General features: G+C 44.5%; 2 protein-coding genes and 1 pseudogene across 2 annotated transcripts in view; all 3 read right to left on the bottom strand.

Annotated features, from left to right (window-relative positions):
- Positions 1–1,666: 1,666 nt before the first annotated feature.
- Positions 1,667–23,516, bottom strand: LOC120383092 (olfactory receptor 2M7-like). Its single transcript, XM_039500722.1, has 5 exons — positions 23,511–23,516; positions 23,380–23,424; positions 19,230–19,615; positions 2,148–2,283; positions 1,667–1,938 (listed from the first exon to the last, which is right to left on the bottom strand). The coding sequence occupies exons 1-5, from the start codon at positions 23,514–23,516 to the stop codon at positions 1,801–1,803; spliced, it is 711 nt and encodes a 236-aa protein (XP_039356656.1). The 3' UTR covers positions 1,667–1,800.
- A 6,001-nt stretch (positions 23,517–29,517) lies between these two features.
- Positions 29,518–52,106, bottom strand: LOC120383093 (annotated as a pseudogene).
- A 16,572-nt stretch (positions 52,107–68,678) lies between these two features.
- LOC120383050 (L-amino-acid oxidase-like) overlaps positions 68,679–72,089 on the bottom strand; it is a 14,307-nt gene continuing 10,896 nt past the window's right edge. Inside the window, exons 5-7 of the mRNA XM_039500686.1 lie at positions 71,218–71,271; positions 70,196–70,329; positions 68,679–69,492 (exon numbers count right to left, since the gene is read on the bottom strand). Coding sequence (XP_039356620.1) covers positions 68,679–69,492; positions 70,196–70,329; positions 71,218–71,271 — 1,002 coding nt within the window. The remainder of the gene's footprint in view (positions 69,493–70,195; positions 70,330–71,217; positions 71,272–72,089) is intronic.

The raw sequence follows: 72,089 nt of genomic DNA on the forward strand, positions 1-72,089 counted from the left end.
GCACAGCATGGGAACAGCTCACAGTAACTCACAACACAGCCTCCGCTTGCTTGTTCATGACCCTCGAGTGCCATCTTGTGGCCTTTTTGTGTCACTGTTTTGTAAGTGCTGAAATCCCTGGATACTATTGCATCAGTTGGGATTTATTTATTTATTTTGGTTGGTTTTTTTTAATCTACAGCCATTTGCACACTGAACTCTGCTTACAGAGAATCTCTCTCTCTTGCGTTCTAGCTATCTATAGCTATCTGTTATGAGGCAAACTAGCTTCATTAATTGCTACTGTACTACATTTAAGGTTAGGTCAGTTTTGTTTTTGTTTTGTTTGTTTTAATGACAGATTTATGGTTGCTCGTAACTTTTCTGAGAATTACTCTGTTTAATTATAATGGGAGATTATATTACATTTGTCTAATCATTCACTGAGTCATTCACTCTCTCTCTCTCTCTCTCTCTCTAATTTCTTCCTTTCTTTCTTTTTCTTATTCTCTTCTCTTTCCCTCCTTCTTCCCTCCTCCATTCTACCCCTTTGCATTGTTGATAACTAGGTGAACATTCCTGGATTTCTTCTCCATTTTCTTCAGAACAAGATGTACCAGGAGGGAGCCGGACAGGGTATTTTCATCCTTAACAGCAAAGACATCTCCTTCTTTCCCTGTCACCTTCTCTGACCTAGGCATATGAGTCGATTAGACATATTAAAAGCAGTGCAACGTGCAAATGCATTACCAATATTTGTTTCAGAGCACCAATAAAACAGGGTGAAAGTATAGACTGATCTGCACAGAGTGGGGCTGAATGGCCTAAAAACCTAATCATAAATACAAATCAAGTTAATAACAAAATTAATTTGTTAATTTCGCACCACTCAAGATCTCAAACTAGAGTTTATGTGGGACTTAAGTGGTTGCCTAGGCCATGCATTGGCCCTCTGCACTGGGGGCCCATCTCATCCAAATTCAGCATCATGTAGTATTTTCAATATCATCTCTGTTCAGGAAAGCTCTAAAACACGTGCTTGAGAGGCAATAAGAACATAATATAAGAATGGCCACACTGGGTCAGACCAAAGGTCCATCTATCCCAGTATCCTGTCTGCCAACAGTGGCCACTGCCAGGTGCCCCAGAGGGAATGAACAGAACAGCTAATCACTGAGTGATCCATCCCCTGTCGCCCATTCCCAGCTTCTGGAAATGTGATCTAGTGGGCCAAGCCCAGGAGTGGGAGTCAGGAATTCTGGATTCTATTCCCAGCTCTGCAGCTGAGCTACATGATGACTTTTGGCAAGCCACCTACCCTTTCCATGCCTCAGTTTCCCCACCTATAAAACGAGGGTAATGATACTGTTCCATCTTTGTGAAGTGCTTTGAGATCTACAGTTGTTAAGGGCTCTAAAAGAGTTGGGTATTTTTAAGTCCCACTGACTCCAATGATTAGTTGAGCATGTGCTTACTTGCTTTCCTCAGTATTGCTCCTTGCCTTAATCAGCTTTGGAAATTTCAGCCTGTGATTTTTATACATTTGTAGCCAAAAATTCACCTGAGTTAGAACATTCTTCAAAGCGTCTTTGAAAGCAAAGGAAAATAATCTTGTGCCATTTTTATTTGTATTTTTGGTCCTTCTTTACGATGGAAACTTTTTGCCTTTCCCCCAAAAGGTCTGGTTTTAAAAAACAAACAAAAATTAGGATGATCAAAGTGAGAAATTTTTACTGGCTCCAAGATGTGAATGGGGAACATTAATTAAAGAAGTAGGGGTGACAAATATTCATCAGTGAAAGCTTTTCTCTCAACTGCTCATCAGGTGTTTGAGTTGAACGGGGTTGCAAAGCAATAAAACAAGGTTAAAAAAAGCACAAATAATTGTAAATGATGTGAGGAGAAATAGCCTCCCCATATGTCACTTGCACAATATTTCGATAGCAGTTCTCCAGTCACCTATAGGAAAAACAGAGTGGACAAGCCTGAATATTTAAATGTAAAAGACTTCTTTTTTACTACTACTAAATAGGGGAACAATAGAACAGTAGGGCCCACTAGGCGGAAAGCACCATCCACACACACACTCAAACAGCCACTTTCCCCCCCTCTTTGAAGGTTGCCCTTAAAACAATGACACCCAGTAACCACAGTAGGCCATTCCTTACCTCTAATGAACTTTTGATCCCTGGATTTACTGGACTCAGTTTCCATTTGAAAGTGCATCCTTGTGCTTCCTTTTCTGGTGATCTGTACGTTCCCCTCTCTTTAGAATTTTGATTGATTGCTTCTGATAGGGAGCATCTGGGAGCAGAGATATAAATAACCCAGGATGTAAAGAAAATTAACTTTATTTAAAATGACATCTCTCAGGCCTCTGTTCTCCACCATAAAGAAGAAAAACAAATAGGCACAACCACACTCTGCCTCCCCTCCACTGTCTCCTTAGCAGCTCACCTTTAACATAAGAGGCTTTCTTAGCTACCTAGGTTTTCATACCCATATCACCCCACTCGTGTCTAGGGAGGCACTAAATGGGATCACCCAGCAGTGACACTCCCAACCTAGCATGGAGCCTTAGATCTAGCCATACAGAACTCTATGCGTTGAGCTGAAGGAGTAACTCCATTCACCTGAAGCAGCTGTAGGCTGTTATCCTCTTTTGGGACAATCCATTAGAGGGCGGATAGTCAGTATGGTCTAGATAATACTTAGTCCTGCCGTGAGTGCAGGGGACTGGGCTAGATGACCTCTTGAGGTCCTTTCCAGTCCTATGATTCTATATGCTAAATCAGTGGTTTAGATAAAGACACAGAGACAGCAGCTTTTTCTTTCCTCACCAATTCTTCATAGATTATAAGGCCAGAAGGGACCATTTTAATCATCTTGTCTGACCTCCTGCATAGCCCAGGCTAGAGAGTTTCAGCCAGTTATACCCAGTCTCTAGCCCATAACTTATGGCTGAGTTAAAGAAGATCTTTTAGGAAGAGCTATCCAGTCTTGACTGAAAGACTCTCAGTGATGTACAATCTACCACATCCTTAGGTGAATTATTCCAGGGTTTATTCTCTCACTGTTAAAATGTTATGCCTTATAAAAAGCCTGAATGTGTCTTGCTTCAGCTGCCAGCCTTTAATGTCTCCCTCCCATCTCCCCCACCCCACCATCCTTCAGCAATTATGCTTCCTGCTGCTTGTACTTCTTCACCAACTCTGTTATCATTTTGGTCAGGGTAGCCTCTTGGTGGCAAAGCTGGGACAAGTTCTCCTTCTCTCTCTCCAGTGTTTCTCTCTCCTCTTTCTCCAGCCAGATGAGGAGGAGCGCATTTTGGACCAGGAACACACAACACACATACACAGGTAGGGCCACACCCCACTGCAGACAGAGACTGAAGTCAGCTCTGTGTGAGAGGACTCCCCCAGCACTCACCTTCACACCCCTTTTTTGGAGATAAACCCAAAATAATACTGTCCTGCGCTGTATAGAAAAATCTGCACAGCGCAAGCTCATAAAAATCCGCCCTCTTCCTCAATGTGAAGAGAGATGTGCACACTTCTTCCCCCACCCCCTGGTTAGAAATTGCATAAACTGGGTTTTATTATAAATAAGAAATAAGTTTATTAACTACCAAAGATGGATTTTAAGTTAATATAAGAGATAACAGACAGAACAAAGTAGATTACTAAGCAAATGAAATCAAACATGCAAACTAAGCTAACGAGGAGTCTTCACTAACGAAATCGGTTACAAGTAGTATTTCTCACCCTAGATAAGGTGTTGCAGGCAGATTACAGAAAGTCTTGAAAGGCAGCTGCACTGGTCTCCCTCTTGAGATCTCAGGTATTATTACTCATAATCTAGGCACCCTTCCAGCTTGGGTTCAACCCTTCTCCCCCGAGTTCGGTTTTTGCTTCCAGGTGTTTTTTCAATGTCTCTTTGGGTGGGGAGGCAGAGGAGAACCATGATGATGTCACTCCCCTGCCTTATATAGCTCTTGCGTAAGGCAGGAACCCTTTGTCTTCTACTGGAAAACCACTGGCATTGGGGCCGGCTTTAGGCCTAGTCCATCAATTCCCCTGAATCAGGCCCTGCGCCTAAGAGGGCCCCACACCCAGTGAGAATCCCTTCCCTGGCCAGAGACACCTTTTTAATTTTTACTCACCTGGCAGCGCTCTGGGTCTTTGGCAGCACTTCGGCGGTGGATCCTTCGCTTGCTCTGGGTCTTCAGAGGCGGGTCCTTCAGTGCCGCCGAGGACCTGGAGCGAGTGAAGGACCCGTCGCCAAAGTGCTGCCGAAGACTCAGAGCAATGTCCAGTGAGTACAAGCCCCACATGTTTTTTTACATGTGTTTTTGGGTTTTTTTTAGTCATCCCTGCTGGGGGCCCTTCAAAACTGTTCGAATTGGGCCCTGCACTTCCTAAAGCCGGCCCTGGCTGCAGGGAATACATCACATCTCTCTATGTGAGACAGATGCATGTATATCTATCATTCTCTATAGAGATAGAAAGAGAGTCATGCACCTTTATTTGCTATTTTTCTCACTGTCTCTGATACTAAAATGGAAAAAAGTCAGTGATGGTTATGAAGGAGATTAGAGAGATACAATGTCAGATAGTAAACAGTCAGTCTGAAAGTTTTAGAGTTCACTTAAATAGCTGAAAGCTAAGAAATAAAAATGATGACACAAGATGGCAAAGCGCCAGGTTTAATTTTTAAAGCAAATTTTACTTAACATTTTCTACTGATGCCCAGGCAAATTTCCATCTATGCAGAGCCCTTCCCTTCTATGGTGACACTGAATACACAACGTCAGGTAACACAGAGACTGAAACAATGTTAATGTCAGTGTTTGCCTTTTGGCCCTGCTCCCCCGGCCGGAGCCCCGCAACCCCGCTCTCCCGGCCAGAGCCCTGCAACCCCGAGGTCCTGAATCCCTGGCCAGAGCCCCGCAACCCTGCGGTCCCGCTCCCCAGGCCAGAGCGCAGCAAGTCCCGTGGCCCCGCTACCCCGGCCGGAGCCCCGCAACCCCGCAGTCCCGCTCCTTCAACCGGAGCCCCGCAACCCCACGGTCCTACTCCCCCGGCCGAGCGCGGCAAGTCCGGTGGCCCCGCTAACCCGGCCGGATCCCCGCAGACCAGCAGCCCCGCTTCCTGGCCAGAGCCCCGCAACCTCACTCTCCCAACTGGAGCCTCTCCCTGATGCAGCTCGGCAAGTCCCCTGGCCCCGCTACCCCGGCCGGAGCCCCGCAACCCCTCAGCTCCGCTCTCCCCACCAGAGCCCAGTGGCCCTGCTACCTCGGCCGGAGCCCCGCAACCCTGTGGCCCCAGTCCCCCGGCCCGAGAGTGGCAAGTGCGGCTGCCCCGCTCCCGCTGCCGGAGCCCCGCTACCCGGCGGCCCCGCTTCCACCGCCAGAGCGCGGAAATCCGAAGTGCTGCCGGGAGAGTACATGCCCCACGAATCGGGCCTGCACTGGCTAAAGCCGGCCCTGAGTGGCATTCCAAAATGGGAGGAAGGGTATCCAATACCAGGTGACTCAGGCCCACATCTCTACATGGCTGTGGCAGACTTTGCTCATAGGCTGCCTCCAGCATCCCCAGGAAGAATAAGCTCTTAACAGTCCATTGTCTCTGCTAATGGCCCATCAGCCCCATCTGGCTTTTTCATTGTTTCCTGAAGGGCTGGTTGGGAGTGACACCCAAAGTAACACATTTGAAATACAGATACATAGTTAATATTCCTAACTTCAGATACAGAAATGATACAGGCATACAAATTGGACAATAACATTCAGTAAATCATAACCTTTCCAATGATTTCTCACATGAGCCATCTTGCATAAAGTATATCATAAAGTAACCTGGAATGGGTTATCTAGGGAGGTGGTTGAATCTCCTTCCTTAGAGGTTTTTAAGGTCAGGCTTGACAAAGCTCTGTCTGGGATGATTTAGTTGGGGATTGGCCCTGCTTTGAGCAGGGGGTTGGACTAGATGACCTCCTGAGGTCCCTTCCAACCCTGGTAGTCTATGATTCTCAGTTATGTCATATTCATATCATAAGCATATTTTCATAAAGAATATGGAGTGAAACATCACAACTTGTACTCACTTAAAATCTCTCTCTTTATACTTAAATAAACTTATTTTATTCTTCAATCAAAACGAATCCTGGGTTGTGAATTGTTTGGGTAACTCCATTTCAGGTAGCCAACTGCTGTATGTCGATCCCCTTACAGAGGGGACTGAATATACCTCGACTATCCAGGAGAGGGCTGGACACAGGGGCTGCTCCAGGCCCCAGCACGCCAAACGCGTGCTCAGGGCGGCAAGCCGAGGGAGGTGCTCTGCCGGCTCTGTGAGGGCAGCAGGTAGGCTGCCCTTGGTGGCTTGCTTGCGGAGGGTCCGCTGGTCCCGCGGCTTTGGAGGACCTTCAGAGGCACGCCTGTGGGAGGTCCACCGAAGCCATGGGACCAGCGGACCCTCTGCAGGCAAGCCGCCGAAGGCAGCCTGCCTGCCGTGCTTGGGGCGACAAAATGCCTAGAGCCTGGCTGGACAGTGCAGAATACACATCTTTGGGGAAAATCTGGGATTGGGAATGTGTTGGGGTCACTCTGCAAGTGGTAACAAAGGCTGCTGGAAGCAAGAATGTGTCTGCTGTGTTGCGGACAGGCTGCTGGGTTTAGAGTTGCTGGACCAGGGTTGTGGCTATACACAGACACCCAGGATGTGACCGGCATACTGGCAGGCTGATGGTGAGTGACCCAAGTTGGCAGCTACAACAGCAAAACATTCTGAGGCATCCAAGGGTAGAGGGCAGAGTGACACAGCCCCTCTTAATGGGCTTGTGTGACGCTCTAAACTAAGGTTGGAACCCAAGCAGTTATAACTTGTCTTCCAGTAGTTCCCAGAGGCCCTAACCAGGATTTTAATACAAATGACAATCGTTCCAGGAAACTTTAGCTCTGAAGTAATAAACACAACCCCAAACCACAAGGGGAACTTCGTGTCCTGCGATATACTGGGGGTTAGACTAGATCAGTGGTTCTCAACCTACTGATCATTGTGGGCCACATAGGCAGCTCTCTATGTGTTATGTGGGATGCATCCACACACTATATATGCTACTTGTATCATGGGCAGTGCATGAACCTCCTCCCTTCGGGGAGGCTAGCCCCCTGGCCCTGCCCCTTCCACCCAATGCCCCTCCCCTACCCCACCCCTTTTACCCGCCAGAGCCCTGAGGCGCCCCCCCCATTGTCTAGAGGAGCCCTGGCCGAACCGACCTGAGCGCTAGCCCACCCACCACAGCCGCCCCGAGCCCCGGACCACCAGCTGGCCAGCCCCAGCCTTGCTGACCGCACTGAGTCCTGGGACACTGGCCTCACCTGAGCCCTGGGATGCTGGGACGCTGCCCAACCTGACCCCCAAGACAGACCCCCAGTTGGCCCAGGCACTGGCCCAAGCCCCCCTCGGATGCTGGCAAGCCCAAGCTGAGACCCCGCTGGCTTTGGAGCATAAGGGGAGTGAAGACAGGGCCTCAGGGTGGAGCGTGGGTGGGGCCATGGCCTATTATATTATACCCCCTATGACAGGTATGGCCCTGAGGATGTCACATGGGTCGCAGTTGTGTCCTGACTGGGCCACAAGCAGCCCATAGGTTGAGAACCACTGGACCAGATGCTTATTTGAGTCCCCTTAGGCATTAAATTCTATGAATAACTTGAATAACCTCAAGAGCAAAGAGCCAGATGGACAGGGCAAGGAAAAACTGAACTTGGCCAGTTTTTATTTTACTACTGCAGAACTGCAGAAAGAAATCAGGTAAAATATGCAGATGTTTTGTTTAATTTTTTTTTTAAACCCAACCAATCGTAGAACTGGTTATTTCCTTCATGCATGTGTCTCTCTACCTGTCGTCTTCCTCTCCCACCACTATCAAAAAAGAAACCTCCAGAATCTCAATTTTGGAGAACATTTTACAAAACAATATTATAAATATCATCCACCCAAACCAGTTCCAGGTATAACCCACTCCCGCATGAACGAGAGGGTAAAACTGACTGCCTTAGAGACTGTTCCCAATGGCAATGTACAAAACCAAGATATTAGGGCAAAAGGTGCTTTAGAGACACTAACAGATGGCAGTTAGCACGTCCTCTCTTTTAATCTGACTTACTCACATGTGCTGCCACAATGAAAGTCAAATGAATTTATTGTATAGAGATACTGCCTTAATAATGTTTGACACTCTATGCTGTAATGACAGCGATTATGGGTGTAACACGGCAGGTATCAATGGGATTTTATAAACAGATCCAGGGGAAACAAACTAGCTGCTACAGGTAGAGGTAAGGTGTGGCATGTTTATGTTCACAGATCTTGGCAAAAGGTATTGGCACCTGTTTGCTGAAAGTGAGACACACACGCCTATGGATAAACTATAATCTGGCATAAGAAGGCATAACTCCAGTGATAACAATGTAGTTTTGTTCCCAGCACCAGCGAGGACTATGGCCTTCATTAATGTCACTGAAAAATAAATGATCTAAAAAAGGAAGGAAAATGTGAGCATTAGTAACACAAGACACGATTTAATTTATGAATGTAAACCCTTAGGCACTATGGTAATACAAATTGTTGACCACTGTATCCTGGCTAGCAGTATATATATATATATATATATATATATATATATATATATATATATATATATATATATATATATATTAATCCACCCCATAGATCTGTTAGTATGCATTAAGCACCAATACCATTAAGCACAGACAGTATAGCAGATGGGGAGGGATAGCTCAGGGGTTTGAGCATTGGCCTGCTAAACCCAAGACTGTAAAATCAATCCTTGAGGGTTCTATATAGGGAACTGGGGTAAAATACTGTCTGGGGATTGTCCTGCTTTGAGCAGGGGGTTGGACTATAACCAGGGGCGGCTCTAGGCACCAGCAAAACAAGCTGGTGCCTAGGGCGGCAAAATGTAGGCGTCCTGCCGCCGGGGCGGGAGGCTGGGCTGGCGGACCTGCCGCAGTCATGCCTGCGGGAGGTCCACCGCGGACCTACGCAGGCATGACTGCGGCGGGTCCCCGGTTGAGCTCCCGCAGGCATGCCCGCGGCCGGTCAACCGGAGCCGCGGGACCATGGCACTCGCCGCAGTCATGCCTGCGGCAGGTCCGCTCCTCCGGGGCTCCGGTTGACCTGCCGCAGGCATGCCTGCGGGAGCTTAACCGGAGCCGCGGGAAGAGAGGACCCGCCGCAGGACCGGGGAAGGGCGGCGCAGCGCACCGCGCTGCTTGGGGCAGCCTGATTTCTAGAGCCGCCCCTGACTATAACCTCCTGAAGTCCCTTCCAACTCTAACCTTCTATGATTCTATCTAACCTAAATTGGCTTATACCTTTGCTACAATTCTGTTCACTTATGCTAAGTATGCCATAACACCTTGCATTAGCCCAGAGGTGCCCAAACTGTGTGTGTGTGTGGGGGGGGGGGGGGGGAATGCAGAGGAAAGTTCCCAAATGTACCAGAAAAACAAAGTAGAAATATGATTGATTAAATCTAGTTTCAGATTATCTACACGGTACCTTTTACTCGTAGAAAACGATAGATTTATGGGTGTAATTTTGGGAGCACACCTTCTTTGTAAGGTCAGTGTATCAACACTGCATAAGATGGTTTCCCATAGACTGGTATCATATTAAACCTTTCTCTTCTATATTGTTATTGAATTAAAGCAATAAACCTGACTGCCATTCAGTGTTCCCTCTAATTTTTCCCACCCATGTGCGGAATGAATTTTGTTATGTGCACCAATATGGAGGTGATGTGCGGTGGGTATGGGGCCAAGGGGCTTGGAGTGTGGGAGGGTGCTGAGGGCTAGAACAGAGGGTTTGGGTGCAGGGGGGGTGAGGGCTCTGGCTGGGGATGTGGGCTCTGGGGTAGGGGCAGAGATAAGGGACTCAAGGCTGGGGCAGAAGATTGGGGTGTGGGGAGGTCAGGGCTCCGGGCCGGGTCTGGGGATGATGGGCTCGGGGCTGGGGTAGGGAGTTGAGATGCAGGGGGTAAGGGCTCCAGCTGAGGGTGTGGGCTCCAGGGTGGGGCTGGGAATGACAGGTCTGAGGTACAGGCTGCCCTGGGGATATGGCAGGGAGAGAGGACTCCGCAAGTGCTCTCTCCCTGCAAGCAGCACCTGGCCTATGGAGGGATGCCTCTCCCTGCCCCGGCAACTTCAGGGCTGTGGCTGCTGGAGAGGCACATCTCTCCCAGCTGTGGCAGGTCCAGGCCAGCCTGAGTTGGGGCCAGGGGAGGAGCTGCAGCAGATCCGTGGCTGGGCTAGGTTGGGTCCAGCGCTGGGGGAGAGGAATCTCTCCCTACCGCAGACCTGAGTGCCTGTGTGGCTGCTGCACGACCGCACAGCTTAGAGGGATCTTAGCCGCCATTGGTTATTTGGTCTCTTGGATATATTTCATAATGAACCAAAGTGTGGCTGAGCAACTGACTATACATCAATGACCCCTATTAGGCAAGGCGTTAGAACCTTTCAGCATAACAGTATCGCAATGGAACCTAGATGCCTCCACCAAAATCAGAGTCCCTGTGGGTTACACAGTCACATGCAGTCTACGCCCCAAAGAGCTAACAACCCCCCTAAGGTGAATTCCTTGTATACATAAGTTTTAAATATTGCAAATGCTGCTCATTGCTCTCTCATTCCGCTTGAAATTTCTTCTGACGAAAGATATCTGAGGGTGTAAAAATGCATGGGTGGCGAGGGAGGCTGAGCATCCCCAAACAGACCATGCTCTGCCCCCAGACCCCATCCTGCTTCCTGCTCTTCCCCCATGACCAGGGCTGGGGCTGGGGCTAGGGCAGGCTGGCCTGCAGCCAGGACTCAAGGTGAGGGGGATGGAGCTGGAGCTGGTGCTCATGCAGCCTGGTGCTCCGAGGCTGGGGATACTGAGGTTGGGGGCACTGGGGCCACACCGTCCACCTGGTGCTCTGGGACTGGGGGCACTTGGGAGCCTGAGGCTGGAGTTAGGGTGGGGCTCGTGGCCACAGTGGGGGCGGTCTGGGCTCCAGCAGGTATTTGTGTAAGGGGCAGGAGAGGGGCAGGTGAGGGGCAGGGCCTCTTTCAGAAGGAGTGGGGCTGGGGGTAGCCTCCCTGAACAGGCAGTTCATGCACCACCCATGCAAAAAGGGTTTGCACAGTGACAATGGCCAGCTGGCTAAGGCTTTCAAAAGGGATTTATGACTTTAAGTGCCTCAGTTTACCAGTGCCAGATTTGAAACACTTCTAAAGAAACTTGTGTTTCAGAAGGCAAGTGAGTCAGATCATTCTGAAATCAGGCCTCTAACACATGCATTATACTGGGCATCCAAAACTGGAGGCATCCAAAACTTGAGGCAATATTTGTAAATGTTGGCCTTAGATGATTGAAAACAAGAAGAGAAACTTTACACGTTTGAACAGACTCATGGAAGTCAATGGGACTCCTCACAGTGTGTAAATGCAGCAGCTGTATATGCTTTTGCAGGATCAGGGCTTTTACACAGCCTCTTCTTCAACACAGGCTGATACTTATAGTACGAGCTGGTTGCAAGATGCAAAATTGTGAAGTGTATAAAATCCACTGTGTTCCCTCCATCAGGGTGCAATTTCAAGTGTATTAAAAGCTAAAATGTATGATCTAATATTATAAAAAGTAATCTATGTATCTGGTATCAGAGGGGTAGCCGTGTTAGTCTGGATCTGTAAAAGCAACAAAGAATCCTGTGGCACCTTATAGACTAACAGACGTTCTGCAGCATGAGCTTTCGTGGGTGAATACCCACTTCTTCAGATGCAAGTGGTGGAAATTTCCAGGGGCAGGTTTATATATGCAAGCAAGAAGCAAGCTAGAGATAACGAGGTTAGTTCAATCAGGGAGGATGAGGCCCTGTTCTGGCAGTTGAGGTGTGAAAACCAAGGGAGGAGAAACTGGTTCTGTAATTGGCAAGCCATTCACAGTCTTTGTTTAATCCTGAGCTGATGGTGTCAAATTTGCAGATGAACTGGAGCTCAGCAGTTTCTCTTTGAAGTCTGGTCCTGAAGTTTTTGTATCTGATATCCAGCACTAAAAAGTGCCTCATATGTAAAAAAAACCTTGCTACTATGGCTAATGGAAATTATAATCTATGTAATTGTTCAATTTTGGGAATCTGCTTTTATTATTTTTATAAATGAATGTTTAAAAAGAAAATGAATCTGTCAGATTATATGTGTGATCTGTTATTATTAATGATTATTGTTATTTAAAATAGTGACTGAAAATATATATACACTTGTTTCTCTGCTATCTTGTTGTAAGACATTTTATGTATAGTAATTATGCTTTTAAAAATAAAAAAAGGCAACCAAAGTTTTGAAAAACTGAACACATGTAACCTAGAAACACAAGAAGACAGTGACTGCTTACCTCCACCTATCCCATCTTGTTCTGGGAGCAATCTAGAAAGGAAAGAATTTTTACCTTTTTTGGAAAAATGCTTCTGTTTGTTTGAAATCAAACTGTGTGTTTTATAGTTCTGCACTGGTATATTCTTAGTGTCGGAGAAAAACACAGTTCTCACTTTCTGGTTGGGTGCAGCAAAGTCAGATACTTTATTCTCAAGCAATTGCACAGATGGAGAGAGTGCACTAGGACACAGGGTTTCCCGCTCCTAGGCAGGTCTCTCTCCAGGTAAACAATTACAGCAAGCATTTATACCTTTTGTTACATACAATAATAAGCAACAGCTGCCTTTTGTTTATACATAGGTCATCTTGACATCTTATTTTTCTCACTTCTATTTAGACTACAGTCTACATTCCATATCTAACACAAGGTCGCAACAACTTCTCACACAGTTCTTTCCCATTCGCCTCACACAATCCTCGCTTCTACAAATCTCACATTAGGGTTACAGCTAGCCTGTCTCTTGCTCACAGATGAGACTATTTGCATTGAAATCCCCTTCAAATCCCTGTCAGTTCTTGCTCTACTTCCACATTAGAATCTTTCTGTCTCCCCATCACTGTGGTATATGGTCATTCATAACCAACACACATTTATGAGCTGAAAATGATTTCAACAAGTACATAAATAAGCAATTGATGTAAGTATTCTTTGCTACTTTTACATTTACTGCTGAGAAAGTCAAAATAATTCATAATAATAGGTACATAGAGTGCTCAGTCTAATTAATGTTGCATTCATTTAATATAGGGCAGTAATATTATTCTCAGGGATTCATTTAGTTTAAAAATGTTAAGGCATAAATATTCATGCCTGAAGGCTGAAAAAGCATTTAATGATTTTTTTAAAACAGGTTAAAAAATGCCACTTGGAAAACCCTAATCTGTAAGAACTATAGTCTGTAATCAGTAACCAAAAATACTGCATGAGACACTTTAAATAAGTCTCTCTAACCTAGGTCTAAAGCTACCCCAGTCAGTTTCTTAGTAAAGAAAAAGGAACAGTAACTGGTGGAAGAAAGTACATTATTTCAATGGTTTGAGTCAAGGTTGGGACCATTACATCAGCTCAAAATTAACACTCTAAGGGGAAATATGTATCTAAACTTTACCAGACTTTGTGGAATCCTTTCCCAAGTCCTTAATTAAGTTACAGTTACAAGAGGAAATGTAGCCCTGATTTTCCCCCCATGCACATGTTTTGAAACTCTGCAAGTTTCTGCTTGTGGTTCTTTCCATTCTTCTGTCATGAGATCGGACTGGGTTCAGAGACCCCAAAAGAAGGGAGTGGAGTTGGCTCTCCTTTCCAGAGTCAGTCGAGGATTATGCTCTCACCCAACCACACACTCACCCACGCACTCAATTCACAGATCTCTGGAGATTCACATGGATCTTGAGAGATGGGTGGAGTCCAAGAGCATTCATTTAGCTGTTTCTTGCTTGGACATTAGCTCTCTATAGAGCCCAGGGTCATCCATGTAGACACCTCCTGACTTCAGAATACTTCTCAGCTTTATCCACGTACCCCACACTTTGAAAGCCATGCTCCATTGGGCTATCACCAGCTCTCACATTATCTGTTGCCCCCACTAATCTCTCTGTCCCTTCCCCCTTATAGTCTTTGAAAATATCCCAATAGGGTTTTGCAAAGGGATGATGCTACTGAGCATTTTGTATCCTAGTCTCCAGTAAACCATGTGTGGAACCCATCCTCTGCAGAGCAGAAATTCACCCTCCCTCTGCACCAGGCCGACTGTTATGTACCCATTAAGCCCGGTTTTGTAGCACTGAGTGTTATTCCAGTGGTGAACAGCCTTTTTCTTGACTCTCTGCAGAAACATGATGTTAACATTTGTTTATCTTTTCTTACATGACTAGTCCTATTGAAATGAATGGGACTAGCCTTGACCAAAGTTACTCCACAAAGAAAAACAGTTTAGGGGCAAAAATGTCTTCAACTAAATTCAGTTATGATGAAAGCTGGCTTCAGTTTGTTCCATGTTTCATCGTTCACCATTAACTGTTACTAACTAGAAGAAAGTTGCACTAGACATCATCAGTAATTGCTTTTGAGACCTGTAGTAACTGGTTGCTCTGTTAAATTTCAGTGGGTGAAGTTATAGCTCTTGAGACACAGAAGAGAAGAAATCAAAAAGCTTCCAAACATTTTTTTATGGTCAATGGGGCCCCTTAAGAGTGAAAGCAGAGAGTCAGCACAAGGCTGTTTCGAGCTTGAAGTGGGATTTAAGTGAGTTAAGAGCCATAATTGTGATGTCCATCTAGACAGGGGCATACCCATCTGTCTGTAGTACTTATATGGTCCCCATTACCATAGTATCTGATAGTTAAACAACTATAATGTGTTTATCTTTCTGCCCAGGTCCACAAGTGCACCTAGAAAATCATGGGAACAACACTGGGATCCACAAAGCCTGAGCTACAGGATCTCTGTACAGTGAATGGAGAGTGATAGGTGCCTTAGAATGGAATCCATTAAAGGCAGCATGCTAGCTAGGGAGCCGCCTTAGCAAGCCAATGAGAGATGCCAAGGAGTGGGGTGTGCTGAGCCCTGATCCTCTCATGAACATAGGTGCTCGAGTCTAGGTAACAGGGATGTGCCTCTCTCATCTAGCAATTCAGAAATTGGGGGAAGATAGTCAGACCTCCACCAAACGCATGTGGGGCAAATTCAATACATCCTTATGGGCAAATTCAAACCTGAGATAACCACATCGACATCAGTGAATATACTATGCCAGCAATGAATATGACCCATGATGCACCAACAAGCATGATGAAGGAAAATATGACCCATAACATCCATGGTTTCAGTTTTGTGTATTGTGATGATAATATGGCCCAGTGCATTGACACTGAGTAGAAATTTAATATAATAAATTACCACCCAAAAATAGATGGACTAATGCTACATGTGGAATGAATCTTCCCAACCGGCTCATGCATTTTACTTTATTTGTGTGGTTATTGGGAAGTTGAAGGTAGAGGCTGTGGCTTTGAAAAATCATTGCATCATTTCACTGAATACTGATGCCTAAATATTTACAGTGACTGACAAACTGTAAATATGATTGATGAATGAGAGGATTATATTATTTACCAGTTCATTTTCAATCTCTATCTTAACCTATTTGTTCATTGAACAATTCTTTCATTTTTCCAGTCAATTTTGAATTAGTAAAACTTTTCTACCATTCAGAAGTCTTGAATCCCCATTTCTTCCATTCATAACAAAATAAGTGATTAAACCCCATGTCCTTTTTACTTCCTCCCGTGCAGTCTTCATCTGAATTTAAACTAAGGAAGCCTTCCATTTATCTTGATATTCCATTGACAAGTTTTTAAGTATTGTTAAATGTCTGTCAGAAATTATCTAGGTCCATTTGTTCCTGCCTCAGTGCAGAAGGATGAACTAGCTGATCTATCCAGGTCCCTTCCAGCCCTACATTTCTATGATTCTCTAATCAATCATATTAATTTATTTTACATAACATTTACACGCAGGCTGGATTAATAGTTACTTCCTACTTTACATAACTAGAGCTGCTAAAGAGAGAATGCAAAGAACATACTTTGCACCATGTAATGAGGTGGTCTGGTTCCTCGCTGCCCCAAAGAGGGACGAGCCCCTCCAGATGCCAAAATGGGTGGAGCCAGTGGAGCTTGTGCCCACCCCCCAGAGGTCAGGACACAGGACAAGAAGTACAAAAGCCCAACCCCAGAGCTCACTAGAGCCCCGGCCAGTGGAGAAGCCAGATGCCTGTGTCCTAGCTCCTGGCGGGGAGACTCCTGCAGCCTGCGACCACCCTGAGGACTGGCCAGACCAGCTGAGGCCTGATGCCAACCAGACCTGGGGAAGCTGTTAAGTCTGTCTGCGGCAAGTTACCCAGAGGAGCTGCCAAGCCTACCGCTCACCGAGTACCCTGAGGAGCCCATGGTGCTTGATTCCGTGGAGGACACAATCCAGATGCAGGTACCTCTAGAGGGGGAGGTAGGAAGTAGCCCAGGGGCAGCTGACCCTAGTCTGGCTGTAGCACACCCAGAGCCAATGTCGGTGTGTTGCTGCCAGGATCCCCACTGACACAGCAGCAGGCCATTTGCCACTGCCAGGGCCCTGGGCTGGGATGCAGTGGAGTGGGAGGGTCTGCGTCCTCCTTGCCACCCAACGTGGGGGTGGCAGTCTCCCCCTCTCCCCAGGCTCTTTGGAGCCAGGGCCTGTGCTTCCTGAATTCATTTGTTTGCTCAGCCCCTGTGTAAGGGCCTGAGTCATAGAGTCTCCACTGCCCCACCCTGACCCAGGGCTAGGGCCTGTGTTAAACTGTTTGCTCAGCCCCTGCCTAAGGGCCTGAGCAAAAGACTCTCAACTGCCCCGCCCTGCTCTAGGGCCTGGGTCTGAGGAATAGAGCTGTTTGTTGGCCTCTACCGTTGCCATGGTCTGAAGCCCCGCAGCCAGGCTAGTTCCCGAGAAATAACCCGATGGATGTAGTGAGGCAGTCTGGTTCCCCGCCGCCCCAGAGAGGGACGAACCCGACCAAACCCTTCTACACACCAATTAAAACCAAGGGTAACACCTCTGCTCTCAATGGACCTAAACCAGTTTAAAACCAATGTGGGGGGAGAATCAGGCCCAAAGTGGCGTCACACTCTGAAGAGTGAATATTAACAATGTTCCCTTCTTAGCACTGGGCCTACTTCCTGTGGGAGAAATTCAGCCTTCTGCAGAGCGCCGGTATGAGGCCTTTGCACATTTATAGTCCCCTTTTCAGCTCTATTTTGAGCGATGCACATAAAATCTGGTTTGAAACACTATAAAAGTAGAACACATTAGGGACTAGATTAACAAGGGGTGGGGCTTAACTGTTACAATGATGAGCATTACAAAACCTCACTTCTTGCTGCCCTGCCACCTAACAGAAATCACAGCTCTGAGCTACATGAGTAAGGTGTCTTAAAAGTGACCCACAGAAGGCAGCACTCTGCGAAGGGAGCTGCCTAAGTGAGCCAGTAAGAAATGTCTCGAAGCCCTGTCTGTGGCGGAGGGACACACTGTCTCTGTTGGGGATTCACAGCCATGAACCCTCTCCTGGAGTTAGGCGCCTAGGCCAGATTGAGCCTTTCTCACGATAAACCAAGGAGGAGCAGAGGGGTGATTATCTCAATAGCCCAGTGGTTAGAGCACTCACCGGGGATCTAGGAGACCTGTGCACAAATCCCTATTCTGCTTAATATGGAGCAGGTGCTGGAATCCAGGTCTCCCACATCCCAGATGAGTGCCCTAAACAATGAACTGTTGGGTATAAGTGGGGGAACAACCTCCTCCATACTGGCTAGGTGTGCTCAAAGAATCCCTACACAACTGTGAATCCCATGGGGGCTTCAGTAAGAGCTAGGTGCTGAGCCGCTCTCTGCCACTAGGACATAGGTGCATGCCCATGTACAGAAACGTAGGTGTTTAGAGGACTATATCAGTAGAAACTCAGGTACGTAGGCCTGGTTTTTTAAAGGTATTTCACCATTGTTGTGCTCAGTGTCTCAATGCCTAACTGATTTATGGGGCCTAAATCCCATCAACTGTCCATGGGATTTTGGCTCCTAAGGGCATATCTCAGCAGTCAATAGGATTTTGGCTCCTAAGGGCCCATGTCCTTAAGAGCCAAAATCCTATTTACAGTCAGTAGAATTTAGGCTCCTAAATCAATTTGGCCCAGATTTAAAAAGGAATTCAAGAGTTGGAGCCTGAATCTCATTTTCAAAGTACTCTCCATTTTGAAAATGGGATTTCAGCTCCTCCATCAGGTAAGGGATGCAATGCTGAGTGCAGCAATGCCCAAACGCCTTTACAAATCTGGGGCTTAGGGAATTGAGGTGCCTCCAAGGCAAGGCAGCAGCTGAGCAGTGGTTTTGTGAATTCAATGGTGGACTCAGGCAGCTAACGGCCAGTTAGGTGCCCCTTGTGAATCTAGCCACATGTGCAAAAATGCCAAATGTGCTTTAGAAACTTAAAAGCCTCAGACACACTGATTTTCAATGAAACTTGGGCATTTAAGGAATTTTGAAAAATTTGCCCTACAACTAAATCTTTTAGGAAACCCAGTCTGTGGCCAAATAGTAAGTTATCAAACCTAGGACACAACAGTCAATGACATTTCATTATCAAAGTTTCTGACAGATCCTGCATTTCCCAAACAATTTTCTTAGGGCTCCTAAAACATCCCTGTTTCTTAGGCTGTAGATGAGGGGATTCAGCACTGGGGTGACAATGGTGTAAAACATAGACACCATCTTGTCTTGCTGCGATGAGTGGTAGGAAGTGGGTCTCATGTACATGAAGATGGCTGCTCCATAGAATAGCCCCACCACGGTCAAATGTGAGGAACAAGTGGCTAGTGCCTTCTGCTTTCCTTTGACTGAGCTAATCCTCAGCACCGAAGAGAGGATGCATGTATAAGAAGACAGTATAATCGAGGAAGGGATGAGGAGCAGTACAATGCCGGACACAAAGAGGACCATCTCATAAGTGGAGGTGTCAGAGCAGGACAATTTCAGCAGGGCTGGGATCTCACAGAAGAAGTGGTTGATCTCTTTTGAGCCACAGTAGGGCAGTTGCAGAATAAAAACTGTGTGAATCAAGGCATCTAGAGATGCTCCAAACCAGACGCCAGCTGCCATGCTTAGACAGGTTCTCTTCCTCATGCGGATATGGTATTGCAAGGGATTGCATATCGCCACATACCTGTCATATGACATGACTGCCAGAAGGAGGCACACCGCTCCTCCCATGGTCATCGTGAGAAATATCTGGGTCCCACATCCAACTATTGAAATGGTGTTCCCTGGGATCAGGGAGTCCATTGCCATTTTGGGGACAACAATCAGGATCTGACAGATATCCATGAAGGCCAAGTGACTGAGGAAAAAATACATGGGGCTGTGAAGGCTGGAATCCGTTTGGATTAGAAATATGAGGAGACTATTCCCTGACAAGGCCGTAATGAAGGCAAGTAAAATCATGGCCACAAGGAAGGTGTGCGACTCTGTTTGGTTAAAGAGCCCCAGCAGGATAAATTCTGTTGGCAATGTTGTGTTAGTCCTCTCCACTTCCTCTTCATTTGATTTGGCCTGATGGCACAAGAAGAGAGATTAGAACAAAAAATGTGTGGAATATGCACACGTGTGTAGGGGTAACACTGACAGAGTCTGATACACTAGTCAGCTTTTCCCTTTGATGGAAGAAATGCCAAATATCTTGGTTAACATGAACATTCTCTCACTTCCCGGGAAGTTGTGGTTTTTTTTAGAGTATGTCTACACCACAGGCAGATGTAGCTATGCCGGCATTGTCTGGAAGTGTTGATGCAGTCTACACTTACAGAAGGAGTATTTCCGATGGTGTAGGAAACCATCTCTCTGATCAATAGTAGTGGGGTTGACAGAAGTATTCTTCCATCAGGCTAGCTGTGTCAGTGCTAGGGTGAGGTTGGCATAGTTATATCGCTCAGGGTTGGGGACTTTTCATACCCCTGAGTTCCGTAGCCCAGGCCTGAGGCTAAAGTTTGTTTGTTTTTTAAATAACATGTCGTTTTGGACATCTCAACATTAAGGTATTTAGCTTCAGGTCTTTTCTATAGATAAAGCTGCCATGGTTGAACTAAAAGTGTGATTTTACAATCATCTAGATAAAGTGATGTAAATCTCAGTGTGGACAATTTTAATCTGATTTAAAACAATTTTATGTCAATTTAACTCTAGTCTGCAAGGTATCAACTATAACTAAAGCAATATAAGCTTGGTTTAAATTGAACGAATAGTCTCCAGACTTGTAGATTGTTGTGAATATATTTTTTTCTGCTATAAAAAATTAACAACAAAGATTGTTTTCCCACTTTCCTTGAAAATTTTCACTGAAATTTCTCTGGGGACAGCATAGTTGAGATGAAAATGGGAATTTTCCTTCATTCAAAAAGCCATCTTCCATTGGGAAAAAAATGTTTCAACAGATCATTTCTGACCAGCTGAAGTCCACCCGACATTTTTGTCCCAGTTCAACTAAACCAGCCTTTAAATCAAGTTCAAGTTAAAACAGTGCAATTTATAAATAAGGCCAGAGGCACTTTTGAGCCTGACTTTCCCATGTTATAAGCATCCATAAGTCCAACTGAAGTCACTGGGAAATACCCGATGCTCAAAATCTCTGAGAACCTGCCTCAAAGGAAAGATTTTCTAAAGTGACCAATGACTGCAGCTCAACCTGAGTCACATGATATAATAATGAGAATAATTACAAGTTATTTATTTATTTATTTATAATCGCACCTAGACAATCTACTAAAATCATGGTCTTTTTGTGCTAGGCAATGCACGTACAGGATAGGTCTATGCAGCCCGTGGCAGCGAGCCTCCTAGCCCAGGCTGACAGACTTAGACTTGCAGGGCTTATGTTACTATGCTAAAAATAGTTGTGAAGACATTGCAGGTGGGGCTGGGGCTTGAGGTCGGAAGCCTGTGTGGGGGGCTGGATTTCCTTGTTTGAGTTCCAGCCTGAGCCACAACTTCAAAGCACTGTCTACACAGCTATTTTTAGAGCACAATCCCCAGTAGCCCGCGTCTGTTGACCCGGGCTGGGAAGCTTCCTGCCACAGATTGCGTAGACATGACCATTGATGATAAGAAACAGTCCCTGCCCCAAACATCTTACAATACCTTTTATAAATCAATTCTAAAAACAGGAAATCTGGCTCCCGGATCATATTCACTGCTGGGAATTTTCCTAGAGAAAATATATATTTAAGGTGTGAATACAGTGAAAATATTCACACAATGAATATTTCCAGTTGATGAGCAAATCGCCAGGTTTTCAAAACTGACAGTGACTTTTTGAAAAGTGCGGGGTTTTTTCATGCAGTAAAATTTGGCCAAAATGGAAAAGAAATCATCTAAATTTTCCACAAATAATTTTGATTTTTCTTTGAAAATATGAATACAGAAAATTTTCAGTGAAAAAAAGAAATATTTGACTTGAAAACTGGTATTATCTGATCTATTTTGCTTTCTGTTTGAAATATTTTGTTTTGAAGTATTTAGTCTTTTGACAACAAATCAAAACTTTTTTCTCTAAAAATTGTTGTCCATCAAAAACAGTTTTGACAGAAATTTTTCCATGAGCTCAATTTTTTAGTGTCTCAATTAGAGGGGCTTAAATTGAGATACTTTAAAAGCAACTGAACTTTGGAGAGTTGGGTGCTCAACATATATGAAAAATCCAGACTCAGTACATTGGACACCCAAAAATTGAGGCACTTATAATCAGAGGTAATATTTGCAAATGTGAGGCTTGGTCCATTAAATAAAGAAAACAAATAAACAAACAACAAAATGTAAGGCTGGAGCAGGACAAAAACATGAACATTTATATGAAAATATTTTAATTTTACCACTGTTGCAAAGAAAATTTCACTATGTATTGAAAACATTATTAGAAGTGTTAAAAGCTGGTGTCATGCAAACAAAATGTTTTGATAACTAGTAGTACAATGTTTTTGATAAAGATGTCAATAAATATTTCAATTAAAATGCCACTGAATTTTTAGCAAAAAAGAAAACATTTTAATTTTTATACGGTCATTTTAACCACCTCCTCTTACCCCAAAAATATTTCTGTTCAGAATAATTCTACTGGCTATATATAAAACAGAAAATCCTCTTAGTGCCCCAAGAAAAGTGCTTCCATTACAACAAGGATAGAAAGTGCAGCCATAAAAATTAAAACATGAACTGCTAAATCACAAAGAATTTTTCTCTTCCTACTGGAGAAATTATGACTCGCTCACTGGCTTGTATCGTACTAGGAAATGTCCCAGCTGGGTTAACTGACAGAGCAGCAAAAAGCCTTCTGCCAAGCAAACGACTTGTTTAACCCCTGTCATTTCTGATAAAACCCTGCAATAGAGAGAGCTGGGTGACTTTTTTATGAAATGTCTTCACTAAGAAATGCATTTTGGAAGGTCTGATATTTCAGCTGGAAAAAAAATATAAAAGAGTGAAAACATTTTGTTTTGACCATTTCATTCTGACTGGTTCATTTTGAAATCTCGCACTGAAAAAAATTTGAAACATTTTGTTTAGACTTTTTGATTCAAAATGGCGCTCTGATTGAAATTTGGAAGGTATAAAAAGAAATACCAAAAAGGGGTGAAAACACCCCAAATGCCTGAATGAAAATGAAAAAATTGGGCACAAAATTCTTTTTTCTTAAAGAGCTGTGATTAGACTGGAAGCCTATCCATTTTAGGGACAATGACTAGGGTTTGATAGATACCCATGAATGGCAATTGACTGAGGAAAAAGTACATGGGGGTGCGAGGCCAGGAGTCCACTTGGATTAGAAATACGAGGAGAGAGTTTTCAGACAAGACAGTAATGAAGCAACGCTCGACTCATGTGGAATGCCATTCCGTCACTTTTCGGGAGCTGGAACAGCATTCTGTGTGCCCCTCCTTCAACACAGGCAGATAATAATAGCACAGACTGGCTATAAGAAGCAGAATTGTAAGGCATATAAATTCCACTGTGTTCCCTTCATCAGGACCAGATTTCAAATGAATGAGAAATTAAAATGCATGATATGCGATCATAAAAAGTAGTCTATATGTATTGAATATCTTTTAAGACCCTATATGTAATCAGTTGCTACTACAATTAATGATAATTATAATGATTAATTTATTCTATGTAGCATTTCTAATTTTAATGATATAATTAAAAATATTGAATGTTCAAAAACATAATGGGTATATCTCTGAGGTTATGTGTATGCTACATCATCATCATCATCATGAAAATAATTACTTGAAAATGTCTTTTGATAAAAAAAATTGTATACTTACACCTCTGCTAGTCTGATGTGAGAAATTTTCTGTACAAGAATGGTGCTGTTCAAAAGAACAAAACAACTGCCAAAGCCTTGAAAGTTTGAACACATATAACCTAGAAACGTAAGAAGACAGTGACTGCTTACCTCCATCTATCCCATCTTGTTGTGTGAGTAATCTAGAAAGGAGAGAATGTTCACCTCTTTTGGAAAAATGCCGCTCTTTGTTTTAAAGCAAACTGTTGTTGTATTGTACTGCATTCTATTATATTCTTAGAATGTATTTGTCTCCCCATAATTCCGGCATATGGTCATTCATAACCAACACACATTTATGAACTGAAAATGGTTGCAAAAAGTAAATAAATAAGCAAGCCACATAAATCTCTTCTTTGTCACCTTTATATTTACTGTTGGAGAAATGTGAAAATACTGTTTTATAATAGGCACATGTAATGAGCACTCCAATTAACATGGCATTCCTTTAGCATAGGGCAATAATATTATTCTAAGGGAGAAAATTAGTTAAAAATCTTTAGGACATGTTGTCCATTTATACTGAAAAAAAATAAATAATACCATAAATATTCATGCCTTCTCTCACCAATAAATAATAATAATAATGAAAAAAGTAATGATTTTTTAAAAATAGGTTAAAAATGTCAAGTTGAAACCCCAATCTGCAATAACTGCAGTCTGTAATCGCTAACTAAAAATATTGCATGAGACACTTTAAATAAGTCTCTCTAACCTAGGTCTAAAGCTACCCCAGTCAATTCCTTATTGAAGAAAAAGGAACAATAACTGGTGGAAGAAAGTACAATATTTAAATAGTTTGAGTTAAGGTTGGAAACATTACATCACCCCAGTAGATCAAAATTAACAATCTAAGGGGAAATATGTATCTAAACTTTACCAGGCTTTGGGGAATACTCTACCAAGTCTTTAATTAAGTTTCAGTTACAGGAGGAAATGTAGTCCTGAGCTGTTTCCCCCTCCCCCATGCACGTGCTTTGAAACTTGATAAGTTTCTGCTTGTGGTCCTTTGCATTTTTCTGCCATGAGATCATATGGGGTTCAGAGACCTCAAAAGAAGGGAGTGGAGTTGGCCCTCTTTTTCAGAGTCAGTAGAGGGGTCTGCTCTCACCCAACCACACACAGATATGCCCAATTCACAGATCTCTGGAGATTCACATGGATGTTGGGAGATGGGTAGAATTCGGACGCCTCCAATTAGCTGCTTCTTGCTTGGACATTAGCTCTCTGTAGAGACCAGAGTCATCCATGCAGATTCTTCAGAATACTTCTCAGCTTTATCCACTTACCCCAATGTTGAAAGCCAGGCTCCACTGGGTTATCAGCAGTTCCCACATTGCCTGTTCCCCCATTAACCTCTCTGTTCCTTCCTCCTTACAGTCTTAGAAAATATCCCAATAGGGTTTTGGAAGGGGATAGTGCTACTGAGCATTTTGTACCCCAGTCTCCAGTCCACCCTATCTGTAGAACCCATTCTCTGCACACTGGAAATTCACCCCAGCACATGGTGGATTGTTATGTAACCCCTTAAGCCCTGTTTTGCAGGACTGAGTGCTACTCCAGCGGTGCACAGGCCTGCAGTGAGGTGATGTTAATACTTGTTTAACAATACTTACATGACTAGTCCCATTGAAGTAAATGTAATGACTGTTGGCATTTACTTCATAAATAGAGCACTTGAAGAGCAAAAACCTCAGGAACTAAATTCAACTCTGACCAAAGCAGGCTCAGCTCCACCGGCTTCAGTTGGTTCCCTGTTCTATTGTCAGTTGTTGCTAAAGGGAAGAAAGTTGCACTGGGTTTCATTAGTCATTGGTTTTGAGACCTGTAGTAACTCGTCACTCTGGGAAGTTTCACTGGGTAAAGTTAAAGGGCTGGAGAGACAGTAAAAAAGAAATACAAAAGCTTCCAGGAAAGACTTTTATGGTCAATGTGGCACTTGTGAGTGAAATTTACCACTCCCCAGAGAGCCAGGCTATTTTGAGTTTGAAGCAGGATTTAAGTGGGTTATAGACCATACTTTTGCTGTCCCCAGGGAAAAATCTATCTGTCTAAGATGCAGATAAGTTCCACATTATCTGAGCAACTCACCATCTTTAATATATTGATCCTCATAGCATCCCTCAGAGGAAGGGAAATACTATTATTTTCACTTTACAGATGGGGAACTGATATACAGCGAGCTGAAGGGACTTGTATATGTCACACAGGAAGGCTAGAGCAGATCAAAGATTTGAATTTAGAGCTCTTACAGTATATGCTGGTGCCCTAAATACTGGACCATATTTCCTCTTGAAAGCCTTTACTAATGTGCAGTTGAGATACTCCAATGCTACCTTGTATTAGTCAACACATGTATGTTAGGCATAGTGTACACCAGGGATCGGCAACCTTTCAGAAGTGGTGCGCTGAGTCTTCATTTTCACTCTAATTTAAGGTTTCGTGTGTCAGTAATATATTTTAATGTTTTTAGAAGGTCTCTTTCTATAAGTCTATAATATATAACTAAACTATTGTTTTATGTAAAGTAAATAAGGTTTTTAAAATTTTAAGAATCTTCATTTAAAATTAAATTAAAATGCAGAGCCCCCTGGACCAGTGGCCAGGACCCGGGCAGTGTGAGTGCCACCGAAAATCAGCTTGCGTGCCGCCTTTGGCATGTGTGCCGTAGGTTGCCTACCCCTGGTGTACACCATACTAATAGGTATTATGTGCATGGTATTAACATTTATATATAAATAAAGTGTTGGGAAGTTACATTAACTAAATGAATTATGCTCTTCCTACAATTCTGTTCATCAAGTTATGTAATCCCAACAACACTTTGCAAAGCTGAAGTCAGCTTTGACATTAGAAAACAGGAAACTTGTCCAAGTAAAGATGCAGGAATCCTTTGTATCAAGAACTGTGAGAGAGTAGTTTTATGTCTCATCAGCACTTGGAATTTAGAATTCAAAATAAGATATGGGGAAATATAGGTAGGTACCTTCCAGTACCTGAAATCCTAGTATCCAAAACAGAGATAGGGAAGATACAGAACAACAAATTTAGGAACTGGGTCAAACTGGAGGGCTAGATTTTGGTGACTCATAAAGAGTTTTGTGACTTGTAAAATTATACTATACAAACTGCTAGCAGAAATGCATCTCTTTGAAGCATGCCTTCTGTGTAAGGGGAACACCCTGGAAGAATTTGAGCTAGATTCTATTCCTGGCTCTCTCACATCACATCCCAGGAACTCAGTGTCCTTATCTGTATCATGTGGTTAATAATATTTACTGACTTTGAGATATAGGTATGAAAACCACTTAATTAGAGCTAGGTTTTAACGTTTATTAAGGAATGTAATTATATTTATAAAATGTGGCTGTCCCACATTCTTTGAGCATATCTATATTGAACTTTCTTGATTTTTCTCTATACTTACCATATATACAGAGAACCTGGACTGATATTAAATGCCCTAAAACTTTGTTAATGCAAACTAAAGGTTACTCAGTGATACCTAGTAGCCTTCCAAAATGTGTTAAAACAAAAGCAGATTAAGCTACAGTGAACTAACGCTACTTTACTTCTGAATGAGCGTGTCCACACTGCTGTTTAATGCATCTTAATGGACTTTAACATCATACCTGCAGTAACTTTGTTTTAACTTCCCTGAGTATCCCTCTAATTTGGGGTCATTTGACCAAAGGGTTCCCTTGATACAACAGAGTGATGCTCCAATATCACTATTACAGGTATTCTCAGTCAGAAGGATCAGGAAATAGCGCTTTTACCCTTATTTGTCAATCTTCCAGGAGGGTGCTTCAGTAACTACAGAAGAGAGAAAGGATTCCCCTAAATTTCCGAGAGAGTCTTGCCATAGTTTGATGATCTTATTTAAACATTCCAGGTTTTATTCCTCAGCCGGGGATGAGCAGGGGAGGACATAGGCACTATTTTGGGTAAACAGAGAAGGGTGCGAGTTTCTTGCTGTGTCACTGAGAGGAGAACAGATTCAGATCACAGTTGCAAACTTTCACATGGTAAATAAGCACCCTGACTTTCACAATAAGCCAAAAATCAAGTTAATCCCATTTCAAAACAAGGACAAAAAAAGCCAATCCCTAAGAACCCCAACGCTCTATGTGACTAGATCCCCACGATGTGCAGTCTGGGACAGTAGTGGGCCCACTGTGCACCCCTGCTTGCCCCTTGCCCCTGCTTGCCCCCCTTGCTCCTGCTTGCTAGGAGCCGATCAAAAAAAAAAAGAAGCAACAAGTTACAAGCCAAACAAACAACAAGCTAAAATCCCAAAACTAGCCAATAAGCAACTCACAAGTCAATTAAGCCAAAAACAAGCCCAATTTCTGCATTTTTTCCATGGGTTTGGCATGTCTGATTCAGATTTTAACCTTGCACATTAGAAATGACTATAGTAATTAACAATATATTCAAGGGATAGGTGATATCTCTACACATCACTCCTGATTCCATCCATGTTGATCATGGAATGACCATAATCAGGGTCAAAGATGGTGGACAGACTGCAACAGAGGCACAACCCTGAACAAGGTGGGACGCAGTGCGACTTATCCCATCCCAGGAGAAGCCTCATGTGTAAATTTGCCTCGGGGCATTCTAAGGAAGTGCAGAAGAAGCATTGCTCCCAGACTGGAGATCAAGGCATGTACTGCTGACTGCAGCCTTCCAATTCTGCCTCTCCTCCCATTTTGGGAATGCTGGCGTGGCTGATAGGATCTGCAAGGGCTGGACTTGTTGGCTCTGGAAGCGGGAGACAGAATAGTCATTGTTCGCCTGCCATTTAAGATGAGGGTAGATTGTGAAGCAGATTATTTGCCTCATCAGAGAAGCAAGAACCGCCTTCAAACTCTGACACGGGCTACCTAGACCTTGAGGGTAGGGCGGCTAGGTGTTACTGGGACTACTCACTCATTCCTTCCCTTCTTAGGAGTAGGCTTGGCTTTACCCTGTGGTGGCTGAGCAGAGTGGCTAAGTGTGAGGGCATGTAGAGTTGTTGTAGCTAGGTTGGCCCCAGCACAACTGATAGATGAGGTGGGTGAGGTAATATCTTTTATGGAACCCATAGGCGCCGACTCCATGACTGCTCCTGGGCTGGAGCAACCACAGAAATAAATTAGTGGGTGGTCAGCACCCACTGGCAGCCAGCTCTCCCCATCCCCTGCAATGCCTCCCATCTGCCGGAGGCCTGGCTGATCAGCTCCTCACCCTTCCCCCCAGCGCCTCCCACCCACCGGGATCAGCTGTTCTGCGGTGTGCAGGAGGCACTGGGGGTAAGGGAGAGGAGCAGGGACTGGGCACGCTCAGAGTAGAGGGCGGAACTGGGTGGGAAGAGGTGGGGTGGGGGTGGAAGAGGGGCAGGAAGAGGTGGGGCAGGGGGAGAAGGGGTGAGTTGGGGCTGGGGCCTCGGGTGGAGCAGGGGTATTGAGCAGTGGCATAGCCAGGTTTTGTGCTTGGGGGGGCACAAAACATAAAAAGGTGCCCCCCTTGGCTCCCCCTCTGGCCATGCCCTCTTGGCTCCCCCCTCTGGCCACGCCCCCAGACTGGACCCCCCATTCACCTTCCCTCCTGTGCTTCCAAGTCGGCCTGCTGCCCCGCGGCTCCTCCGGCCATGCGGCGGGCAGCGCGGTCGGCAGGCGCCACTTCTGCACCGGGCTGCTGCTGCTGCCCCGCAGTTCCTCCGGCCTGAGCAGAAGCAGCTGCTTCCGCTGAATCCCACCAACTATGCTACCGGTATTGAGCACCTGCAGGGCCCGGAGGAAGCCAATGCCTGTGATTGGACCAACTTCAGTGGGTGAGAGAGAGCTGAAGAAGACCTCTGTGTAAGCTTGAAAACTTGTCTCTCTTTCACCCACAGAAGTTGGTCCAATAAAAGATAATTACCTCACCCCTCTCTCTGAGTGTAAGGGTAGCAGTCTAATGCCAGTGCAGACGGTTTATGCCTCCCCCCACCAGGGCTAAACCTAAAGTAACAATCCTGTAATGCCCGCTGATTAGCGGTGCCCCCAGTCAGTAGCTGATGCATTTGAGCCTTCCCCAAGCATCCTTATTATTATTATATCATCAATTATATTTTACTTTTCCTCAGCTCTTGCTACTGCTGCCTGGGTGATGCATTGATAATGCCGTGGATGTTCCTTGCTGATCTCACAGCGGATTTCATAGCGGTTTCGATCCAGGCATGAGGCTGGGCTGTGAGTTCTCCTGCAAAATGGACCCTCCCTTCATTCTGAAACAAAGCTTCGGAGTAGTCGACAAACTGGTACAGGGTGAATGAAACATAGGATCCCATTGTATATTTGTCCAGGCTCCATTTCTTGATCACATACTTATCACAGACCCTCTGGATATAATTCTTGGGCACCTGGTGGATTTCTGCCAGGCCCCTCAGCACCACATCAACACACTTTTCATCACTGAGGGGAATGAAGAATTCAGCATCATCACCCCAGGTGTATGAAGCAAGGATCACTGGAGAAATTGTGGCTGGGGTAGTAGATGAATCTGGATGGACGATCAGTGATTGACCTCCCACCCTGTATTCCCTCTTTCTCCCAAAACTTTTCAGTACAGACCAAAACAATCTTAGTGGCTTCTGAGTAGTGAATGGAGCCCAGGGCATGGGCCTTGTTAGTCAAAAGAGGTGGTGAAAATTGAATAAGCCATGTGGCTTTTGCCATGGCTGTGACAAGAACGTAGTCGGACGTCACAGCCGAGGGGACCAATGCATCTGGCCTCTGATAAAACACACTCTCACTTGGTCATCCTCGTTTACTATCTTCACTACTGTGAAGTGAAATAGAACACCCTCATGAATATACTGGTAGAAAGTATCGGGAAGCTGATCGAATCCCCCAGTGATCTCATCATAACTGAAAGAAAGGGGAAGAAAAGAGGATGGTAAGGCAACAACATCATTGGGCAACAGTTATCTGAGAGAATGCCGCAAGACCAACAAAGAGAGCTGTAAGGAGCTGCATAGTTGAAGATACAATCTAGCCCCTACTGAGTGCCAACTCCAACTTCTTTTATTATGGTAGAGCGCCAGGTCTGCTGCTGTTAAGGTTAAGATCAGCTATCTGTTTAAAGCTTGACGCTGCTAAATGCTCTAAAATCTGCATGATTACTCAGATTGCCTTGGAATTAGTTCTGCCTCATGGGGGTACTGGGAAGCATTAATGATACTACTTTAGCGTCATTTGACCTAGGTGATTCTGAGATACAACAGAGTGATGCCCCAGTATGCCCATAACACATACACTCTGGAGTTAATTACTGAATTCCATAGGATCTGATCCAGTTAGAAGCTATGGACACTGTGAAAGTGATCCTGGTTTTTAATAGCTAGAGAAGTATAGCAATGAACACCTATCCTTTATGATAAGTCAGACCATCAGTGCTTACTTCAAAGAAGGCAACCAGCTGCATTGATAAGATGAGGTTGATGGACAGTTAAATGTATTGAAAGATGGATGGATCCTACCAGAAGTACATGTCTCTTCCACATATAAAGCAACTGAATAAAGATTCCTTTTTCCTTACCCCTTCTCAGAGAATGTAACATGGTCCATGACAGAGTGAAGAAATGACATCTGGAATTCACCATCTTCATTCAGCAAGTCACCGATCATGTCGATGGCTCATCTACTTAAATTTCCTTCTTTAATCAAATACTCCTGGGCGGGGAAGAGTGGAGAGGGTGGAAGGTGCATGCATATTATATCCCCATAGAGAATGACAGGCAAAGAGAGATCTCATTTCAGTTGAACATAGGAATTATTCCAAGACATAGGGTTTCTTTCTACCTCTCCAGCTCTTGCCCTGATGCTGTTAACTAAATACCAAGCTTTGTCATCAGTATTGTAGAATGGGTTCAGTTTCAGTTTAAATTTGGTAACAAATTCACACACAACCCTAAAGAGAAAGGAAAGGGGTGGAGGAAACAGAAAAATGTCAAAACTGAACAAAAGTTGAATTCACAAAACAATTCACTTTTGGAAAAAAGGCAAAAAAAACCCCAAAACTGTTTGCTTGAGAAAGTTTGACCACCTCTCCCAGCAATGTCCTCTCCCTCTCACAGGTTTCTGACACCTCTCATCTTTGATCTACAGACACAGCCATGTTGTGGTTGTACATGCAGCTGCCTCTGAAGCTACAGGTTAATTTTCGGTGACTGAGGCTCCCATTGTCTCTGTAGGATGTTCCACTCAGCTGTGTTGATTCCAGCTCAGTTCTTAATGGTGTGTTCCTACCATCTGAGGCATTTCCATGACCTAAACAGCTCATGCCTACTGCTCTATTCCAGGGGAAGCATTTTAAACCATTTGCACACATGGTTATCACTCAAGAAAATCCATGATCCAAAACCAGAACAGCTTACAAAGAAGGTATGAAAAGAATCATGCCTGGAAGATGGCAGGCTGGGGTCTCTGTGGGGCCAGAGCAGGGATACTTTGGGAGTTTATATTAGGGGTGGGCAACCTTTTTGGCCCGAGGACTACATCTGGATGGGGAAATTGCATGCAGGGCCATGAATGTAGGGTTGGGGCAGGAGGTAAGGGTGTGGTTTGGGAGAAGGATAGGAGGGATGGAGAAGGCCATTAAAAAAATTCACAGTAACGACAGCCTTCTGGTTGGGCTGTCCACGGGGGTGGAGTGGGCGGGTGCACGGAGCCTCCCCCCACGCGTTCTTACACGTCTGGGTGAGGAGGATGTGGAACATGGTGAGGGTTGAGGGTGGTTATACAGGGGCTGCAGCGGCACCCTGTGATCCTGCTGCCGTTCCTGAAGCTCCACCAGACGCTGGAGCATGTCAGTTTGATCACGCAGCAGCCCCAGAGTTGCATCCCGCCACCGCTGATCTTCCTGCCGCCACCGCTGATTTTCCTGCCGGTCTTCCTGCCGCCACCTCTCATCTCAGTTGTCCCTCCTGTCCTCACGTTCATCCCTCCTGTCCTCACGTTCACTGGCGTCTTTCCTGTAATTTGATACCACGTCCTTCCACTCATTCAGATGAGCTCTTTCATTGCGTGTAACTTCCATAATATCCGAGAACATCTCATCTCGCGTCTTCTTTTTCCTCCGCCTTATCTGTGCTAGCCTTTGGGATGGAGGAGGGATGGTTGAAAAATTTGCAGCTGCATGAGGGAGATAAATATTTAGAAAGATACATTTTACAGAACAATGGTTATACTCTTTCACAGTGAACAGCACTATTCACCTAGCACATGTGATTTCCCTACAAGGTCGCATTTTTCATCTTAATAGTGAGTGCTTGCAGCCCTGGAGTTACAGATCTCACAGACACAGGTCGAGGCATCAGAATTCAGCTTGCATGCGGCCATGGTAAGCCACTGTCTTTCGGCTTCTGTAGTGATTTACCCCTCCCCCCCAACGCATGGCTAATACCACGCTAGCTCCCTGATAATCAACAACCTTCCCACCCCCCCACCCACTGCGTGGCTGGTAGCTTGGGGAAGATCGCCGGTGACCAAACACAAAAAAGATCATCGGCATTTCACTCCTCCCCTCCCCCCGCTTCGCTACGTGCAGGAAAGGTTTTTTTTTAAGCTGCTGCAGTCCACGAACCCAGTAGTAAAATGGCCACCCCCCTTACTTAAATTCCTGATTTTTAACCAGGTTATCCTGAATGATATCACTTTGCTGAGGATAACACAACAAGATAAAGAGGGATGCTTCTTGAATGCCAGCAGTCACCGGGACCATACGCTGCTATGCTTTGCCACGCAATGATACCTGATTACTTGCTACATGCATGACGTGGTAAAGTGTCCTACCATGGTGGGCGGAACAAGGCTGCCTTGCCCAGAAACCTTCTGCAAAGGCTTCTGGAGTACCTACAGGAGCACTTCATCGAGATGTCCCTGGAGGATTTCCTCTCAATCCCCGGACATGTTAACAAACTTTTCTAAGTAACTATACTGTCTGCGAATGCTTCCCAAGTCCTCAGGGCAAATCAATCATTAAAAAAGGCTTGCTTAAAAAACAATGTTTGCTATTTGCAAAGGTACACTCACCAGAGCTCCCTTCCATGGCGTCATTGTCTGGGATAGTTGCTTGTGAGGGCTGGGAGGAGGGTAATTCCGTCAGGGTGATAAAAAGCTCCTGGCTGCTGGGGCTCACGGAGTGCTGTGTGCTCTCTGCTAGGTCTTCCTCCTCTTCTTCATCTTCATCTTCCCCGTCTGCATAATCCTCAGCCATGGCAGAGATTACAACCCCCACCTCGGAATCCACGATCAGGGGTGGGGTACTTGTGGCGCAGCCCCCTAAAATTGCATGCAGCTCAGCATAGAAGCGGCATGTTTTTCGACCTGCCCCGGACCTTCCGTTTGCTTCTTTGGTTTTCTGGTAGGCTTGTCTGAGCTCCTTAACTTTCACTCTGCACTGCACTGAGTCCCTGCTGTGGCCTTTATCCGTCATAGCCTTAGAAATTCTTTCAAATACTTTTTCATTTCGTCTTTTGGAACGCAGTTCTGTTAGCACTGAATCCTCTCCCCATATAGCGATCAGATCCAGTACCTCCCGTGCAGTCCATGCTGGGGCTCTTTTTCGATTCTCAGGAGACTGCATTGTTACCTGTGCTGATGAGCTGTGCGTGGTCACCTGTGCTGATGAGCTCTCCACGCTGGGGAAGCAGGAAATGAATTTCAAAAGTTCGCGGGGCTTTTCCTGTCTACCTGGCGAGTGTATCCGAGTTCAGAATGCTGTCCAGAGCGGTCACTGGTGCACTGTGGGATACCGCCCGGAGGCCAGTACCGTCGATTTGCGGCCACACTAACCCTATTCCAATATGTTAATACCGATATTAGCGCTACTCCTCTCGTCGGGGAGGAGTACAGAAACTGATTTAAAGAGCCATTAAAATCGATATAAGGTGCCTCCTAGTGTGGACGGTTGTGGCGTTAAATCGGTTTTATGCTCCTAAAATCGATTTAAACGCCTAGTGTAGACCAGACTAAAGTCAAAATAGTAGATTTGAGTTGTCTTCCCACCAGGAGTTGAGCTGGACTATATCCAGTAGCTGTTGTTAGTGTTAGCTCAGAAGAGCACAGAATGGATCTTCCCACTATAGGATTTTCTTGACTGTCCATGCAGCTCTCTGTCTCTCCATTCACTTGTGGGCAATGTGGGCTGCTAGTAATATGATCAAAATCATATTTTGTTTGAATTTCTTTAAATTCCAAAGCAGTGAATTGTAGCCCATTGTCCATCACTACTGGAATACCAAAACAAGTAAAAGTGAACTTCAGTTTTTCAATAACACTCTGACATGTTATGTCTTTCTTTAAGTACATTATTTGTATGTACCTGGAAAAATTAGTTCACTCAACTAGATAATGATGTCTTCTAAATCTGCATAAATCTACAGCTAGTCTGTTCCAAGGTCTGTTTGGTAAACGTGCTGTTATTCTATATGATTTAGTATTGTCTCTAAAAGTTATTTCTACTGGATTTCCTTTCAAAAGTCCAATAGCATCAAATACTCCATTGAGTTCTTCCACCATTCTCACTAGGCCCACCAGGGGAGGGATAGCTGAGTGGTTTAAGCATTGGCCTCTTAAACCTCAGGTTGTAAACTCAGTCCTTGAGGCGGCTACTTAGGGATCTGGGGCAAAATCAGTACTTGGTCCTGCTAGGGATAAACCCCATGACCTTCTGGGGTTCCTTCCAGTTTTATGAGATAGGTATATCTCCATTTATTTTATTATTATTATTATTATTTTTAATGGCTGCCACACTGTGGCTAAGAAGGTTGTTGGTCTTTGATCCTTTGATCACATGCAGTCTAGATTCATAACGTTTGTCTTTGTAATTTGTTTCTGTGGTGAACTGGCGCATGCAGTTCAGAATACCTCCACGGCTAGTCAGACCTGTATCAGGTGATTTCAGCTCTGAGGGGTTGAAGGTGACTGTATGTCCCTTCTGATATGACTGCCATGTGCGCTTCTGAGTCAATTTTAATGTCAGTAGTCTTGCCATAAATATTTGGTTTCACTCTCAAGGCACACTCTGTGTCATTGCTCGTGGTAGATCCCCAGAAACACTGGTTTTTGATTGTCTGCAATACAAGCCAACCCCCTGACTGCTTTTGTGTGGAAAACAGCAGCAAAATGTCCATATTTTGTGCATTTATTATATCTTGCTGTTTTGTCTGGACATACATTTCTTGGGCTATGAAATTTTCCACATCTTGTGTATGCAGTCTTGTCATTTATCTGGAATTTGTCCCTCATATCCTTAGGATAAAGACTTGTAGAACTTATGCTGTTTACCACTTCTAAGCTATTGTGACAGGTTTAAGAGTGGTAGCCGTGTTAGTCTCTATCAGCAAAAAGAACGAAGAGTACTTGTGGCGCCTTAGAGACTAGCAAATTTATTTAGCTTTTGTGGGCTAAAACCCACTTCATCAGCTGCATGCAGTGGAAAAATACAGTAGGAAGATATATATATATATATATATATATATATATATATATATATATATATATATAAACACACACACAGAGAACATGAAAAAATGGGTGTTGCCATACCCATTCTAACAAGAGTGATCAGTTAAGGTGAGCTATTGTCAGCAGGAGAAAAAAAACCTTTTGTAGTGATAATCAGGATGGTCCATTTCCAAAAAGTTGACAAGAAGGTGTGAGTAACAGTAGGAGTTAAAAATAAGCATGGGGAAATAGTTTTACTTTGTGTAATGACCCATCCACTCCCAGTCTTTAGTTAAGCCTAATTTAATGGTGTCAAGTTTGCAAATTAATTCCAATTCAGCAGTTGCTACGAGAAAGCTGGCACAGCATAGCTTTCAAATAAGTCCCATTTCTCTGAGGTATAAAGTATGCATCAATCATAGGCAGAACCATTTCATAGTCAACTTTGCATCTGTCTTCAGCACATGATGGCATATATTACATTGGTAGATGTGCAGGTGAACGAGCCTCTGATAGTGTGGCTGATGTGATTAGGTCCTATGATGGTGTCCCCTGAATAGATATGTGCACAGAGTTGGCAACAGGCTTTGTTGTAAGGATAGGTTCCTGGGTTAGTGTCTGTGGTGTGTGGTTGCTGGTGAGTATTTGCTTCAGGTTGGGGGTCTAACTAAAACCTCTCCAGAGCATCATCAAGGATCTACAACCTATCCTAAAGGATGATCCCTCATTCTCACAGATCTTGGAAGACAGGCCAGTCCTCACTTATGGACAGCCCCCCAACCTGAAGCAAATACTCACCAGCAACCACACAACAAAAACACTAACCCAGAAACCTATCCTTGCAACAAAGCCCATTGCATCAATCATAGGCAGAACCATTTCATAGTCAACTTTGCATCTGTCTTCAGTAAAGAAGAAAGATTTGAAAGCTATGCTGTACCAGCTTCCTCATAGCAACTGCTGAATTGGAATTAATTTGCAAACTTGACACCATTAAATTAGGCTTGACTAAAGACTGGGAGTGGATGGGTCATTACACAAAGTAAAACTATTTTCCCATGCTTATTTTTAACTCCTACTGTTACTCACACCTTGTCAACTGTTGGAAATGGGCCCACAGAAGCTTATGCTCAAATAAATTTGTTAGCCTATAAGGTGCCACAAGTAGTCCTTGTTCTTTTCACTTCTAAGCTAGTTTCTCATGTTTCCCATTTGGCATGTTTGTTTTGCCTTTTTTTAAGGTCAAACTGCTTTGCTATTTGAATAGCTATGTGTAGGGTTAAGTCTGTTTTTAATTGTAGCTGCTGTGAATGACTTCACCTGTAAGCCCTGTGGTCAATCTATCTCTGATATTTTCAGATTTTACAGTCCCCAGATCAGTTTTCTGCCAATATATGGAAAACTCTGATAAAAGATTCAACATTTTCCCCTTGTTCTTGAATTCTCTGGAGAAAACATGACCTTTCATAAGTCCCATTTCTCTGAGGTATAAAGTATTCATCAATCATAGGCAGAACCATTTCATAGTCAACTTTGCATCTGTCTTCAGTAAAGAAGAAAGATTTGAAAGCTATGCTGTACCAGCTTCCTCGTAGCATAAATTAAAAAAAAACCATGAATATCATCAGTTTCCTTGTGGAGTTTGGTTGCAAAGCAAAACCTTGCATCCAGTATGTCCATTCTGAAGGTTTGTCAAAGCTGAAGTTCTCCAGTGACATGTTGATGTGAGTGACCCTGCAACCTTTGCTGCTGTTTCTTTTTTTTCTTTTCTTTTTTTCAGCTTGCAACTTTTGTTGCTGCTTCCGTTTTCCTCTGGCACCAGTTAGACTGCCTTAACGTCTGACCCATGTTATGTACCCAGGAGCGAGCACAGGAATTTAAATTTGGCCCCTTTTGGGAGGCACAGCAGCCTGGAGGGGGGAGGGATAGCTCAGTGGTTTGAGCATTAGCCTGCTAAACCCAGGGTTGTGAGTTCAATCCTTGAGGAGGCCATTTGGGGATTGGTCCTGCTTTGAGCAGGGGGTTGGACTAGATGATCTCCTGAGGTCCCTTCCAACCCTAATAATCTATGATTCTATAAGCCCGATGCCCCCATCCCCACCCAGCCATGGGAGGAGCTTGATCTTCCCTCCCTGCTTCAGCCCCAATCTGGTAGGAAATCGATTCTCGCTCCAACACCAGTCCCGTCCCAGCCCCGGCAGGAGCTCGATCTGCCCTGCCTCCATGGCCCAGTGGCTGGAGAAGTTCTGTGCCCCCAATGATTATTGGGGTGGGACTGTGCCTCTGCTTGCCCCCCCAGCATGTACCAGATACAGACTAGTTACAAAGCTTCCACCTCAGAGTTCCAAGAGATGTGGGCCCTTTAAGAGATCTTTAATATAATGCCAACTAAGGCTGTTCCCAGTTCTCATAAAGTATGGTACGCACCTCACCACCTAGTGGTTAAACTTTATAATACAGTTTAACATTTCATTATAATAGTGGCTTTCAAACAGGGGAATGCATACCCCTAGGGCTACCCGAGCTCTTGTCATGGGGTATGGGCGAAAAAATTCTTTAATGGTGGACAGACCAGGATTGGGAGGGGAGGGGAGAGATGCACACCTGCAAACTCCCCTGTGCAGGCTATCAGGCAGGGCAAGTAGATGCAGGGCTGGCCTTATGGGTGTGTGACCACCCAGGGCACCATGGCCAAGGGCATCAGGGTCAAGAGCAATGATCCCTCTTAATTTTTCCACCCATATTCAGAATAAATTTTGTTATGTGCACCAAGGTAATGTACAGATGTGTGCCACCAGTACAAACAAATAACCTAGATATAATATATACTTTTAAAACGTTACCAGTAGGGATAATTACATGAGCCAGGACAAGTTAGGCATTTTAGAACTCACTACTCAAATAATTAACTTTAAGTGTAAGAGCGAAATAAAAATTATGAAATACATAGACCAGACAAAACAATAAAATAACACACTTTGAAAGACTAAAATTACAGAGAACATATGTGAATTTGATGCTGTCAAATTTGCAGATGAACTGAAGCTCAGCAGTTTCTCTCTGAAGTCTGGTCCTGAAGTTTTTTTGCTGCAGGATGGCCACCTTAAGATCTGCTATTGTGTGGCCAGGGAGGTTGAAGTGTTCTCCTACAGGGTTTTTGTATATTGCCATTCCTAATATCTGATTTGTGTCCATTTATCCTTTTCCTTAGAGACTATCCAGTTTGGCCGATGTACATAGCAGAGTGGTATTGCTGGCATATGATGGCGTATATTACATTGGTGGATGTGCAGGTGAATGAACCGGTGATGGTGTGGCTGATCTGGTTAGGTCCTGTGATGGTGTTACTGGTGTAGATATGTGGGCAGAGTTGGCATAGAGGTTTGTTGTGTAGCCCTGAGGATTAATCTGTTGGTCTGTATAAAAAGTCTTTTTGATAAAAGTGTGTAGGCTGCATAGATTATAGAATCTTTATAATAAGCTGTAATGCAAGATACCTATAGACATCCAGGCCAGACACCCTGGCCAATTTCCTGAGTGACGCTGAAAGCAACCTTTAAGACCCTTACTCAGAAAAGTAATAATAGAATATAAACCTACGCAAATGTCTAGGGACCTTTTGAATGTCTGCTAACCTTTCACCTAGATAGGGTGAAGAGTGGGGGATTTCTGCCCACAAATCTCACACATACACCACAAATTGCGTACATATCTGTCACTAATACGCACATAAAAGGTTAGCCTATGAAAATAGGTACCCTAACCTTTCCATGGGGGAAAGACAAATTTTGGCATAGGAGGAAGGATTTCTCCCTATAAAAAGGGTGACAATCCACAATTAGGCAGGCGATATACCCATCTTTCTATTCTCCACCGTCTCAACCTGCCTACACCTAGGAAAGCTGTCAGCTACTGATAAGTCGTGGTGTTATTTCTTTTCAAAATTGTAAGTATAAAAGGACTTTAATTTCTGCTTTACCTCTAAGCATCTAGTTTATAAAGGGTTAAAACTCATAACCATTTTTCATCACTTCCTCTATCTATCAGAGGTGTGAACACCCTAGTGCTACTGCACTAGTGAATTTAAAACTGTTTATTATTATAGGTATTTTTCTTAAAGAACTGTGATATTTTGTAACTTTGTAATCTCAAACTGCTTTTAACGTTTTTGCATTTACTTCTTGTTTCATTGATTTTAAATAAAAGGTCTTGATTGACTAATTTTGTCTCAGTGTAATTTCCTGTCGTATACCCCAATCTCCTTGTATAAATTCTGTGAAGCCTGATTCAAGACGAACTTTATCTTCTGATCACACATATTGGCGAGCCATACCCATATTAATATCTATTAATTATTATTAATATTACTAATTAATTAGAAAATTAATTATTAAATACAACTAAATAAAGTGGATAAATTCCACTGTCCCTACTAACCCACCCCATATCAGGCTACAGTTGCATGGATTGGTTCCTGAGTTAGAGTTATTATGGTGCAGTGTGCAGTTACTGCTGAGAATATGCTTCAGGTTGGCAGGTTGTCTGTGGGCGAGGACTGGCCTGCCACCCAAGGCCTGTGAAAGTGTGGGGTCATTGTCCAGGATGGGTTGTAGATCCCTGATGATGCGCTGGAGGGGTTTTAGATAGGGACTGTATGTGATGGCCAATAGAGTCTTGTTGGTTTCTTTCTTGGGTTTGTCTTACAGTAGGAGGCTTCTGGGTACACATCTGGCTCTGTTGATCTATTTCCTTATTTCCTCGTACGGATATTCTAGTTTTGAGAATGCTTGATGGAGATTTTGTAGGTGTTGGTCTCTGTCTGAGGGGTTAGAGAAGATACGGTTGTACAACTGTATCTGCTCTAACACCTACAGAATCTCCATCAAGCATTCTCAAAACTACAATACCCGCATGAGCTTCAGTTCATCTGCAAATTTGACACCAGAAGCTCAGGATTAAACAAAGACTGTGAATGGCTTGCCAACTACAGAACCAGTTTCTCCTCCCTTGGTTTTCACACCTCAGCTGCTAGAAGAGGGCCTCATCCTCCCTGATTGAACTAATCTTGTTATCTCTAGCTTACTTCTTGCTTGCTTATATATACCTGCCCCTGGAAATTTCTACTACATGCATCCGACGAAGTGGGTATTCACCCACGAAAGCTCATGCTCCAAAACGTCTGTTAGTCTATAAGGTGCCACAAGATTCTTTGCTGCTTTTCCTCATAAATCATGTGCTTTGGCACCCTAATCATTTTTGTTGCCCTCCACTGGACTCTTTCCAATTTGTCCACACCCTTCTTGTAGTGTGGGGCCCAAAACTGGACACAGTACTCTGGATGAGGCCTCAACAATGCCAAATAGAGGGGAATGATCACAACCCTCAATCCGCTGGCAATGATCGTACTTATACAGCCCCAAATGCCGTTAGCCTTCTTGGCAGCAAGGGCACATTGTTGACTCATATCCAGCTTTTCATCCAGCAGTAGGGCCTGAGGAGACTTATCTCAGATGGGGGTAAGCAGTAGACTATCAGCAGTTCTCATACTTCATTTCACCCTTCTGACAACAAAAATTACTGCGTGAACTCCGGAGGGGGGAACCGAAGCCTGAGCCCATCCAACCCACGCCACCCTGGGCGGGGTGGCCATAGCCAGCCGGGCTTCGGGCTCAGCCCCAAGTGGTGGGGCTCAGGCTTGGCAACCCCAGCTGAGAATCATAGAATCATAGAATCATAGAATTCAAGATCAGAAGGGACCATTATGATAATCTAGTCTGACCTCCTGCAAGATGCAGGCCACATAAGCCGATCCACCCACTCCTTTAACAAGCGACCCCTGCCCCATGCTTCGGAGGAAGGCGAAAAACCTCCAGGGCCACTGCCAATCTACCCTGGAGGAAAATTCCTTCCCGACCCCAAATATGGCGGTCAGCTGAACCCCGAGCATGCGGGCAAGACTCTCCAGCCATACCCTCTGGAAAAAGGTTAAGAATATCATATCATTGACCCATTGTACTATTTACCAGTGTGGCACTTAAGCCCGTTATCCTATCATACCATCTCCTCCATAAACTTATCTAGCTTAATCTTAAAGTCATGGAGGTCCTTCGCCCCCACTGTTTCCCTCGGCAGGCTGTTCCAGTATTGCACTCCCCTGATGGTTAGAAACCTTCGTCTAATTTCAAGCCTAAATTTCCTGACTGACAATTTATATCCGTTTGTCCTCGTGTCCACATTAGCACTGAGCTGAAATAATTCCTATCCTTCCCTGGTATTTATCCCTCTGATATATTTAAAGAGTGCAATCATATCTCCTCTTATCCTTCTTTTGGTTAAGGAAAACAAACCGAGCTCCTCAAGTCTCCTTTCATACGACAGGCCTTCCATTCCTCGGATCATTCTAGTGGCCCTTCTTTGTACCCGTTCCAGTTTGAATTCATCCTTCTTAAACATGGGAGACCAAAACTGCACACAATACTCCAAATGAGGTCTCACCAACGCCTTATATAACGGGACTAGCACCTCCTTATCCCTACTAGAAATACCTCGCCTAATGCATCCCAAGACCGCATTAGCTTTTTTAACGGCCACATCACATTGCCTACTCATAGTCATCCTACGATCAACTAGGACTCCTAGGTCCTTCTCCTCCTCCGTTACTTCCAACTGGTGCGTCCCTAGCTTATAACTAAAATTCTTGTTAGTCATCCCTAAATGCATAACCTTACACTTTTCACTATTGAATTTCATCCTGTTACTAATACTCCAGTTTACAAGGTCATCCAAATCTCCCTGGAGGATATCCCGATCCTTTTCCGAATTGGCAATACCTCCCAACTTGGTGTCATCCGCAAACTTTATCAGCCCACTCCTACTCTTGGTTCCCAGGTCAGCAATAAATAGATTGAATAAAATCGGCCCCAAAACCGAACCTTGAGGAACTCCACTGGTAACCCCCCTCCAACCCGACAGTTCCCCTTTCAATACTACCCTCTGCAGTCTCCCCTTTAACCAGCTCCTTATCCACCTCTGGATTTTCATTTCGATCCCCATCTTTTCCAATTTAACCAGTAATTCCTCATGCGGTACCGTATCAAACGCCTTACTGAAATCCAGATATATTAGATCCACCGCATTTCCCTTGTCTAAAAAATCTGTTACTTTCTCAAAGAAGGAGATCAGGTTGGTTTGGCACGATCTACCTTTCGTAAATCCATGCTGTAATCTATCCCAGTTGCCATCGGCCTCATGCTCCGTAACCACTCTCTCTTTTAAGATTTTTTCCATGATTTTCCATACTACAGATGTTAAACTAACAGGCCTGTAGTTACCCGGGTCACTTTTTTTCCCCTTCTTGAATATAGGAACTACATTAGCTAATCTCCAGTCAAATGGTACAATCCCCGAATTTAGAGATTTATTAAAGATCATCGTTAACGGGCTAGCAATATCACTCGCCAATTCCCTTAATATTCTAGGATGAAGATTATCCAGGCCCCCCGATTTACTTCCGTTAAGCTGTTCAAGTTTGGCTTCTACCTCAGATACCGTAATGTCTACCCCCATATCTTCATTCCCATCGGTCCCTCTATCACTATTCCTTAGCCCTTCATTAGCCTCATTAAAGACCAAGACAAAATATTCGTTCAGATATTGTGCCATTCCAAGATTATCCCTGATCTCCACTCTGTTTAAAGTTTTAAGCAGTCCCATTTCTTCTTTCTTGGTTTTCTTCCGATTTATATGGCTAAAAAACCGTTTGCTATTGGTTTTAATCCCCTTCGCTAGGTCCATCTCCACCCGTCGCTTTGCCTTTCTCACTGCTTCCCTACACCCTCTGACCTCAATAAGGTAGGTTTCTTTGCTGATCCCTCCCTTTTTCCACTCCTGGTATGCTTTCTGTTTTTTCTTAATGACCCCTCTAAGACGCTTGCTCATCCAGCTCGGTCTAAAACTGCTACCTACGAGCCGTTTTCCCTTTCTCGGGATACATGCCTCTGACAACTCCTGCAACTTCAACCTGAAGTAACCCCAGGCGTCATCTGCCTTTAGATCCCTAAATATGTTAGTCCAGTCCACTTCCCTAACTAGTCGCCTTAATTTAGTAAAGTTAGCCCTTTTGAAATCGTAAACCCTAGTCTCAGATGCACTATTGATTATCCTCTCATTTATTTTGAAACAAATTAGCTCATGATCACTCGAGCCAAGGTTGTCCCCTACAACTATTTCCTCAACAAGGTCCTCGTTACTCACCAAAATCAGATCTAAAATGGCATTCCCCCTAGTCGGTTCAGCAACCACTTGATGAAGGAATTCATCAGCTATCACGTCTAGGAAAAGCTGAGCCCTATTATTATTACTAGCATTTGTTTCCCAATCTATATCAGGGAAGTTAAAGTCCCCCATGATCAAGCAGTTCCTATTAGTATTTACCTCCTTAAAAACATTAAAGAGCTCTCTATCCGTCTCCAAGCTAGATCCCGGCGGTCTATAGCACACCCCAATCACTGTCCTGGGTGAGGCTCTGGTAGTTTTCTTCCCCAATGTGACCATTGCCCAGACAGACTCCGTATTATCCATTGAATTGCTAGTTATTTCATTACATTTCACCTCATTATTGATATACAATGCTACTCCCCCACCTTTACCTTTGCATCGGTCTTTCCTAAACAGCACATACCCTTCCATACCTGTACTCCAGTCATGGCTACCGTTCCACCATGTTTCGGTTATTCCTACGATATCCGGTTTCAGTTCTCGGACCAGGAGCTCCAGTTCCTCCATTTTGTTACCTAAGCTTCTCGCATTGGTGAACAAACATCCTAATTTTTGCTGTTGGGCTCCTCTCACTCTTTTCACCCAACTTGGTAGGGACACAGTACTACCAGTATGACCTGTAGATCTAGTATCCGTCCCCTCCCTCTTCCTTACACCTAACCGTCCCCTTCTGGCTATATCTGTTGTTATCTTGTTGTTCTCACTCCCAATGTATAAATTTGGCGTGGAAAGCACCAGGACCTCTCCCAACCGTCCCCCCCCAGTGTCTTGTTTAAAGCTCTTTTAATCAGATGAGCCAGCCTCCCTCCTAGAAGTCTACTTCCTTCCCTACTTAGGTGGAGCCCATCCCGTGAGAACAGTTGTCTGTCCCCAAAAGCCTCCCAGTGCCCATACATCCCAAAGCCCTCCTTGTAACACCACTCTCTCAGCCAACTATTAATCATCACTATCCTCTCACCCCTTTGGCGCCCTTCCCTAGGGACAGGTAGGATCCCACTGAAGATCACCTGAGCCTCAATTTCCTTGAGCGTCTTACCCAACCTGGCATAGTCTCCCTTGATCCTTTCTAGCGAGAATCTAGCAGTGTCATTCGTTCCCACATGAAGGATGACCAAAGGGTTCTTACCTGCTCCTCTTAGGATCCTTTTCAACCTCAGGTCCACATCCTGTATTTTAGCGCTCGGTAGACAGCACACCCTTCTCTTCTCCGGATCGGCCCTGGTCACAGGCCTGTCCAACCTTCTCAGTATGGAATCCCCAATCACATAGACCTGCCTTTGCCTGGGGACAGTGCGGTCCTCTAACCTATCCCCCGTCCCCCCTGGTTGCAAGCTCCTTCCATTCCTATCATCCCTTGTGGTTCCCCTTAAGCCATCCTGTATCCTCCCTGGTCCCAAACTTGGTGCTGCCTCCATTGACTCCTCCCCTCTTTCTATGGGACTGGCCGCTCGTCGCTTTTTCCTTGGCCTCCCACCGTCAGCTACCACCTGCTTTACCCCTTCCTCATTCTCCAAACCTTCAAACCTGTTCCTTAGCTCTATTTCCCCCTCACTGGCTCTCCTTTTCCTCGACCTGCTTCTCACGGTCACGTGCTTCCACCGCCCATCTTCCTCGTCTGGTGGTCCCCCCTCGTTGGCCTTAGCGCCTGCTCCCCCCTGTGCCCCTGGGCGTTCCCCTTCAGTTACTGCTTGCCATTGCTCCATCAGCTGCTCGAACCCCCTTCTATTCTCTATCAGGGTTTCTACCTGCAGCTCTAGGCCCTGGATCTTTTCCTCCAGCAGCTCTATTAGGCGACACTTCATGCATACATAGTACTGTTCTGGGTCCCCCGCTAGGACCAGGTACATACCGCAGCTGCTGCATGCTCTCATCCTCGGTGTGTCCTCTGCTGCTTGGCTCATGGCTGCTGCTGTCTCGGCCTTGCTCGGCGTTCGTATGTGGGGAGCACAGGGGACACGGTGCCACCCCCTTCCACCTCCCCCTGCAAACTCCCACTCAAACTCCCCTGTTAGCAGCCCTGTTTGCTGGCTCCTGTGCCACTGCCTGGCTGGGCGGCCGCTTTTATAGGCCCCTCCTAGCCTGGCTCCACCCCCTAATCAGGGCTCAGCCAATCCGGGCTCGGCTGCCCCTTCAGCAGTCTGCCCCTCCGGGCCTCTACAGAGAGATACAAACACTACACAAACAGACGCAAAGACACTCACCTGCTCCTCCAATGGGAACTCCCACTCAAACTCCCCTGTTAGCAGCCCTGTTTGCTGGCTCCTGTGCCACTGCTCGCAGCTGTGCCGCTGCCTGGCTGGGCGGCCGCTTTTATAGGCCCCTCCTAGCCTGGCTCCACCCCCTAATCAGGGCTCAGCCAATCCAGGCTCGGCTGTCCCTTCAGCAGTCTGCCCCTCCGGGCCTCTACAGAGAGATACAAACACTACACAAACAGACGCAAAGACACTCACCTGCTCCTCCAATGGGAACTCCCACTCAAACTCCCCTGTTAGCAGCCCTGTTTGCTGGCTCCTGTGCCGCTGCTCGCAGCTGTGCTGGGGATCTCAACCCGGAAATGCCAAGGGGCGGGGGAGGCTGCAGGAACTATGGGATAGCTACGGGATAGCTACCCACAGTGCAACGCTCCAGAAATCGACGCTAGCCTTGGACCATGGACGCACACCACCGAATTAATGTGTTTAGTGTGGCCGCGCGCACTCGATTTTATACAATCTGTTTTGCAAAACCGGTTTATGTAAATTCGGAATAATCCCGTAGTGTAGACATACCCTTTGAAAAAATACCTGTCTTCAAAATGGCCAGAAAGAAAGTCGCCAAGTCAGACAAAAAGGCAAACACTTTTACAATGCATGTCACTTAGTTAGAAAACTGCCCGTTTAGAACCTGGTGACTGTATTTTGGCTGAACTTAATAGAGGAAAAGGATGAAGAATTCCAGCTATCAAAATGAAAAAAAGAATTAATTGCCCAGATCATATGTGATTGAGGCTGACAGTGGAGAGTTCAACTGAAACCATCAAAATGTACAGTTAATCCCATAGAAAGAATAGACAGAGCAAACTCATCAGATTCAGAGCAAGAAGAAGCCTCGAAGTTACCTAACTAACCACAGCCAGTGATGCAAGTAATGAACAGCCAGATGATCAAATTGTGGTGCTTTTGGATTGTGTAATTAGAAAGCCAGTATGACTCAGAGATACATAACAGACTGATCCATACCAAACTTTAATGATAGCACAATAGTGTAAATTTTGCAATGGTAGGAATGTAAGACATAAAAGGGGAGATGTGATGGAATGCTGAACTGTACTAAAATATTTAGCCAGTATGTGGTGTGGTGTGTATCACATCTTACCTGAGCTGAGAATAGCCACAGCTGGCAGTGTATTAAAGATGTCTTAAAGCAATGATAGTCAGACTGCAGCTCGCAAGAGGGTCTTTAATTTGTTTCCTGTAGCTTTTTGCAGCACATGATATTAAAACACTGATTTAATTATTAACCAATCTAAGTTATTAACGAATGTTTATGCCATTAACAAATTAAGTGATTGACTTGCAATACATTATTAACTTTTTTGCTGAGAGAATTAAGATTATATATATAATTCTCTCAGCAAATTTATAAAAAAAAATTAAATATTTCCCATCTTATTGTTTAAATATGAGTAGTACTATAGTAAATGAAACAATGAAATCACACTACTTTGGCTCTTTTGGGTAATGTGAATCGCTAGTTTGGCTTCTGAACCACTGAGGTCTGAGTATCGCTGTCATAAAGGATCCACATCTCTGGATCTCTCTGGGGTGGGACCTCTGTAACCAGTCCATAGCTGGTATGTGACAGCTGTGTACTCCAAGAGCATACCAGGAAGCAAATTGTAACTCTAATTTCTGGCTACCCCTTTGCCTAAGGGAGAATTAATCCCTTTGCTTCAGAGGGAATTTTTCTGGGCCAATCCTAGGCACTGCCCCGCTAAGCTGGTTTAGATACACTGGCTGGCAAAGTAGAGCCATAGCTCCAGTCCACTCCCTGCTTCTCCTCACCCATTTGCAGCCCACCTGTTCCGGAAGAGTAACAGCCCCTCAAAGATATCTCTTTCTCCTGTACACAAACTGACAATGTGAGGCAATGCAGGTGGTCCACGCAAGGCAGGAAGGAGGCACCTTAAGCTCATCAGATACAAGCCCTTCATTATTTTTTTTCTAGGAATGATCATAAAAATCTTAAAACTGAGGCTTCTCCTTTTATGAACAGTTATTGGTGGCTGATAAGGGGTAAATGTATTACCTGTGGTGTTCGGGCAAACGCATGGGTCCGAGGTCCACATACCAGCTTTTGTCCTTATTGTGATAGGTCATGATGCGTCCTCCCACGCGATCACTGGCTTCCAGAATCAGAACCTAAAAACAAAACATAGGCCATGGTTTTCTTTCACTTGCTGGTTGCTAATGGTGAGATTCACAAATATAGGTGCCACTGGCATTCACAATCCCCCACCGCTCATCTGCCACTGAATCTTTCAAGCATCTAAAGTCACTCAGTGCCTACATTTTCACTGTCAAAGTTCCCTAAGTACCTAAGGTTCTACTCTGGGGATGAGTAGAAATGCAAAATTTAAAGGGAGAGATGTGATGGAATGCTGCTTCCCTCTAGGTTTCAGAACACCTACGCCCCAGAGCCATCTATGAACTGGGAGAAGATCGGTGTACTTCTACACAGCTCAACTCAGTCGCCATGGTCAGAGAAAGGGACACCCACATCAGACTATCCCATTGCCCACTAGTCAGGGCACTCTTCTGAGAGGTAGCGTCAGGGCCAGCACTACAGGTGGGTGATGCAGGCAACCTCCCAGGGTGCTGTGGTCAGGGGGGGGCGCTGTGGTCAAGAGGCAAGTAGTGGGGTGGGCCTGGGGTATGAAGCCACAGAAAGGAGCTTGGGGCAATGAGGGGGCAGGAGGCGGCAGGACCTGGGGGAAATAGAGGGGGATGGACAGGGAGGCAGCAGGGGCCAGAGGCGATGGGGGAATAGATGGGGTGCCCAGGGAGGCAGTGGAAGCCAGGAGTGCCAAAATACAGGTTAGCCCAGGTGCCCTTTTCCCTAAAGCCAGCCCTGTGTGGTAGATCCCTGTTCAAATATCTTGCCCTCCCCCTTGCCCCATGCACAGGGGAGAATTGAATCAGGTTTCCACCTCCCAGATGAATACCCTAATCACTGGGCTAGAAGTGATGAGGGAAGTCCTCCCGTTCCTCCCATCTCTGGCTCTTTTGTGTGAACTCATCCATGTGGCCTGAGCTCTGAGCATGGATCGGATCCCTTAGGGGGAGGAATAATGACCTTCCCCCAGTTCATGCATCCCACTGGGACAAGGGGGCCGGGGGCCTAGAGGTAGGCTGCAGTACGCATGCTCACAGACAAAAATATAGGTGCCCTCAAAGTTAGGCATTAAGTGAGTTTAGGCATCTAGAAGGTTCAGGGACAACTGAGCAGGGGTTTTGCAAATCTCACCGGGGCCTGATTCTGGGAGGTAGGCACCTAAAGTCACAGTTAGGCTCCCAAGTCTTTTTGTGAACCAGCCCCTTAACTTTAACTCAATGAACTTTGTGTCTGGAAAAGAGAGTAATATACTGCTTGTGTGCACACAGCACCCAGCCCACTGAAATTCACCTTGTTTTTGTCTTCAGCATTGTTGACTGTGTAAATACAATCAGATCATTTCAGAGAAGCACTGATTCCCTGGCCTGTCTCTGGCTCCTCTCGATCATTAGTATTACCTTGCAGCCAGCATCTTGCAACAGTTTGGCAGCAGTGAGTCCACTTATTCCTGCCCCTACGATCACCACCTTCTTTGAACGACACCCTTTTTCCAACCCATTTTTGGCAATATCCACCAGTTGTTCATAGTCGGGGTCAGTAAAGCATTTTTCCCACTCCTTCAGTTTGCTAGGGAGACTCTCTAAGCTTGGTGCTACCACAAGGAGTAAGAACTGAAGAAGTGCTAGAGACAGATATACAAAGAAATCAGATGACGCAAATGGAGAAAGAAACTCATTCTTTAAGATCGTGGAGCTCAGTAACATCACTGATGCGATGCCCCTGAGGTCTAGGAAGAGGTTAATAACCTCAGATTCTGGAGTTTAGCTATATTAACAGAGAGAGAATGTACTACTATGGAAGAAGTCAGCTGTGTGATAGTATTATCTTTATCTTTTTACAATATTTTTTCCCCAGTCCAGAAGTAAAATGAGCCAGAACTAATAAGTGATATTTTCCTTGAAAATATTTCAAAGGAAGTGTACAATTTTCTTTTAAACTCTCATGGAAATGTTGTGGGTTTGTTGGTTTTTTTTGATAATTTTTTTTCCAAGCTGTTTCCAAAGTGTTTCAGTTTTTAAAGGAAAAACAAACCAACCAACTGATAATATTGAATTTTTCATTACAAATGATTTGTTCAACATACATATTTGTTAATAATCAATTCAATTTTGTGCCCATTTTTTTCAAACTGCACATTTTGAACACCTCTAACATTAACTTAGCTTGCCAGAAATGCACCCTTCAATGGTGACTCAAAGAAGCTCTTTCTAAGAACACTCAGCAGGAGGTTTGCAGGATCAGGACCTTGGTTTTGAGTAAATGTATTTAAAACCTACAGGGCTCTCTTGTTCCTTATTATAGGACTGATTTAGAACATTGATGTCTGTTGATATGGTGAAAATACAGTCCACTCTTAATATTTCAACTGAGTCCAAGAGCCACGTTAGAACTTTAGTCAGAGCAGGACTATTATACCCATGATAAAATTGGTCTTTCTGTGTAGCTTTGAGTCACAGTGCAACCAAAAATACACTATTGGTGCTCTTTCCCCCAAATTCACATTGCCACACTTAACAAGGCGTAAAGGTTTCTGGGAGAAAATCAACTGAAAGAGAGAGAGAGAGAGAGAGAGAAACAGAAATACAATAATGAGAAAAATAGAGAGAGGAAAAAGTTATGAAACAAGAAACTATTGAAATATTAAGCAATTGACAAAGTAAGATGTGCCCCAAAAGGCAAAGTACCCCATTCTTCCACAAAAGTTTCAAAAGAAGAAATTTCACTCACAGAACCTGTCCATGTTCAAACTGGCAGCCCAAGTCATCAAGTGAGCCGTGTCCTTTTGTACACAGAACTAGGCTGGCTGATAAATATCCTAGGGGAACCTGCTGGCTCCTTGTTGAATGAAACCGGGACAACTGACTGTCACAAGGAATCACAGGACCACATCCTAGGAGCTGATCAGCACTGCCTCTGGCTTACTCTGGGTAAGCCAGTGTTAGCCAGGCATGTGGGACTCAGAAACAAAGGAGGGGTGGATGATGGGAGGCTCAATCTTATGCCAGACACCTCTGAATTAGGTAGCTCCCCATTGTCCCCTGGAAAGCACCCATGTTTCCATCCAACTCCTGTAACCTCCCTGTCCTCCAAACCCTATCTGCTTAAATAAGTCATGATTTTGGTCATGGGTAGCATGTGAAATGAGTGTTTGGGGAGGCTAGCCCCCAGCCCTACCTCATCTGCCCAAGGCCCATCCTCCACCCCTTCCACTCCCCACCGGAGCCCAGAGCCCCCCACTGTGGCCACTAGTCCCCCAACCCAGGCATGGCCCCAGCCAGCACCCCCAGCTGTGGAGCACTGGGTAGGCGGGCGGCGGATAGGCAGCATGGCCCCAGGCTTGGAGCTCCAGGTGGGCGGGCAGCCTGGCCCCAGCACCTTCAGCCCCCCAGCCCCAGAGGACCAGGTGGGTGGGTGGCGTGGGCCATGGCCCCAGCTCCAGCCCAGGCCACACCCCTGGTATGGGGGAGGAAGAGCCGCAGAGCAGGAAGCAGGAGGGTGCATGGGGGCGGAGTGAGAGCAGGGCCACCCCGGCTGTTTGGAGAGCCTCAGCCTTCCCCAGCCTTTGATACTCACCTCCCATGGTTTTGGTGCTTTACTGCCTTCTTCATAGACTTTCACTGTATGTGCTTGTGGCAAAGTTGCTGTCCCAATACATCCCATCTTGGCTGGCTGTAGCATGGCTGCACCTTTCGCCTCAGTTTCTTCCACTTTCTTTTGGCCTCTGCCAGCCGTAGAAGGGACCTGGCCCTCAAGCTGGACAGCTTTATAGAGTCCTGCCCCTTCTGGAGCCACAGCATCCTGTCCCCAAATCCTAAAGTAACGCATTCAAACCCCAAACCTTCCCCACACCTCATCCCAGGCTCCTGTGACTCCCACAGCCCCACTGTCCAGGGGCTGGCATGCTTTTCCCCTCACTCAGGGGTTCAGGCAGCACTCCGCAGAGTTCCTGTCTCAGCCCCCTGGGACGATGCTGCCTGCTCATCTCTCCCTACTTTCAGGCTGCTCCGCAGAGAGAGGGTGCTCCCCTCCTCCTCTCTTGTGGGTCTCGTTCCTCCAACCGAGCTCACACAGCTCTTTGCGGCAACAACCCTGCTTTCCCCTGCCTGTGTTTTATTTCTAATTAGGCCTGGCCCATCCTTCAGCAGGGTGGTTAATTGGCCTCTCAGGCCCCAATTAATCCTTTCATGGAATAGGTGGGGTTAACACCCAGGGTGGGATCTATGAAGGGACTTAGGTGTTGCAATGCTGAGTAACAGTGGCTAACTTCCAGGGGCCTAGAAAATCACTGGAAGACCTCTGTCCTCCAGGCCATTCACAGGTATAAACTAGAGATGGCTCAGAGCTGCTCTACTTTATCCCAGCTGTCAACAGGTGACCTTGGTTTTGCCCAGAAATGCTGCCTATGCCGGCATGAGGAAGACAGGTACTACGGAGGCTGCTGGGGTGGCTCTGAACTATCATAGGGTTTTCTCTGTTCAGGGGTTGATCCTATGGCCTGATGTTCTGAATTTACAGCCATTTTGCAAGGCTGGACTGCCAGAACGAATCTGCTTCACCATAAAAATATTAGCTTAGAACTCAAATTGAGCGAGGGAAGGCTATGAAAGTTAGAGATTGTTCAAAAATTGTATTTGTTAAAATCACGCACACTGAGTGCAACAGTTAGAGAAGGGGCCTTAAAGGCATTGATTCTCCTGACAAATTAGTACATTCTTAATACTCTGCAATTATCTGTATTTCCTTATATATTTTTGAATGTTATATGTGAAGATTGGCACAGGGATGGATCGGCTGGAGGTAGGAGTTGTCGGCTGCTAGTTTTACAGTTTCACTGCAGAACTGAAAATATTCCCTGTAGATTCATCATCTCGATGGACTGCTGTATTGATTAATTTCTTGGACCACAGTGGTCAGTAAGGGTTATGTGTACTGAGCATCTACAGCATCATGAAGGTTATTACCAGTATAATCAGAATGAGACACCCAAGAAGCACATGAGAAACAATTGCAATTTATCACAAGTCCCTTGTGATAAGTGGTTAACAAAACCACTACACAGATAATTCCACAAATACTGAAATACAACAGCAGATAGAGAGATAGGGCTAAATGTTTAGCCCTATGACTGGCGTGACCGGGTGCCTGGGATGGATCACACTGAAAATGCCACACTCAGGGCAGACTGGAAGAAACAGGGCAGACAACCCCCCAAAACTGGTGCTTTATGCTATAATTAGATTCATCAAACCAAAAGGTCTCCTTTAATGCCACACTAGTTAATCAGAAGCAAAACACAGTCCCCTTTAAGCATTCCAGTCCTTGGTTCCCATACAGACAAATTGATCAAATATGGACATAGGTCCATGAAAAACCATTTCACCATATCTGAGGTTCTACCAATTCCAAAGGATCTGACACTTACTTCCAGGTCTCTCTCTATATATCAATCACACTGTCACTGTCAGCCAATCCTTAGTAAACTAACTAAAGATTTATTAATAAGGGAAAAGAAGGGAATTACTGAATGATTAAAGAATCATTTACATACAAGTGACCATCAGTGTTCATAGATCAGGATCATAGCAGTGATGGAATAGACTGCTGGCTGGCAAAAGTCTCTCTGGTGACAGAAGATTGGAAGGTCCTCAGTTAGGGTGACCAGATAGCAAGTGTGAAAAATAGGGACAGGGGGTGAGGGGTAATAGGTGCCTATGTAAGAAAAAGCTCCAAAAATCGGGACAGTCCCTATAAAATCGGGATATCTGGTCACCCTATCCTCAGTTCACAGTTCAAAATACTCCTTTTTGTTGTAAATCCACAGTCAAGAGAATTGTACCAGGAATGAGGCAATGTGGAGATGTCTCTGGTGCCTTTTATATCCTCTGCCATGTGCATGGTAAGTTATTGTCCCAAACAAAACCTGAAGCCTCTGTGTATGGAAAGTTACTGACTCAAGATAGAGTTCAGGGTCACATGTCCTTACCACATGTCCTTACATGCTTTGCTGAGTCACAGGGGCAGCCATTGCCCATATTCCTTCTGAGGCATCCACGGGAAAGGCTTACTGGCAGGATGAGTTTCTTCAATGGAGCTTTGTGAGAGTGTAGTGTCCGTAATGGGCCATCTACACATAACTGTCTAGCCTGGAAGTAAGTCTGTCAGGGGGTGTCACCCAGGAATACAACACATGTTTGAGATACAGATACATAGCCAATATTCATAACTTCAGATCTAGGGATGATACATGGATTTCACCAGGATAATCATACTTGACAGATTGTAACTTTTCCATTGACAACTTCCCTGATATGCTTAGTATAAAATGTGTTGCTATCATTGTTATAAAATTGCAACAATTATACAGTCATCTTCAATCATACATAGGGCCCTACCAAATTCATGGCCATGAAAAACTTGTGTCAGACCATGAAATTTGCACTTCTCCCCCCACCCGTGAAATCTGGCTATTGTAAGGGGATTGCAGTACTGCCACCTTTACTTCTGAGTTGCCTTCAGAGCTGGGTGACCAGAGAGTGGTACCTGCTAGCTGGGTGCCCAGCTCTGAAGGCAGCATTGCTGCCAGCAGCAGCAGAGAAGAGAGGGTAGCAATACCATTCCATGCCAGTCTTCCTTCTATGCTGCTGCTGGTGGCAGCGCAGCCTTCAAAGCTGGGCATCCAGCCAGCAGCCGCCACTCTCCACTCTGCCTTCACAGCTGGATGGCTGGAAAGTGGCGGCTGCTGGTCAGGCACCCGGCTCTGAAGGCAGCGCTGCCACCAGCAGCAGCACAGAAGTAAGGGTGGCATGGTATGGTATTGCCACCCTTCCTTCTCCTCTGCTGCTGACGATGGTGCTGCCTTCAGAGCTGGGCGTCTGGTCAGCAGCCGTCATTCTCCAGCCATCCAGCACTGAAGTCGGTGCAGACGTAAGGGTGGAAATACTGTGACCCCCTTACATTAGCCTTGCGACCCCCCACACTACCCTCTTTTGGTTTGGGACCCCCTTGGTTATAACACTGTGAAATTTAAGATTTAAATATTTGAAACTGTGAAATTTCAGATTTTTTAAATGCTATGACCGTGAAATTTACCAAAATGGATCTTGAATTTCGTAGGGCCCTAATCATACAGCATCACAACTGGCATCATTCACATCTCATTCTGTGGAACCCCAGAGTGTCAGTCCTTATCTTCCTTATCATCAGCAGCATCATCATCTTCATTGTCATTGTCCTCACCAGTGGGTGTCCTACTGAGACCTCTGAGGGCATGCAGGTTGGGATATAGATTTTATAATATGTTCCCCTCATGCTTATGCTATTGAAACAATGGTGGAGAAATTGAAAATTACTGTGTGTGATGGCCTTCAGGAGTCAATGACCTGCATGACTGCCAGTGGTGAAAGCTGAAAGGAAGCCACTGGCATGAAGACTGAAGTGCTCAACACCAAGACAAAAACAAAACTTGGGTTTTGGAATGTACGGACAATGTACAAATCAGGGAAGCTAGCTCAGATCACAGCAGAGATGAGATGCTGGAGCTTACACATCCTGGGTGTTAGCGAGAGCAGATGGATGGGATCAGGAAGATTAACAACAGCCTTGGGAGAAACTTTGCTATTTTCTGGTCAGGATGATGAGGGAACACCATGAGGGTTTTGCCATCCTTTTGAAGAAGGGAGTGGAGCATTACTTGCTTGAATAGAAATCCATCAGCAGCAGACTTATGAGAGCCAGACTGAAAGGGAAACATAATAATATCACCCTAATTCAGTGCTATGCTCCAACAAATGACAGTGATGAAGAAGTAAAGGACAAATTCTATCTTACACTACAGGCGAAGTTAGAGAGAGTACCATGCCATGACCTAACTATTGTCATGGGATACCTGAATGCCAAGGTCAGTAAGGACAACACAAATAACGACAGACCAATGGGAAGACATGGGTGTGGCACCATGAATGGAAACAGAGAAAGGCTTGTTGATTTCTGTAATATGAATGATCTAGTCACGAGCAGAACAGTATTTGAACATCATGAAATTCACAAGCTGACACGGTATTCTCCAAATAGCAGAGATAAGAACCAGATTGACCATATCATGATCAATGGCAAATGGTGACGCTCACTGACAGATGTGAAAGGGTGCAGATGGTGGCAGAGACCATCACCTTGTGACAGCCTCCATCAAGCTAAAACTGAGAAGTTTGGGTCCACCAAGCAAGGGACATAAATGTTATGATATTGACAAGCTAAAGACCCTTGAAATACAGAAAGCCTTCATTCTGCAGTTAAAAAACAGGTTTCAAGCACTTGCAGACCTTGATGAAGAGGAGGGGAATGCAGATGAGGAGATCAACAAGAAGTGGGACAAAGGGTACGATTACACTACACGATTATTCCGATTTTACATAAACCGGTTTAGCAAAACAGATTGTATAAAATCGAGTGTGCGCGGCCACACTAAACACATTAAATCGGTGGTGTGCGTCCACGGTCCGAGGCTAGCGTCGATTTCTGGAGCGTTGCACTGTGGGTAGCTATCCCGTAGCTATCCCATAGTTCCCGCAGCCTCCCCCGCCCCTTGGAATTTCCGGGTTGAGATCCCAGTGCCTGATGGGGCAAAAATCATTGTCGCGGGTGGTTCTGGGTAAATGTCGTCAGTCACTCCTTCCTCTGGGAAACAACAGCAGACAAGCATTTCGCGCTTTTTTTCCCTGGATTGCCCTGGCAGATGCCATAGCATGGCAATCATGGAGCCTGTTTTGCCTTTTGTGACTGTCACCATATGTGTACTAGATGCCGCTGACAGAGGCGATTCAGCAGCGCTACACAGCAGCATGCTTTTGCTTTTGCATGACAGCAGAGATGGTTACCAGCCATACTGTACCATTTACCATACCATAAATTGGTAATAAGATGATTATGGTTACCAGTCCTTTTGCACTGCACCATTTGCTGCTGTTGTAAGTGCCCCTGGCTGAGATCAGCCAGGGGTGCAAAAGCCAAAATTGGGAATGACTCCCTGAGTCAATCCCTCCTTTTTGGTATTTAAAAATAGAATCAGTTCTGCCTAGAATATGGGCAAGTGTACTAGAGAACCACTGTATCATAGAACCAGAGAGCACAGCTGCTCTGTGTCAGATCCTGCAGAAATTATGAGCTGTATGCTATTCACAGGGGGTGCTCCTGCAACAACCCCACCTGTTGATTCCGTTCTTCCCCCAGCCTTCCTGGGCTACTGTAGCATTGTCCCCCCACTTGTGTGATGAAGTAATAAAGAATGCAGGAATAAGACACAGTGACTTGTTAGTGAGAAATGAGTGGAAGGCAGCTTCCAGCTGCTATGATAGTCCAGACAGGACATTAAGCAGTGTGGAGAAGAGGAGCCCAGCATCCCACTGCTAGTCCAGGGGCAATTGAATCTTTTCTTTACACATGAAGGGCGGGGGCTGATGGAGCTCAGCCCCCTGTTGCTATGATGAAGACTGTTACCAGCCATACTGCACCATCTACCAGGAAAAATTAGAAGCAGGCGCCCTTGATCGACCTAACTGATGCTAGTCGGCATGGTTACCAGTCCTTTTGCACTGCCCCATGTGCCAATAGGCTGATGATGATGATGGATATCAGTCATATTGCACCCTCAGCCACCCATGGCACGGGGGGGGAGCAAGGATGTTGGTGTTGAGTGCTGCAGCATCCCGTCTATCTGCAGCATTCAGTAAAGATAGGGTGACATGTAAAAGAGTCAAGAGAGGATTGTTTCCCCTTTCACTTCTGGAGGTGGGTGGGGAGGTGCGTAAATTGCCGAGCTATGCCCTGACCCACCGCGGACACTGTGTTTGACCCATGAAGCATTTGGAGCTCAGCCAAGAATGCAAATGCTTTTCAGAGACTGCAGGAACTGTGGGATCACTTGAGTCCTCCAGTCCATGAGCGTCCATTTGATTCTTTGGCTTTCCATTACGCTTGTCACGCAGCAGTGCGCTGAGTCCCTGCTATGGCGTCTGTCTGGAGATTTTTTAAAAATGATTTTGAATTTCGTCTTCTGTAACGGAGCGCTGATAGAACAGATTTGCCTGCCCTTACAGCAATCACATCCGCATGGTCCATGCTGGAGATCTTTCTTTATTTTGATTTTTAACTGCATCGCCACATGTGCTGATCGGAGCTCCACGCTGGGCAAACAGGAAATATTCAAAAGTTCGCGGGGCTTTTCCTGTCTACCTGGCCACTGCATCCGAGTTCAGATTGCTGTCCAGAGCGGTCAGTGGTGCACTGTGGGATACCGCCCGGAGGCCAATACCGTCGATCTGTGGCCACACTAACCCCAATCCGATATGGTAATACCGATATTAGCCCTACTCCTCTCGTTAGGGAGGAGTACAGAAACCGGTTTAAAGAGCCCTTTATACCGATATAAAGGGCCTCTTAGTGTGGACGGTTGTGGCGTTAAATCGGTTTTACGCTCCTAAAACCGGTTTAAACTCTTAGTGTAGACCAGGCCAAAGTAACAGCAATTTATAAACTGAGCAGTGAAGCCTGTCTAGGCTACAGGCAAAAGAGAAGGAAGGAGTGGATTACACCCAGCACATGGAACACCATAGAAACCAGCCGAGCCCTGAAGAAAAAAGTTTTAGACACAAAATCCCAGAAGCTAAAGGACAAATACTATGAGCAGTATAGCAAGGCACACTGGGAGGTCAAACACCTTGTGAGAGCAGACAAACGGCATTATATTGGTAATCTGGTAACGCAAGCAGAGGATGCAGCTGCTTGTGGTGAACAAGGAACCATCTGCAAAATGGTGAGGCTTATCAGTGGTAAACGGTAGATACCAACGAACACTTTCATCAGGAACAAACAAGGACACCTACTAACAACCAAAAAAGAACAAGAAATGCGCTGGACAGAGTATTTCAAAGAATTGCTAAACAGGGAGCCACCTAAAGAGGAAGCAAACATCCAGGAGGCAGAAGAAGATCTTGATATCAACACAGACACCCCAACTAAGGAAGAGATCATTGAAGCCATCAAATCCTTAAAAAATGGGAAAGTTCCTGGCAAGGATAACTTGAATGCTGAATTGTTCAAGGTAAATCCTAAATTAGCAGCATCTATCCTGGCCCCTCTATTTACATCAGTATGGGAAAGGGAAAAAGTGCCAGATGAGTGGACCAATGGGGTTATAGTGAAGATACCAAAGAAAGGAACTCTCAGTAATTGTAATAACTGGTGCAGTATCATACTTTTATCAGTGCCAAGCAAATTATTGTGTAAGATCATGGTCCAGCATATAGCAGAGGCAGTTGATAGAATTCTCAAAAAAGAGCAAGCTGGTTTTCGGAAAGGGCCTGGATGCACAGGCCAGATCTTCACTCTACGAAACATAATAGAACAGTGCTTAGAATGGCAATGGCATACATTTCATAGACTTTGAGAAGGCTTTTGATAGCATTCACAGGACCAGCCTATGGCAAATTCTGCGGGCATATGGAATTCCTTTCCATATAATCAATGTCATCAGAAGCTTCTATTTCAACTTTGCATGAAGTGTTGATCACCGTGAGCTCAGTTTTGAAGTCAAAACAGGAATATGCCATGGGTGTGTCATATCTGCAATCCTCTTCAGCGTTGCCATTGACTCGGTAATGCAGCGTACAACAGAAGACATACCAAGGGGCATTAAATGGACACTCTTCTCATCCCTTGAAGACCTGGACTTTGCAGATGATGTCGCTCTCCTATCACATACCCAACACCCTAAAGAAGAAAAACAACACCAAAACCAGACTCAAGATTTATCAGATCTGTGTACTTTCAACACTACTTTATAGTGCAGAATGCTGGGGAATGAGAAAGTATGACATGTCAAACTGCCTTCATTCCATACAACCTGCCCCAGAAAAATCCTCTGTATCTTTTGGCCCAGCACAATCTCAAACCAAAGTCTATTGACACAGGGCAGCCAAGAGGATCTGAGCACCAACATTGCCAGGAGGCGTTGGAGATGGATTGGTCACGTGCTTCGGATGGAAACTGATTCTATCACCAGAGTAGCAATTGGATGGATGCCTGAAGCAAGTGAAAACAAGGCCACCTGAAAACAACCTGGTGAAGAGCTGTGAAAGCTGAGCTGAAAAACCTGGGGCACAGCTGGGGAACCATTGAAAAACTTCCCAGAAACACATAGGAGTGGAGGAGCTTCCTCACTGCCCTAAATGCCAGAGGCATAATAGGAATATGATGATGATGATCTGCTCGTGTCCACTGGGGTTCAGACAAATTTATAAAGGTTGCAACCCTTTTTCCTTATTTGAACTTCCACACCCTACTTCTTTTGGGGTTCCCCATTTCTCATAGGCTAACTTGTTAGGTCCCCTTATACTGATTAGCATTTATGTTACTGAGCCACCATAAGAACTAGTGATTAGCACACTGCTGACACCCTGGTGTCTGCAAATACTCTAAACAGTTTTAACCTGTACATTGCAATATATATTTCTTAAATATCAGCAGATAACACAACTATTCTTTTGACTGTTTTATCTTGTGACAGTGTTATTCATCAACTAACTATTCATGTCAGCCTATTTTTAGGCCCAAGGCTTTGTTTGGCTAAGCTAAATATCTTACAGGTCTGAGGCCCATAGGCCCCCTGTTACAACATTAATTAATACTTGATATGTCACTTAAGTATTCTAAATATACCTGATCTCTTATTCTTGGTTACATCATTTCCTTGGATCTGAACATGAAGCAGAGATTAATTTGCAGGGGTTATGTCCAGCAACTGGGTTTCAAGGGTACCCACTTTCAGAACCCAGCTGGGAACATGGCTACAATTTAGAGTAGAATTCATTCTGGTGCAGAAGAAGGTCCTTCCCACATCATGGGTTCCGTGCTCGCGGTTCAGTTGTTTCTCAAGGGCACATTCGTTTGGGGAATAGTCTGGATGCTGCTGCACCACAGGGAATGCCTTATGAAAAGGACATAAGGACACATGGGTTGGAAATGGTCACTTTATATTCATTTTGCTTTATCGATGGATCTGAAATTAATTTGCAGGCAAGTGGGACTGTACTTCTGGGCACAGGAGCATGAGTCTGATTGCTCCCTGAGCACCCAGCAGCAACCCTTGGTCTAATCAAACCTCTAAACAGTGTTTGAAATGGTGTTCAGCCCCAGTCAGTTATGGATCCTGACAAAAGGCTTAACAATTCCCCTGGTTGCTTCCACCAATTTACCAAAATAATTTCTCTATTTGCTGAAATGAACCTCAAGCGCCCCTTTATTGTGTATATCCTGACCTGCTGCAAGCACTGGACCATTAGTACCACTGAACGGTCAATGATCACGTGAGTGGATGACAGAACAAGTTATCATCAGCATGCTGAATTCATTGTAACCCTTACATTCTCACTATGTTCTCCCTCTCCTCCATAATCACTGTTAGTGATGGTAATATAACATTCAGGCCTGTATATTTGTTTGAGATAGAATTTTGGATTTTGTTGGGTCATTTGATATTCTTATATTCTTACTAACATGTGTGAACAAAAAACAAAGATGTTGTGTGTTGCTTCTGCCCAACCAGATGGGTCTGTCAGTATAATGGGAAAATGTCAACCAACCAATCAGGAGGGGCAAGGAGGGGAGGCATAAGAAACATTAAGAAGCCAGAGAAAAGGTGACCCTGGCCGGTACATAATCTTACTCCCTACCCCTCCCATGGGGTATAAAAGATGTGGTACCAAATGGTCAAGACTCACAACCCTCCAAAATGGAACATGACCATAAATGGTAAGGGGTAGGACCAGGGGCATGCACTACAGGTATAATTATGCCTGCTAAGAAAGTGGAGGGGGACAGGGAAAAGCTCTGTGGCATGCAGAGCTATGGATGTGCTTGCTTGATTAACCCAAATAAACATCACATTGCCTGCACTTCCGATTCTGGTCTTCTGCTTTCTGTCTGCATGACAAGAACCAAGTGAGGGGGTGAGGGAAAGCCCTAGCAGTCCTACTATCTGAGTCTCGTTCTCCCCTGCAAGTAAATCCATACAGGTAGAGTCTCACTCTGCCAATTAATCTCTGCTTGGCATTCAGATCCATGGAAATGAAACAACGTGGAATCGTTCCAGTTCTGCAGTGAAAACTTCATACCACTAAGGTCAGGAATCCTGGACGATGGAGGAGTAACAGAAGAAGTCAGTGGAGGGGTGGCATTTTTCTGGTGAAGACTTTTAAAGCGAAAATTTCCTGATGCAGAAATAAAATGACGTAAAGCTAGTTAGAAAATGGTATTGTTCTCAAAAATTTTCAAAAGGGGTGTTTGCGTGTGTGTGTGTGTGTGTGTGTGTGTATATACGTACTAGGGCTGACAACTGATTAAAAACAATAATCGCAATTAATCACAAAGTTAAAAAAAATAATAGCGATTAATCACAGTTTTAATCGCACTGTTAAACCATAATAGAATACCATCTATTTAAATATTTTTGGATGTTTTCTATTTTTTCTAATACATTGATTTCAATTGCAACACAGAACATAAAGTCTACAGTGCTCACTTTACATTATTTTCTATTACAAATATTTGCACTGTAAAAAAGGTAAACAAAAGAAATAGTATTTTCAATTCACCTCATACAAGTTCTGCAGTGCAATCTCTATTGTGACAGTGCAACTTACAAATGTAGATTTTTTTTTACATAACTACACTCAAGGATAAAACAATGTAAAACTTTAAAGCCCATAAGTCCACTCAGTTCTACTTCTTGTTCAGCCAATCACTAAGACAAACAAATTTGTTTACATTTATGGGCGATAGTGTTTTGCTCGCTTCTTATTTATAATATCACCTGAAAGTGAGAACAGGTGTTCACATGGCACTTTTGTAGCTGGCATTGCAAGGTATTTATGTGCCAGATGTGTTGAACATTTGTATGCCCCTTCATGCTTTGACCACCATTCCAAAGGACATGCTTCCATGCTGATGACGGGTTCTGTTCGATAATGAGCCAAAGCAGTGTGGGCTGATGCACGTTAATTTTCATCATCTGAGTCAGATGCCACCAGCAGAAGGTTGATTTTCTTTTTTGGCGGTTTGGGCTCTGTAGTTTCTGCATTGGAGTGTTGCTCTTTTAAGACGTCTGACAGCATATTGAACACCTCATCCCTCTGTGATTTTGGAAGGCACTTCAGATTCTTAAACTTGGGTCAAGTCCCATAGCTATCTTTAGAAATCTCACATTGGTACCTTCTTTGCGTTTTGTCAAATCTACAGTGAAAGTGTTCTTAAAATGAATAACGTGCTGCGTCGTCATCAGAGACTGTCATAACACGAAATATATGGCAGAATGCAGGTAAAACCACAGAGCAGGAGACATACAATTCTCCCCCAAGGAGTTCAATCACAAATTTAATTCACGTATTATTTTTTTAATGAGCATCAGAACCAATTTTGGGGATTGTCTGCCCTGAATATAGCATTCTCAGTGTGGCCCATCCAGGCATCTGGTCACAGCAGTATGCCCAGTGTAAGAGACAATAATATATGAAACAAGTAGCAAAGCCAATTTTCTGTGTGGCACAGGTGTTACATGCTACAAAGAAGAGTGGATGTGTGGCTGTAGGCAGTGTAGTTGTAACCATGTCAGTCCCAGGATGTAGGGCTGCCATTTCTATTGGGAAAGAACGCAAGTAGTTTGGGTGCCTTGTTTGAAAAGCACAACTTTAAATCTTTCTTGGTTTCTAAACATTTGATATTTTATTTTTAGCTTTATTATTCTTGAAAGATAACATGCGCTCAGCAACAAATGATGAATTTTAAATAATGTCTCACATTTCCACATTTTGAATTAAAATATCATTTCCATTTGGATTTTGGAAACCAAGACAAAATGTTTTCCTTTTTCAGTTTTTTTTTAAATTTTATTTTCCTGCTCTTTCTCCCTTTTATAGTCTTTCAAAAGGAGAAAAGGAAAAAAGGATAAGAACGTAGGAAGAGAATTATTCTTTGTATTGCATCTTTACTTTTTTCCAAATGATACATGGGTGAAAACATCTTTTAAAAATACTTAGGATTAGGTTTGGGGAAAAATACATTTTTCACACTTTTCCAGTTGGTACATAAGAACAGCCATACTGGGTCTGATCAAAGGTCCATCTAGCCCACTATCCTGTCTTCTAATAGTGGCCAATGCCAGGTGCTTCAGAGGGAATGAACAGAACAGGTAATCATCAAATGATCCATCCTCTGTCACCCATTCCCAGCTTCCAGCAAACAGAGGCCAGAAGGACACCATCCCTGTCCATCCTGGCTAATAGCCATTGATAAACCTATCCTCCATGAATGTATCTAGTTCTTTTTTGAACCCTGTTATAGTCTTGGTCTTCACAACATCCTCTGGAAAAGAGCTCTATAGTTTGACTGTGCATTGTGTGAAGAAATACTTTCTTTTCTTTGTTTTAAACCTGCTGCCTAGTAATTTCAATTCAATGACCTTTAGTTCTTGTGTTATGAGGAGTAAATAACACTTCTTTATTTACTTTCTCCACATCAGTCATGATTTTATAGACCTCTATCATATCCCCCCTTAATTGTCTCTTTTCCAAGCTGAAAAGGACCAGTCTTATTAATCTCCCTGCATATAGAAGCTGTTCCATACGCCTAATCATTTTTGTTGCCCTTTTCTGAACCTTTTCCAATTCCAATATATCTTTTTTTGAGATGGGGCGACCACATCTGCACTCAGTGTTCAAATTGAGGGTGTACCATGGATTTATATAGAGGCAATATAATATTTTCTGTCTTATTATCTATCCCTTTCTTAATGATTCCCAACATTCTGTTCACTTTTTTGACTACCACTGCACATTGAATGGATGTTTTCAGAGAACTATCCACAATGTCTCCAAGATCTCTTTCTTGAGTGGTAACAGCTAATTTAGACTCCATCATTTTATATGTATAATTCAGATTATGTTTTCTAATGTGCATTACTTTGCATTTATCAAGACTGAATTTCATCTGCCATTTTGTTGCTCAGCCACCCAGTTGTGTGAAGGCCCTTTTTAACTCTGTGGGAGAAAAATGAGTCCTCACTTTGAGTTTGGAGCAACAAGTCAGAGGCAGGTTTATTTTGAGCAATTGCAATATGCATGGGAGAGTACCCACAGGCAGGTCTCTGCTAGGTAAACAATTAGGTAAACTTTTCCTGATATCTCACTTTTCTCATTAATTTCTGCCACAGTCTACATTCCATTCTTATCTAACACAAGGTTAAAACAGTATCTCTTGCAGTCTGTTCCCATTCACTTTCTACTCACCTAGGTCTTTAAGTCTTGCATTATTAGAGTCAGTGTCAGCCTGACTTTGTTAGCCTGACTCTTGCTCTATTCCTAGAGACTAAGATCTCTATGTTCAAATTCCCTTTATCCCTTTCTCCACTTCTACAACTCTTTGCAGTCTGCTCTGGATTTAACTATCTTGAGTAGTTTTGTATCATCTGCAAATGTTGCCACCTCACTGTTTACCCCTTTCCCCAGATGATTTATGACTATGTTGAATAGGACTGGTTCCAGTACAGACCCCTGGGGGACACCACTATTTACCTCTCTCCATTCTGAAAAATGACCATTTGTTCCTTCCCTTTGTTTCCTATCTTTTAATCAGTTACTGATCTAGGAGAGGACCTTCCCTCTTATCCCATGACAGTTTACTTTGCTTAAGATCCTTTTGTGAAGGACTTTGTCAAAGGCTTTCTGAAGATCTAAATACATTATATTCACTGGATCCCCCTTGTCCACATGCTTGTTGACCCTCTCAAAGAATTCTAGTAGATTGGTGAGGCATGATTTCCCTTTACAAAAAACATGTTGACTCTTCCCCAACAAGTTGTGTTCATGTATCTGAAAATTCTGTTCTTTACTATAGTTTCAATCAATTTGCCCAGAACTGAAGTTAGGCTTACCAGCGGTAATTGCCAGGATTGCCTCTGGAATTTGTTTTTTAAAATGATGTCACATTAGCTATCCTTCAGTCATCTGATAGAGAAGTTGTAATAAAAAGTTAAAGAATATTATTTTGCCCATTTCCTCTACTTTCTAGTATATTCCCTCCCCCCCAAAATTTGTTTTTTTCTATACTCACTTTTGTACCCTTTCATAGAATATTAGGGCTGAAAGGGACCTCAGGAGGTCATCTAGTCCAACCCCCGGCTCAAAACAGGACCAATCCTCAAACAGAATTTTACCTCAGTTCCCTAAATGGTCTCTTTAAGGACTGATCTCATAACCCTGAGTTTAGGAAGCCGATGCTCAAACCATTGAGCTATGCCTCCCATAAAGCTTTTAATTAGAAAGCAGAGAAGAAAGGGTAGGGGCGGCAGAGAAAGGGTGGGGAAGTGCCAAAAATGCATTATAAAGATATCAGATACATTTCATTTCACAACTTTTGGTGTTTAGAACAGAATAAGAGAGCCTGTTGGAGGAACAAGGTGGATTAGCCACATGTAGAGTTGGCATATCAGATGCACAAGGAAGACAAGAGTAGAGTTTTGTTTGTTCATTTTGTTTTGTTTTTTTAATTTGTGGTGAAAAACAGGGTGAATCGGGACATTTGATCTATTCATCTTCTTCCTGCTTCCAGGGGTTAAACAGCAAGTTTCTTCTAGTCAATTCAGATCTACAGTCCCATTCACATATCTGGGACTTCTTTGATTCAGAGGACTCAATGGGTCAATGTTTAGGAAAACAGAATTTTATGATTAATTGTCAATCTTCAGGGAGGGTGTTTCAACTAACTACAGGGCAGAAAAAGGAATCTCATCCATATGTAATTTTCTGAGACTCTTCTGTTCCAGTAACTACAGTAGTTTGACAATATTTATTAAATATCCCAGCTTTTAATCTTTGGGGATGGAATGGAGAATGATTCAGTACCAATTTCAGTTTTTCTGGGATTCCTTAGACAATATGTTTCATACCCTGGGGGGTGAAGCACTGTTCACCTGTTGTTTTAATATTCTAGCTAGAGTTAGAAGTGGCTAAGCATGATGTCAGGGTAAAATGGGATGGTGTAAATTTTTGCTGTGGCACTGAGAGAAGAACAGATTAATATTTTAATCTTGCAAACCACAAGGGCATGTAGTTATTAACAATATATTCAAGAGTTAGTCAACATCTATATACATCACACAGTCTTCCATACAGGTAGATCACGGAAAGACCAGGACCATAATCACACCACTTTTCACCAATGGATAGATTGGGTCAGTAAAGCAGAGACCTGAATGGAGTGCGATGCAGAGCTGCTTATGCCATCCCAAGAGGGACCCCAAGAAACATTTTTTTCTGCAAGGATCTCCAAGGGGGTGCGGAGACTTTGCCATTGGTTTGGAGACCAGGACATATGATGTTCTGTGCAGCTATTCCTTTGGAGAGTGCTGAGGTGGCTGATGGGATCAGCAAGGGCTGGACTTGTGGCTGGCTCCAGAAAAGGGAGGCAGAACAACCACGGTTTCCATGCTATGTAGGCTGTGGTTCAGATTATGTGACTGATCAAGTCAGGGGGAGTCAGAACCCTCTTCACACTCCTGCATGGGACACTAAGTGAAGCTACTTGCTCACTTTATCATCTTCCTAGAGCATGTGGGTGCAAGGGGACTGGACACAACCTCGGCTTCACCCTCTGGGAGCTGAACAGAGTGACCGAGGCTGCTCAGCAATGTGAGTAACAGTCTAATGCTGTCAAGTATCAGAAGGGTAGCTGTGTTAGTCTGGATCTGTAAAAGCAGCAAAGAATCCTGTGGCATCTTATAGATTAACAGACGTTTTGCAGCATGAGCTTTTGTGGGTGAATACCCACTTCATCGGATGCAAGACTTGCATCCGACGAAGTGGGTATTCACCCACGAAAGCTCATGCTGCAAAACATCTGTTAGTCTATAAGGTGCCACAGGATTCTTTGCTGCTTTTACAGTCTAATGCTGGTGCAGGCAATTTATGCATCGCCCCTTCAGGGCTGAACCTCAGGTAACAATCAAGTAGTGCATGGTGATTAGTGGTGCAATTTTTAATTCCCCAAGTGCTAGCTGGTTCATTTGTCCCTTCCCCAAACACCCTCACTATTATGGTTATTGAATCGATTAAAGTTCATTTTCCTTCAGCTCATGTTGCTGCTGCCTCGGTGAGGCGTTAATAACAGCATGGATGTTCCTGGCTGCTCTCACAGCAGATTTCATAGCGGTGTCAATCCAGGCATGAGGCTGGGCCGTGAGTTCTCCTGAAAAATGGATTCTCCCTTCATTCTGAAATAGAGCCTTGGAGTAGTCGACATATTGATACTGGGTGAAGGAAACATATGAGCCCATGGAATATCTGTCCAGGCCCCATTTCTTGATCACATATTTATTGCAGACACGCTGGATATAATCTTTGGGCAGCTGGTGGATTTTTGCCAGGTCCTCCAGCACCACATCAACACACTTTTCGTCATCGAGGGGAGTAAAGAATTCAGTATCATCGCCCCAAGTGTAGGAAGCCAGGATCACGCCCAGGCCACTTGGGAAATTGTGGTTGGGGTAGTAGATGAATCTGGATGGGCGATCAGTGATTGATCTCCCGCCATGGATACCATCCTTCTCCCAAAACTTTTTAGTACAGGCCAAAGCAATCTTGACATCCTTTGCGTAGTGAATGGAGCGCAGGGCATGGGTCTTGAGAGGAGAAAGAGGTGGAGAAAATTTAATGAGCCGTGCGGCCTTTGCCGTGGTTGTGACAAGGACATAGTCGGCTGTCACAGATAGGAGGTCCGATGTGTTTGCCCTACGGTAAGACACTATCACTTGTTCACCCTTGGTTAGTATCTTCACTACTGCAGAGTGAAACCGAATACTCCCATGAATATACTGGTAGAAAGCGTTAGGAAGTTGATCGAATCCCCCCGTTATCTCATCGTAACTGAAAGAAAGAGGGAAAAGAGATTATGGTAAAACAATGACATCCTCTGACAAGTTATGGGAATTAATTTCACAAGAAGAAGAATTATGAGGAGAGCTGTAAGGAGCTTCACAGCTGAAGATACAAGTTACCCTCCACTGATTCTCCAACTCTATCTTCTAGCAGAGTGCCAGGTCTGCTGCAGTTAAGGTGAAGACCAGTTCTATGATTAAAGATTCACTCTTCCAAATGCTCTAGAACCTCCTGGTTACTCACATTGCCTTGGAATTAGGTATGTTTTATAGGATTGTGGGTAGAATTAGTGATTTTAATTTGGGGACATTTAACAAAAGGGTTTGTGAGATACAACAGAGCTCTGCCCCAATATGCCCAGAGCACATACACTCGAGTTAATTATTGAATTCCATAGGAACCCACCCAGCTAGAAGCCATGGACTCTTTCAGTAATGTCCTGCTCACTCTGTGTGAAGGCATCTTTGCATTTCATGGCTAGTGAATTATGCACATACCCTCTGTGACTACTGAGAACAACAGTGCCTTTGTGAAAGAAGGTACCAGCTGCATTGATAGAAGGGATGATAGATGGATGAGATAGAATGAGGTTGCAGAGGTATTTAAATATGGATGGTTAGATAGACAGATCCTACCACAGGCACATGTTCTTCCAAATATAAAGCAAGTAAATAGATTCATTTCTTCTCACCTGTTGTTGGAGAAGGTAACATGAGCCATGACTGAGTGAAGAAATGACATGTAAAATCTACCGTCTTCATTCAGCAAGTCACCGATCATGTCGATGGCTCCTCTACTTAAATGTCCTTCTTTAATTAAATACTCCTGGGTGGGGAAGAGTGGAGAGGGTGGAAGGTGCATGCATATTATATCCTCATTTAGAAGCGACAGCCGAAGAGATATTCCATGGCAGATGAGCACAGAAATTATTCAGTATGCATTAGGGATGGGCAGTGGTCCAACCTATTCACTACCCCCCTGCGTGATTTGTCTGCTTCCTTGTAACCAATCATTAAAGTAAGGTTGATGCTCACTTTCAAGACACAATCCCTCACCCCTTTCCATTCACAGGATGAAATCCTGATCTCAGTGAAGTCAATGGGAGCTTTGCCATTGACTTCAGTGAGCACAGGATTTCATCCATACTGTCCATACCACAGTTTAATTACCTTGGATTAGAGAACTATGGTCCAGACAACACCTCCTATAGGGTAAAAGTAACAGTGGGAGGGAGACAGAGGAAGGTTGTCTCATTCAAATAACTGTGGATGAGGATACAAAACTGGATGTCAGCTGGTATGGGAAAAAGAGATGCTAAATCTGTTACAGAGGAGTGGGGGACAGTCCTGTCTTCATGACTCAAACACTGGGTGTATGGGAGCACCAAGACTGCTTGCTTTCTATGGGTTGGTGTTTTGGGTAGAGAGAAGGAGAGATAACATGGATCCATGTCCCTGCCCTCATCTTGCCAGAAAGCAGAGCCAGGAAGAAAAATGGGGAACTATGTGGTGCCCCCTGAAGACCCATGAGCAGAATGTACTACCTCTGGCCAGCCAGGATCTTTAGGAGAAGTCTGATGCATTATCTCCTACCATGACTGTGTGCATGTGGCAAGATCTATACTGCAAGGAGTTCTATTGGCTAACGTAATGAAAGGTTTAGGAAACCAGAAACATTTAGATTCAAAGATACTGGAATGCCAACTTCAATTACCTTGGTGGAAAAAGAGTCATATTTCGCTTTCAGAGCATTGCAGTCTGTTGTCACCTGGGCAGCAACCAAGAAAACAGTCATTTGTTTCATGATCATGGCTCTGCCTTTAAAGCTTCCCCTTCCCCCCCACCCCCCACCCCTATGTGATTATGTACTTAAAGACGAGGGCTCTACCAAATTCACGGACATGAAAAATGGGTCATGGCCAGTGGAATCAGAGAGAGGGACACGTCTCTTACTGGCCCCCCGGCTCCAGTTGCTAGTCTCCTCTGGGCTGGGGAGGGATGTGATTTATCCTTCCCCTGTGCAACCACTCTGGGGGCGAGATCAGACCCACCTCTGGATAGCTACACCAGGAACCCCGCCCCACCCCCCACAGCCCAGCCAAGACTAGCAGCTAGGAACCCCCAGCTGGGGCACTCCCGGCAGCACAGGGGAGATCAGACCAACCTCCACCTCCAGAAACCTCTTGCAGCTGCAGAAAGCTCCAGGGTGTGCTGTTGTGAAGGCAGCACAGAAGTGAGGGTGGCAATCCCACAATCCCTCTACAACAGCTTTGCAACACTGGCCCCCCCATCCCCACCAGCCTCCTTTTGGATCGGAACCCCCCAGGGTTACCAATCCATGAAATTTCAGATGTAAACATCTGAAAACATGAAACTGATTAATTTTCAAAGCCTATGGCCATGAAATTGACCAGAATGGACCATGAATTTGGTAGGACCTAAAGACAGTATCCTAGTGCATATGAACAAAGGGGAGGGACATGAAATGACCTCTCAGGTGAAAGAGCTGTTAACAAGATCTTTTTAATAAGGGCAAGGTAGCTTTTTGTTTTCCACTTCTACAGTTCTCTAGCTAACTGAACTGTT

Source organism: Mauremys reevesii, linkage group 15 (genome assembly GCF_016161935.1).
Source record: "Mauremys reevesii isolate NIE-2019 linkage group 15, ASM1616193v1, whole genome shotgun sequence".
Taxonomy (NCBI): domain Eukaryota; kingdom Metazoa; phylum Chordata; order Testudines; family Geoemydidae; genus Mauremys; species Mauremys reevesii.

Excerpts from the sequence above, each read along its gene's own strand:
- LOC120383092 (XM_039500722.1), bottom strand. Across the intron at positions 2,284-19,229 it reads GCAGTCATGTCATATGACAG|ATGCTCCCTATCAGAAGCAA; the intron begins GTATGTGGCGAT and ends CTCTGCTCCCAG. Across the intron at positions 1,939-2,147 it reads GGATCAAAAGTTCATTAGAG|GTGACTGGAGAACTGCTATC; the intron begins GTAAGGAATGGC and ends TTTTTCCTATAG.